The sequence below is a fragment of the Eulemur rufifrons genome, chromosome 8 (assembly GCF_041146395.1).
Source record: "Eulemur rufifrons isolate Redbay chromosome 8, OSU_ERuf_1, whole genome shotgun sequence".
NCBI lineage: Eukaryota > Metazoa > Chordata > Mammalia > Primates > Lemuridae > Eulemur > Eulemur rufifrons.
In genome coordinates, this window is record NC_090990.1 from 97,601,978 (window position 1) to 97,674,066 (window position 72,089).

At 37.2% G+C, this 72,089-nt stretch overlaps 3 protein-coding genes and 1 pseudogene across 3 annotated transcripts; 2 read left to right on the forward strand and 2 right to left on the reverse strand.

Moving 5' to 3' along the window:
* Positions 1–7,918: 7,918 nt before the first annotated feature.
* LOC138389880 (olfactory receptor 10R2-like) lies at positions 7,919–15,851 on the reverse strand. The gene is made up of 2 exons (XM_069478536.1): positions 15,717–15,851; positions 7,919–8,914 (listed from the first exon to the last, which is right to left on the reverse strand). Exons 1-2 carry the CDS (start codon positions 15,741–15,743, stop codon positions 7,970–7,972), a joined length of 972 nt encoding a protein of 323 aa, XP_069334637.1. The 5' UTR covers positions 15,744–15,851; the 3' UTR covers positions 7,919–7,969.
* A 3,911-nt stretch (positions 15,852–19,762) lies between these two features.
* On the forward strand, positions 19,763–21,785 carry LOC138390340 (ATP-dependent RNA helicase DDX18 pseudogene; annotated as a pseudogene).
* A 2,706-nt stretch (positions 21,786–24,491) lies between these two features.
* LOC138389881 (olfactory receptor 10K1) lies at positions 24,492–25,433 on the reverse strand. Its single transcript, XM_069478537.1, has one exon. The coding sequence runs from the start codon at positions 25,431–25,433 to the stop codon at positions 24,492–24,494; it is 942 nt and encodes a 313-aa protein (XP_069334638.1).
* A 44,243-nt stretch (positions 25,434–69,676) lies between these two features.
* Positions 69,677–70,621, forward strand: LOC138390921 (olfactory receptor 10T2-like). Its single transcript, XM_069480914.1, has one exon. The coding sequence runs from the start codon at positions 69,677–69,679 to the stop codon at positions 70,619–70,621; it is 945 nt and encodes a 314-aa protein (XP_069337015.1).
* Positions 70,622–72,089: the final 1,468 nt, after the last annotated feature.

The window sequence follows — 72,089 nt, forward strand, 5'->3', positions numbered from 1 at the left end:
TATGATTTTAAGTGGGCATGCTTTTGTCCTGATTGCTGGTTAATATATCAAAGCAATAGCACCAATGTCTGAAGATTTACCAGACATACACACCTGCTTTGAATATGCTCCCCATCTAGGGAAGCATCTATTCATCTTTCAGTTGCATGCTCTTAAAGAACATAGGTCCCTTTCACAACTAATTATATACCCATTTTCATGCAGTCATTCATTAAGACTAACTTGGTTTTCAGCTACTGCTACTGCCTTAGAACTAGCTTTATGATTTCTCTACAAACTCTTAAAGGATGCTAGAACTGATTCTCCTTACAGAAAACACATGGTTAGAATAACTTAGTTTTGCTTCAGCATTTACTGGTTACCCATTTTGTTATATGTCTTACTCTTGATATACATGACTTGGAGGCCAGCAGACTTGTTTTTGGGACATGTCTCTGAATTTCTGAATAAGAAGGCTCAGACATTTTCCCTAAGGCATCTGACACAGTTATCATTGTTGGTAATAAATTATATATATCTTAATGAAAACATTCTTAGCCTCTCCTACCTCTGGCCCAGATATGTTCCTTTATCTAGCCATACCTCAATAAATAGTTTCAAAAATACTCTTAGTCATTCAAGCTGCAAATTTCTAAGACATGCTTAACCCCCGAATTTTTATAATCCTCTACATTCAATCTATTTTTGTTCTGAAATACTTCTAGGATCCATTCCTTTTTTTCTGCAAGAAATTTCTTGGATTCTGTCTTCCCACTCTGAGCCATCCTCCACAAAAGCAGCAGTGTTGTTTCTCTATAGGAAAAATCCTATCATATTATGAAGCCAGCTGATCTTCAATTATCTATGAAATATTCTAGGTCTTTCATACTTTTCCCAAATCTACCTTTTCACTCATAGTTGCCATTATATATTCCTTCACATGCACTTTAGCACTGAGAAATTTTGAAAAACACTGTCATTTTTCATACCACCTCTTAAATCTGGAAATAGTTCATGGTTTATGTTTGTTGTTGTTTTTCTTCTTTTAAATTTTCAGTTAGCATAACTATACTCATGGAATCCTTCCTTCAGCTTACTAATTGTGCTATACCACTTTCTCTAGGTTTTCTCAGTAGTCACTAAAATCATATTCACTTTGGCACTAGAATTTTAAGTTTCTCTTTGACTCTATAAATTATAACTTGCCAGATACCAGAAACTGCATCTCCAACTCATACAATAGTGCCCAATATATACCAAGTTTTTGAAAACTTGAAAAAATCAATGAGCAATGATCTCAGTTTATCCTCTAAATCATTTCAAAACTACCAGGTACATAGCATTTGATTCCAGGGATTTCCCAAACTTGTTACATTAATATTAATCTAGCATGTAATATTCGCATTCTGCTTCAACATTTTGGGATAAATTATCTCTCTGACATCATTCTCTGAAAGCAGACCAAAAGATCCATTAAAAATCTCTACTTTCTTGTTTTTATTTTGGATTATCAAATGATCTCCTCCATCATCTCACTAGCTAAACTTTTTAATTTTAAGTTTAAAAACACTTTTTGAGGGGTTTGCAATTTTTCAAGTAGCTAAATTGCTGTCATTATTTGCTCTTTTGCTTAAATAGAGATTTAATAAAATTTTGGGATGGGACTAGGACCTAGAGCATAACTTCTATGTCTATGTATCTTTGAATTGCCTTATATCTAAATTTTATAAGGAGCACACACCACGAATTTGACCAAAACAAAGTCCCCCCTAGCATTTTTCCTGAGACATAATCTATAGTCTTCCATTTTCCTGGTATCCTTTATTTGAGTATTTTCTCTTTTATAGAATAATCCCCAGTATTAGCAATGATTATGTAAGTAAGCAAAGAGAGTTCAAGATCCCAAAATAAAAGACAGGCCACATTACTCAATAGCTACTTCATAACCTCCAACTTTATCAGCCATCGGTTCTTTCAAACTCATCCTTGGAACCTGTGTGGAAACTAAAATTTGAAAATAAAATTCACTATGGAAGCTTTTTGCTTTATTTAACCCAGTCTGGGATGGAGCATAAAATCCTTGGAAAGGAAGGTATTACAGTTTGAGAGAAAAGATTTGGAAAATGAGAAAGAGGGAAAAAAGCAAAGGAGAAAAAATAGGATAACTAAACTACCTTCTTAACAAGTAGAAACAGTGAATTGACTTTTCACATTATCCTGCTCAATAACTCTTTGTCACCTGTAGGGCAAAGCCGGGTTTCCTTAAGCTGGATGATAAGACAGCTGATTCTCTGTCTCCACCTACATTTACAGCCTCATCCTCTAAAGCTTCATCACACAGGAATTACAATGAAATACTTAGTTTCCTATATATGCTTTTGTGTTTCAGGACTTCACTACAAAATGGAGCTGAGAGAGAGAAAGAAAGAGAGAGAGAAAGCAAGCTCTCAGCCTCTAATATCCTTTCTCCTTCACCTGTAGACTATTCATTCTTCAAATTTTTAAAGTGACCAATTATTGAACTTTCTTTAATATATTTAGGGAAAGTTTACTGTTCCTGTCTTAGTGTATCAGTGCCCTTTCTGTCACAATTCTGATCACAATTCCTATTTTCCTTTACTAACAACTAGGGTAAACAGATCACTAGCTCATGGGAAAACTCAACAATTTTTAAATTTGACATACAAACAAATGACTCAACTGTCACTGTTATTCTCAATAAGGAAATCAAAGTATCTAAATTAGAATTAAAATTTTACATTTCTTCAGATCAGAGTTCTGGTGCCCTGTAGCATGCAGTTTATTCCTTCTCGGAGACTTCCTGGATATGTCTGTGAACGTTTTTAGGGGAATTTACCAACATTGCCCTCCCTGTCATTATGTCCCAGGGTTCCTCTTCATCTTCCAGGAACTCCTTAGACCTAAATAAGAAAACTACATTATTCGTCAGAGAAAATATCACCTGTTCTTTTCTCCGTGAGTAGTTTAGGTACGGCTTCAATGAGTATCAGCAATGATTGTTCCTTTTTACATTAATCACAAACTCAGTCGCTTGGTTAACTGAAACTGAGATCCTCACCTCCATAGGGACCTAATTACCACGTTGTGCCCAATACTTGTCCATAATTTCTGTAATTAGCAAGCAGAACCATAGTGATGCACTATAAGAACTCATTGGCCAAAGAAAAGGCCCCTTTCAACACATCATGACGATTAGTTGACTTCCCCTTAGAAATTCTCTGGGGACTCATTAGAGATATGGACCTTTCCTGAGCACCATTTGTTAGAACAGATATCAATGAAACCATCTCCTTTGAATTTCCCTACCTAATGCCTCTAGATTTTCATTCTCAAGTTGGAGAAAAAATATTCTTTTTTAAACATTACACATTCCTACTTCTGAAAGCTAGGATAGAAGAAGAAAGATATGTAAAACAGAGAACAGACTATTAGAATGGCAGAGGCAGCCTAAGTCTTTCAGACACATGGGAAACGGGTTTGTTCTGAAATATAATGTGAGTTGGGCAAATATTTGTTCAATAAATAAAGAAAGTTTGAGTTATGGGTGAAAATGTGACAGTGCCTTCGTATGGGTTTTAGTGGAGCCCATCGGCTTTCTCCCCATTTCAGGTTGTATATTGATTCTTTCTGACAATGAGTTCAGACACTTGGGCCACAAATGGCAAATGCTGGACACTCATGGATGCCTCCCTCTCTCAGGGGCTCATGTGAGCTGCTCTTGTCAGAGATGCTTCAGGGATGGGAAAAACCCAAGTTATTAACTAAGGAACTTTGGGTGGCTTCTTCATCCTTCAATTATATCAAAAATTGGGACAATGGCTAGAACTTCAGGAAATACTTTGCTGAGGATATTTGTCCACAGATTCTTCCTTCTGTATGTACAAATTAAAGATAGCCACACATATTTTTGTACTTCTCACCTAGAGAGATAGTATATATGCCCTTTCCCCTTGAATCTAGTTAGGCCAGATGACTACTGCTTTGACCAATAGATTATATTAAAAGTGATGCTGTATTCGTTTATAAACCCTGGTCTCTAAAGTCTAGCAGCTGCTGCTTTCTGTCCCTTAGAATATCTACATTTGCACCATATCTTGAGGAATCCCAAGCAACCTTTGAAGAAGCCACGTGGTAAGAAACCAAAGCTACTGGCCAATGGCCCCAACTGAGCAAACTGTGAATAGCTAACATCAACAAACCTGGAACATAAATGAGCAATCTTGAAAGTGAATTTTTCAGCTCCAGTTGAACCATCCAAGCTGATCCCAAATAAAGCAGATACAAGCTGTCCCCACTGAGCCCTGCCAAAATTGCAGGTTCATGTGCAAAATAACTAATTATTGTTAATTTAAGCAACTAAAGTTCTGGGTAGTTTCTTATGCAGCAATAAATAAGGAGACTAGAATTTGGTGTCCAAAAGCAAGGTGCTATTATAATCAAAATGTAAAACACTTGGCATTTATTTTGGAATTGGTGGTATGAAGAATCTGAAAGACTCCTTAAAGAGTCTATTGCTGAAAGGTAGAAGGACCACGAGGCCACTGCTGGTACAGGTTTGAAGGACAGAGAGGAAAATGTTATTTGAGTTAGGTAAAACGGAGATACTTATTATCCCTTGTTGGGAAGTTGGTAGCATGGTCACATGCCATAGCCTGAAATACAGAAAAAGTATTTAGTAAATTCACAGGTCTTCCACCAATGACAAAATATGAGAAGAGAGAGACAAATGAAAGAAGATACTTACATTTTTTTAGAAGAATTTAGAGAAAACATAAAAAATCCAGAACTTGACAAGTTTGGAAATAAAATTATTTCTTATCCACAATCTCTCCCAACAAAGATTTTCAAGGTAAGAAATAGCTTCAGGGAAAAAATTGAATTCAAGTTGCTATCAAGAAACTATTGCCTCAGAATAAACATCTTAAACATGTAGCTGTGAGAACGTTTGTTAGAACTCAGAAATATTTAAGGCTATGCCTACTAACGGTTCTAAGTATTCTAAGGGCATAAATCCTCTAAAGTAAACAACAGGTCTTTATAAGGGAGTTGTTATACAGTAGCTTCATAAGTGACACATAATAAAGAAAGAAATATGAGTGTGACTTTTGTCCAATGGAATTAATTTATAAATTGAAACATAAGAAACTCACAATGTTTTTAAAGGTATCCTATCAAGTTGTGGGTACAGAGACAACAGAAATGAAGAGACATTTGGACCTTCAACTTTCTCACATGGAGATATCAGACTTAGAAAATGACTTATCAGCAAACAGTGGTTATGTCTTACGGATAGGGAAAGATGATCAGAAGTTGAGGAAAAGACCTCACAGTTTAGAGCCAAGAGCCATGGAGAATTATTTCTTGGAAATAGAATTGGGCCCTTATCAAGTTACTGACATGTGCCGAGCTGAATTTCAGAATTGCTGTGGACTGCTATGTGCCTCATACCCTCCTTTTTCAAACAGAATTTTCTATTGTAGTTTTCCTATACCTATCTCACCATTGTATTTTGGGTGTCAGGAGCTGACAACCTACTGGTCCTATGCCTTAAAAGACTAGCAGATTACACTTTCTGTATATTGGAACATTGACTTTTGAACCATGCTGTGAGAAAGTCCACGGAACTCCATGAAAAGGGCCCCATGGAGAGAAATTGACACTCACAAGCTAGTCTTAGCCCAGCTGCTGGCCATAAACCAGCACCATCTCATCAACCACATGAGCGAGCCATCTTGGAAGTGAGTCCTTCAAGCCTAGTGAAGCAATACAGCTGACATTGTGAGGAGCAGGGATAAGCCATTCTTATAAGCCCTCCCTAATTTGGAGATTTATGAGCAAAATAAATGTTGTTATTTTAAATTTTTAAGGTTTGGGGGATATAAATATTGCTATACTTTCATATATGCTACTTAGCTGGGTACAGCAGTCATTTATTCAAATAGGTTATGAGGCATTTGTTAGTCATCTACTGAATGTTGCCTACTGTGTCTTGGGTACAGATGACATTGGGAGGATTCAATATATGGGTATGATGAAGTGCTGCCTTTCCTACTGCTGATTGTTTGGTAGAGAAAATAAGATATGGACATAATCACCTCAATAAGTCAGAGTTCAGTAAGAAGCATAAGGGAGGCTTAAATTTCCATGGTGCTTTGAAGAATGGAAATCAGGAAATATTTCATAAAACAGGTGCAAATGAAAGATGACTTTGATGGTGGACAGGATTCCACATTGGACAAAAGATTATGGTCCTTTAAAATGAGAAATGCTTTGGTTCCTAGGCCAGCATAAAACCATTCTCCATGAGTATACCACACTACAAGCCATAACTGGAGAGATGTCATGTCTACTATGGAAAATTCATGTTTATCTTCCACTATCCTTTTATTTAATGATATCTACAGTGTGAAAATAGCCAAGGTGACCATTCTTCTATCACTGCAAATTATTTTTTCTGTAGAAATATTATGCTATTAATTATTTATTAGAATCTTTTTTAAAATGCAATTTCAACTTTTCCATGTTTCTACTAATAAAAAAAGAAACTCAGGATATCTATATACCAACATAATAATGGTAAATTAGATCTATAAAGTAAGATAGAAAATAATGTTAAATTATATTAATGTCTGCATGCTGTAGAAAATGTTCTATATATAGTGTTGAACACAAAACTCAGCCACTTTTTATTAAAGTTTACCCAAGAGCTTAATTACCATTGCTTTCCACAGTATAGAATTTGTTTTTTCTGAAGTCTATAGACTTATAGATACTCTGTAAATTCCTTAAATTGTAAGCAAGTATTTTCCCTATATAGGAATGAGGACAATTTCATGTATTGGATACATGGCTGTCAACAGATTCTCAAAGAAGTGTATGTTTCAATATGTGACCAAAGTGATTATCCATGGCTATTCCTCTGGTTGGACCAACTATTTGACTCTTTATGTAGATAGAAACTTTCTGAATACAATATTTATCAATAAACCCCATCATAACACTTTATTCTATAGAAAAACAGGCAATAGTGTCACATGATATTAAAAAAAAGAGAGTTTTTCTGTCTTAGTTTTTATTGGATCACAAGACCTGAGGGGAGAAAATGTGCCAACTACTCTCAAAAAATAAAAATGTTGAGGAAAACAGTTGGGAATATAGTCTTTGAAGGAAACTATTGGATTTCTTGATGTTTTATCTCCCCCAAGAATATGGAACTACTTCAAGACTTTGATATATATGTTCTGGAGATAAAGGTAAGGAGTAGATTGGTATCTGAGATCACTTGAGAAATCTAGATGTAGGAATCTCTAGTTATTGGCCTGAAATAACAGAGCATGGAGAGAAGACTTTTGACACAGAAAAGTGTTGAACTCTCAGAATTAAGAGGCAAGTGCACAAGCTGTCAGCCAGAGGCAGCTTCAACCACATCGCAAGAAATGTAGTAGCTCCCTGTAAAGAATTACTCTAGCAATCAGGAAAGCTCCTCACATGAGAAAGACTCAGTATGCCACATCTGCAAAGCCTGAGAGCACCACTGCTAGAGCATGACAGTAGCAGTCAAGTAAGAAGTTTCCTCCACCTGTGCCTCCCGTCCCTCCTCAATGTAATTCTTGAAGGTTTCAGTCACTGAAATAAGTAGAGAGAGAAGTAGTTGCTTACAGAACTAATATATAAGTCAACCTCCATTGGCCCCAATGTAGGCTTCCTGATTCAAAGATCAACACCCAGGACAGGGAGCTTTAAATGAAATTTAAACTATTAATTATTATGTTCAGTAGGCTGGACATTTAAATTTGAGGAGCTTCCTGAGTTTCTGAGAAGCTGAAAAACTTTAGCCTCCAGATTGTATTTAAAGAGATTATGAGAAGAAAAGCATATTTTATGGCATGCATCCTAAAGAGTCTTATTATATCATGCATGTGATAAAGGAGGGCAATATTTATTATGGAATTTAAAATATAATAATATTTCAATCATACAGTAAAGATCCTTTCTTGCCCAACACTCTTCTGATAGCAAGTTGGACATCTTTGTTTCTGAGGCTGTATACCATGGGATTTAGTAATGGAGTGACAATGGTGTACGTCACCGTTACCAGTCTGTCCTTGTTGGATACATAGTTTGCCGTAGGCCTCAGGTAAATGAAGGAAGCACAGCCGTAGTGAACAATAACAACAGTGAGGTGAGAGGCACAGGTGGAAAAGGCTTTCCTTCTGCCCTCTGCTGAGGGGATTTTCAGGATAGTCCTCAGGATGCAGAGATAAGAAACACAGATAAAGAAAAAGGGAACCACAAGTACAAGAACCCCACAGATAAATATGACAAATTCATTAACATCTGTATTGGTACAAGCCAGACGTATGACTGGTGAGATGTCACAGAAGTAATGGTTGACCTTGTTGGGACTACAGAAAGGGAGGCTGAAAACTAAATTTACTACTGTAAGGGAGGCCAAGAAGCCTCCAATCCCACAAGCAGCTGCCAGTTTTCCACACACCTGCCAATTCATAAGAATGGGGTAATGCAGGGGACAACAAATGGCAGCGTAGCGATCATAACTCATCACATCCAAGAGCAGGCAGTTGGTAATAGCAAAACCAAGGAAGAAGAACATTTGAATGGCACAACAGACAAAGGAGATAGTCCTGGCCACAGAAAGTAGATTGATGAGCATCTTGGGTAGGATGACAAAGGTGTAGAAGGTCTCAGATGTTGAAAGAATACCAAGGAAGAAGTACATGGGTGTGTGGAGGCTTTGATCCAGGAGGATGACACTAATAATAGTGACATTGCCACTAAGAATGACTAGGTACAGAAAGAGAAAAACCACAAAGAGGGTAAGCTGAATTTCACCAAGGCTTGAAAAACCCAGCAACAGGAACTCAGTGACGGTGGTAAAATTTTCTGCCAAGACCTGTAGAGAAGAGAGAAAGAAGTAAAACATATTTAGGTACGTGAACATAAGAATCTGGGATAGTCTCTGGAGGCACCAGGGAAGAGTCTTGCCTTTTATTTTGCTTTTCCAGTTTCTAGTGACTTCTCACATTAATTGATTCATGGTCCCCTTCCTCCATCTTCAAAGTCAACATAGTTTCATCTCTTTCTTTGACTTTCTGATTCTCTCTTCCACTTTTAAGAATGCTCACAATTACATTGGGCTAACCAGAATAATACAGGATAATCTCTCTATTTTAAGATTGGCTAAATTCCTTCTGCAACTTCAATTCCCCTTTTCCACATAATCTAACATAGTTTCACCTTCCAGGGATTAAAACAGGGACGTCTTTGGGGGTTCATTATTTTGCCTACTTCAACTAGCAACAAACAATCTGAAAATATTAAGAAAATTTCATTTTCAATAGCATAAAGACTATTTAGTATCAAATTTAACAAAAGAAATACAAGACATATACACAGAAAACTACCAAACATTGTTGAGAGAAATTATAGAAGATTTGAGTAAATGAAGAACATCCATGTTTATGAGTCAAAAGACTTAATAAAATCAAGAGGCAATTCTGCAAATTGATCTATATAGTCAATGTAATTCCTATGAAAACTTACCAGGCTTTTCTTACAATGATTGTTAAGATGATCATAAGGTTATACAAAAAGAAATCAGAATGGCTAAAATAATTGTTTTTTTTTTTAAAGAACAAAGGGGGAGGATTTATACTTGCTGATTTAAAAACTTACTCTAAAAATGTAGTAATCAAGACAGTATGGTAATGGAATATAGTTACACAAATAGGTCAATGGATAGAATGGGAGCCCAGAAATTAAACACTTAAAAAAGGTACCATTGTGAAAATAAAGAGGCACACCACAGATTAAAAAAAAAAAAGAAAACATATTTTCAAAACATATATCTAGTAAGAGATTTGTATCCAAAATATATAAATAACTCTTACAATTAAGTAAGTAAATAAGTGTAATACTCTAGCTGAAAAAATGGGCAAACAACTCAAATGAACATTTCACCAAAGTATATAAATGGATAATAGTCATATGAAAAGATGCTTAACAACATTAGTCATTAGTGAAATATAAATTAAAACTACAAGGAAATGACTGCAGACACAAGAATGATTATAACTTAAAAGTTTGACACTAAAAGCTGCTGGTGAGAACGTGAAGAAACTGAAATCCTCACACATTGCTGACAGAAATGCAAAATTATATAGTCACTTTGGAAAACAGTTTGGTACTTTCTAAAATGACAAACATAGACTTATGAGATGACTCAGCAATTTCATTCCTAAGATTCTACTAAAGGAAAATGAAGACTATCCACACAAAGACTTTTCTTGTGAATATTCGTAGTACAGTAGCATTACTTATAATAGGCAAAAGGAAACTATGCAAATGTGTGTCAATTTATAAATGGATAAATGAAATTTGCTGGAGTCACAAAATTAAATACCATTCAAAAATAAAAAGAAATAAACTACTGGTACAAACCACAACATAAATTATTGTCAAAAATATTATGCTAAGTGAAAGTGACCAAGTGCAAAAGACTACACACTACAAATTCTATTTCTATAAAAGGTCCAGAAAAGGAAAACCTATATAGGCAGAAACAGATTAATTCTAACACTGGACTGGGGGCATACAGGGTTTGACCACATACAGGCAAAAGGTGTCTTTTTGGAATGATTAAACGTTCTAAAACAGAACTGCAGTGATGGCTACACAACTCCATCAATTTGTAAATCAAAATGGATGAATTTTGTGTCATATTAAGCTATTTTTTAAAGGTTTTGTGGGAAAAATTATATATATATCATTTTTATTATTTAATATTTTGTATAGGTGTCTATTTTAGGCATTAAATAGAGGCCTTAATAGCATTGTGATCCATTTTACAGTCACCATTTTAGTCCTTCTTTAGGATCTTTAAGTGTTTCTGGAACATATCATAAATCTTCAAAAATTCTTGCTAAAAATAAATGTAAGTTATTAATTATTTGCATTCTCAGTCTTATAACTTAAAGTTTACCATGCCAGTAATGCTCCATTATATTTCCCCCAATTTAAATAGTCATAAATACATACAAAAAAGAAGAGAAGATCATATACCTGAACAGAGGGTGGGAGATAGGTTTTACTGAATTTAATACAAATGGATTGAGTTAGATTGTGAATCATGACTATTCATTTCATTCCTTCCCCCCTTTGAGAAATAACGATATAGACATTCAAGAAAAATAAGCAAACTAGTTTTGACTAATTATCTGTATTTACATGCAGGATAACTATTTTCTGAAGTGACCAGAATTATTCTTATCACCTTTCTTCTTCACTTCCCTTACCCATCATCACCTCTATAAATAGACACATGTGGAGTCCACCATACCTAGAACAAATCATGGTCTGTTTGTAGAGCCACTGAATTCTGATACATAAACTACCTTTAGGAAAAACACTGTTAATGGATTATGGGGGCATGAAAAGCAATGAAAATTGGGATTTGGGACTGGCAATAGTCTTTTCTTTAGTAAAAAGGCAAATAAACATAGGCTACCTTTGATTTTCTAGGAAAAGTAAATTAAAACGTAATAATTAGAGAAGACGAGAGCCTTTTTAGCCATGTAATATTCCATTAAGTAAAATTAGCTTATATCAAACTTTTTCTAATTACTGCATATAAACCTCCCCTCAAGTACTGACAAGCAGAAATAAAGAATCTCTTATATTTTTTATGCAATGTGTTAACAAATATTGGTCTGAGAGGAATATATCTTTGATCAAGAATTAGGAAAGAAAAAGAGATCAATCTCCTACAAAACATTCTGGAACATAACAAAAAAGGAAAATAAACCTAAAGACTTGAAAAGAATCAAATCATGCAAATATTTAATAAAATTCAAACAAATGACAACTCTACAACTAGTATAACAAAAGAAATTAATAAAAACAAAAGTAGCCACAAACCGAAGAAAGCTCTAGCAAAACTAACCAACATTAACTAAATGTAATTAAACTAAATATAGAAATAATTTAAAGAGATTAGAAAAAAGTAATAGACATAGAAGAAAGACAAAGCAGATCCATCATGCAAATTATTGGGGTTCCTATAAAACAAACAATCCTTAATACTATTAGAAAGAAAAGCTTCCCTGAAATAAAGGAAGACCTACATCTATATATTGAAATGGCCTATCATCTTTTCATCTTATTCATATTCATGACTATCCAAATATTCATGAACATTGATCAAAAATAGGCAAGTCAAAAACATATCCTATTGCATTCTTCTACATGTACAGTACCTACTACTCAGTCATAAAAAAAAAAAAAGTGATGAACTAATACCTTTTGTAACAATCTGGATGGAACTGGAGATCATTCTTCCAAGTATTGAGGAATGGAAAAACAAATACCACATATACTCACTATTAAATTGGAACTAATCAATCAACACTCATGTGCACATATGGTATTAAAACTCAACATAAATCAAGCAGGTGGGAGAGCAAGACGGGGATGGGTAAATTCACACCTAACAGGTTCAATGTACACTATCTGGGTGATAAGCACACTTACGACTTGACTCAAACTGTACAAAAGCAGTTCATGTAACCAAAATGTTTTCAGTCCCCTAATATTCTGAAAAAAAAAAAAACCCTAGTTAAACTATTATATTTAAATGTAAGAAAAATTATCTGTCACTTTGAGCAAAAATCCTGATCACTAACAATAAAAAGAAAATCATGTGGAAATCATATTTTTGGAAGTTCTTTCAACTAATAATTTTAAAATATTATTAAACAATTATTAGGTCAAAGGGAAAATGCAGCATAAAATGAAATAATTTCTAGAAAGTAATGACAATTGTATTCTACATATTAGAATATATGAGCTAAGTTTAAAGCAGTGACCAGAAGAAAGTTTATGCCTTAATTATTTATATAAACAAAAATTAATAAACTTTTTAAAAATTTAAAATAATCTTAATGCCATCTAAACTGTTTCTGACATACAACAGTAACTCAATAAATATATCTTTAATAGCTTTTAAATGTTAGTTTAAATTTTTACCTCCTGTGTTCAAAATTTCTGGTATATATTAATAAAATACAAAAAAAAAAAAAAAAAAAAAAAAAGATTAAAAAACGTATCACCGGATAGAAAATTTGAAAAGCTATGCTTAAAGGCAATTAAATATCAAAGAGTGGTAAATAAGCAGCCATTTCACTATATAAAATAAAATATTTATTTCCAACAAAAGCACAATCAGAAATATTAAAAAGCAAATAACAAATGGAAAAGTACCAAAAATATTATTACAGTGTTAATGTTAATAAAGAACTTATTATGAACTGTTGGTGAAAATAACCAACTCTAAAGAAGAAAATGGATACAACCATACAGTTTATCAAATAGAAATAAAATGCATCAAACATGTAAAAATTTATTTTACTTCATTTAAAGTATACTGCAAATTATCCCATCTCTTGGATTATAGAAATCAACTTCATGATCAACACTAGCAGCTTTAAAATTCAAATAGAGTAGGTTAGACAAGCAGAGGAGATAAGATCAGGGTAAAGTACACACAGTCTGAATAGCCCTTACTTAAAATGAATCTTTTATTTCAATTTGTGTACAGCATATACACAGGAATGCTAAGTGGCAATTAAAATTGATTTATTGATTTGTCTCCCAGATAGAGCTATGAATGTAGAATACACAACAGACTGGCCAACTGATTTACAACGTCTTCATTGGAGGATAAAGTTTCTTTACCTCTTCAGGCCCCCTGATTCCCATATCTGGTGTTTTTGACATGCCTGATTCTTCTCTAGAGGCAGAACTATGGATTCTGGAGAGAATCAGTGTTTCTGAAAAGAAAAATAAACATACCATGACATTCTTTATTTTTAATACTGTTGGCCTTTTCTTCTCTCATACTCTGTCCTGAAGGGAGAAATTATACAAATTCATTCAAGACAGGAAACTCTAATTTTCTTTTTTGCCTCCACTCCTATAGACCTGGATGGGCAATTGGAGAGATTATTTTGCAGAGTTATTAGGGCAGCAGAGATATAGAGATCTGAGAATCAAAATCATGGTGTTGTGGACATAGAGAACAACTTGGAGAAGAGGGGAGAAGACGGGAGAATAAATATCAAAGTGGGTGTTGAAAGAGTTTAACTGAGAATAAGTGGTGATCTCAGGAACATTAAAATTTACATTTAACCAGGTACTTTCTTATTCAAAACCCTCTAATGATTCCTGCAAACTTTATAAAATTCCAAATTCTTTAGTGAAAGAAAGAAAGAGAGAGAGATGGGGAAGAAAGGGGGTAGGGAAGGGAGCTGATAATTTGGTTTCTTATGACACTACAAACTCATCTCTTTTAGCTCCCAAATTTTATCCCAATTTGTAATCATATGGAACTTCATGTAGTTCATTGAACATGCAGTGAGCCATGTCATATAACAACAATGCCCTTGCCTGCGTTTAGGCAGAGCCTCTGATCTTTCAAATCATTTCCTGCTAAGTCAGGTTCCCAAGTACTCTTTCAATTTAACAATATTTATTGGATATATATTAAGTCCTAGCCACTCCATTAGGTGTTTGGGATACATCAGTGAACCAAACAAAGATCCCTGCCCTTGTGAAACATTCATTCTAGAACTTCTCACATTTAGAGCTTAATACTTACAGATAATAATCTTTCTTGACTAGTACAATTTGAGCCCTCAGAAGGCAAAGACCACGTTGTTGTTCATTTGACAAAAGTTTATGTACCAGAAACCATGTATTTTCTATACATCTCTCTAACCCTATCAGCATCAGAGTTTCTAGCAATAGCAAATGTTCAAAAGTCTATGTAACAAAGTCAGTAATTAAACAAATCAATACATGAATAAATCATTGCAACTGATTTGTAGGTATTTCTCATGTAGCTGATGAAGGCACTTCCAACGAAAAAGGAAGCTAAAGATTTATGTTGTGAAGAAATCATTGGAGATGGAGTAAAGAGGTATGAATTCACATGCTTATTGCAGGATTTTCTTTGAGCAAATAATCCTCCTGAATCTTAGTTTTTTCTTCTGAAATTTGGGATATTATAAGGATTAATGGATAGTATAAGTAAAAAAAAATAAAAATAAAGGAGCCTAGAATTACACATAAGAAACCCTAATTATTTCCTTTGTTCCTTCCTTCCTTCCTTCCAGACTGATGCTAGGAATAGCTCCTGTGACCACTCTGCAATATCTCTAATGTTCTTCTTTTTTCTTATCCTTAAGACCTCAACCTTGGGCATAATCTCCTCATATAGCTACTTGTCATCCTTGTCTCCCCATACAGCTACTTGTCTTAGTGCCACCCACCAACACTTTACTGTCATGTATTTGTAGACCCCAGTTCTAAGAAGATCTCAACAATTTCTGAATTGAACATAAGATAAAGATATAACTAGCTGTCATCTTTGAGATGGCATAAATATATCCTGAGATTTTAGATAATTTAATTTCTTAAGTCATCTATAAAATAAAGACCAAATCCCCACTATGAAAAAGTTTCACATTCCCCAAAATATGAATCCTGGGGTATGGAGGAATGTAGTTGTCTTATTTCCTATTCCTGACCCAAGCCCTTTAAGGAAATGCCTAAGTAATTTGCCACAACTAGGGCATTTCCAGTATATCACACATCTTCCATTCTCTTAAAGTTTTTCAAGCCAGCAACAAAAGACTTACTACTTTGCTCCCCAGAACAGTGGCCATTGTACCTTTCTGTATTGCTTGGCCCAGCCACGACCCTAATGAGTGCAATTAATGAGGCTTTCTTTCTGGTTATCAGCATCAGAGTCAATGCCTTGCTTGGTAATTTTATGATCCAGCACCCTAGGGAGCCATGACTACATTGCTTCTCATGCATTCTGCTCAATTAGTAGCTATGATCCAAGGGGAAAAAGCCCCTCAAAGCTCTTTGCCAAATAGATAAACCATGCAATAGGCTCATGGAATTAGTTGGTTTCCTATTTTAGATTCTCTAGTGAGATGATTCATTAGAAATCTGGAGACTTCAGGACGCTAGCAACAGAAAAGCCCTGGTAACCTCCTCCCATGGGCTTCCTTCTGTAGTTCCTGATTTTTACCCTTTTATTGGTGACAAGAATGTCCTGCACTCTTTCACTCATGAACTCTAGCCTCTATTTCAAGGGGAGAGATGGATTTTGAAAAATGGCATATCAATGGACTGACAGGTTCCTGAAAATCCAGCAATGATAGCCACAAGGAGCAAATCTGGGAGAATGCAACAGTGTGGGAGTACTCAGTTGCAGAGCCCAGAGAAATCATTGATGTATTTATTTATTCCAAAGCGTATACTTAGTTCCTAGTTTCTTTCATGACCTGTGTTATAGTCAGGAGATTCGAACTCAAATAAATGATAGTTCCTACCTTAAGAAATTAACCCCCAACAGAGGAGACAGGGAAAGCACTGACTGCAGTATGCCATGATGGGGGATTATGAGAGAGATATGCATATGTCACTATGAAAGCACATGGAAAATAAATATGAATTAGATTATAGAGGTCAATAACTTCCTAGAGAAGGTTATGCTTCAGTGAAGTTTTGAAATCTGAGTAGAGGGTAGACAAGTAATGAAAAAGAACAAATATCAGAAAAATACATGTAAAAGTAAGGAGGCATGAAAAATATGTCATCATTTGGAACAGGCAAGTACTTTGGTAGGAATTTTAACTTAAAGAATTAAAATTTACCTTCAAATCTGTTAGTAGGTATTGAAAGATTTATAATCTGGGACATTATCTGCTGATATTTTTATTTAGAAAGATAATGATGATGACGATAATCAACATTTAAATATTGCTCAGCATATGCAAGACACTGCTCTAAGTTTTTAGCTTATATCATCTAATTATCTTTACAAAGTCATCCAAAAGATCACCAGGATAGCTAAATAGTAGAAAGGAGAGCTTTATTGGTGATATCGGTTACAAATCCGGAAGGGACAGTTTCTAGCTTGGACCAAAGGTGCTCTGTCTTTGAAGAAGGAAAGGGCAGGTTGGCTTTTATGCCTCACAGGTCCTGTGTCATATAATAGAGTCATACATATTCAGCAGGTTTGGTGGGAAAGCTATGCATAAGAGAAGAGTTGAGCGCATGTACAGTGGGTAAACATATATAATATACATATTTTCATTTTGGGGTGGAGTTTTAGCATTAAAATGAGGTAGAATCTGGCTATTTTTTAAAAAACGTAGACTATAAAAACCAAAGAAAGTTTGTGTGGCAATCTCTATAAACTGCCTGAATCTGGCTTCAGGTCTGCAGTTGCTTATGAGGAAAGAATATTTGTAAGGCCTGTCCTCTGTCTAATCAGAGTTGTAGTGGTCTGAGTTGTAGATCAGAGTTAACAAGAGTCTGACAATTTGTCTGATTGCTCCTATTGTTAGGGAGATTAGCAAGTGTGTGTTTTCTCTTGTAGCTCCAGGAATTTAGGGAGTTGCCATGCCAGCGGAGCCCTGAACCCCAGCCAGTAGGTAACTTTTGTTTCCTTAACCTAAGGATCTGTAGTAGTTGATAAAGGAGCATCTATTTTGGTCTCTAAGGTCACAACAAGAAACCTAAGACTTTCCCAGTAGCACTGTGAAAAATTGTACTAGAAATTTTCACAGTAATCCAAAGGAAACAAAATGGAACTGTGGAAATGCAGAAGAAATGTGATTGAGGAAATTTTAGCCAGTAGAATCTACAGGACTTAGTAGCTGATTTAATGTGTGGTGTGAGAATTAAAAAAAAAAAAAAAAAGTGGTGAAGATGAGTTCCACGTACTTGGCTTAGCTGCCTGCATGGCTGGAGTTAACATTCAGCAAGACAGGGCATGATGGTGGCAGCTTGGGGACAGAAAACGGCAGAACAGGCATGGCCATTCATAAGACAAACATCTCTGTCATGGCAGACACTATATGAGAAACTGGGTCAACAGGGTTGTGTCTAACATATAAATCCATGCTGTGAGGAAATTCAAATTCATTGCAGAGAGAGATAAGGTAAAGCAGTTATACCCCAAAAGCACAGGCAACAAAAGCAAAAATAGACAAATGGGATCATACCAAGCTAAAAAGCTTCTTCACAGCAAAGGCAACAATCAAAAAAATAAAGAGACAACCTATGGAATGGGAAAAAATATTTGCAAACCATATATCTGATAAGGGGTTAATATCAAAATATATAAGAAACTCAAAGAACTCAATAGTAAAATAAAAATTCAATTAAAAATGGGCAAAAGGTATGAATAGACCTTTCTCAAAAGAAGACATACAGGGAGAGAGAAGATGGCGGAGTGGAGGTAACCCCCTGGATTCATGCTCCCAGAGAGGAAGGTATGGATCTCGGTCTGCCACAATGCTGGAGGATTGCTCCCCCACAAGAACAACTCCCTGAAAGAATCCCCTTTAACTGGTGACTCTTACTTACCCTACAGATTACAGGTTAAATGTCAATTCCTCTGGGAGACTAATCCCACACCATTCCACCTAAATTAGGTTTTGTTTAATATGCTCTCCTCTGACCCTTGCATGTATTTTTCCTTCAGGGAATAGACTTAAACTGGTGGTAAGGTGTTTTCCCTCAGTATATCTGTTTACTGGGACTGTCTAGAAACAAGCCATAAGGTTTAGGAGGACAAAGAGCACATACATTTTATTCGCCATTAATTTCCAGTAGCTAAAATAGCATCTAGTAAATATTAGGCAATGAATAAGTATTTGTTGAAATTTTAAGATATAATAAAAATAGGACCCGGGTGTTATGAGAACACAGAGAAGCCAGAGCCTAAACCCATTGGCAGGGTGCAGCAGGCAGACACAGGAGGGCCAAGAAGGAAAGCGATAACTGAGAATGTCCTGAAACATATAAACTAAATAAAGGAGAGGACCTATTCCAAAGAGAGAAACGGCTCGTGAGAATACAGAATCATGTCACTTTGAAGCTTCAGAGTACATAACTAGGCACATAGTGAAATTAATAATAACATTAGAAATAATAATACTGTAGAGGTAGGCAGAAACTAGATGATAAATCCATGCTAATGAAGGAATCTTGGCTTCATCTTGTATGGCAAGGAGAGTCACCAGAGGATTTTCCATGGGTTTTCTGGCCATTCTGGAACTCTAGCCCTCTGTTAATATTAACTCAATCTCTTTGCTCATAATTACTTGAGATATTTCAGCAATGATGCAATGCTTTAGGTTTCCTGAAGAGAGTAAATTAGTATGATGTTCAGGGAATAAATGTGGGGTCTAAGACAAGACAGTATGCCAAGAACTCACATACACATGGGGAGGAGACTCCACAAAGAGGTTCTACTCTCAAACACAGGAAAGACAAACAGTATCAAGTAAAGGCAAAGACATTTCCATATGTAGGTTGAGGGGCTAGATAAGGGGCCAAAAAGGGCCACTAAGGTTTGTTGCAGATTGTTTGGGACCAAGATTGCCTTTCATCTTCAGGAAAGAGAGGGTGGGGATAGATACATTTTCTGCTTCTCTTCCTTGAAGCTAGACAGCTCGGATACATCTTTGCTCTCCTCAGTTGCTTCCATCAGCTTGGATGCATCTTTGCTCTCATATTAATTCTTTTTTCATTCAGAATCAGTATTTATTTGAAGTTAAAAACTAATTTATGTGCACGTGTGGCAGCAAAGGAAGTAACATCAACCCTGAGAGAGGAGAATCCGTGCGGTGGCGCCGAGGTCTAGGGGTGCTTTTACAACATGTCTCACCTGCCTATGAAACTCCTGTGCAAGAAGGTCGAGAAGCAGAACCTCAAATTGTGGCAGCGAAACCTAAAGCTGCAGGGGGCCTTGAATGTGAGCCTGTCAGAAACTCAAAATGGAGATGTGTCAAGAAACAACGGGAGGTGGAAAAGTTAAAAAATCCCTAAAACAGTCTATGAAGGTGGGCTTGTCAAAAGCTCAAAATGGAGACTTGTCTGAAGAAACAGTGGAAAATGTAAAAGTAAAAAAATCCCTCCAGAAATCTACCATATTAACCAATGGACAAGCAGCAGTGCAGTCTCCCAATTCAGAATCAAAAAAGAAAAAGAAGAAGAAGAGAATAATGGTAAATGATTCTGGGCCTGATGCAAAAAAAGCAAAAACTGAAAACAAAGGGCAGTCTGAAGAAGCAAGTGCAGAGGCACAAGAAGAAACAGAAAACAAGATGGAGAAGCCAGATAATGAGGAGGATGACAGTAAAGTGCTCAGCCTGCCCCTGGGACTGACAGGAGCTTTTGAGGATACTTCATTCACTTCTCTAAGTCAATCTTGTTAATGAAAACACACTGAAGGCAATAAAACAAATGGACTTCACAAACATGACTGAAATTCAACATAAAAGTATTAGGCCACTTCAGGAAGGCAAGGATCTTCTAGCAGCTGCAAAAACAGGCAGTGGCAAGACCCTGGCTTTTCTCATTCCTGCCGTTGAACTCATTGTTAAGTTAAAGTTCATGCCCAGGAATGGAACAGGAGTCCTTATTCTCTCACCAACGAGAAAGCTGGCCATGCAGACTTTTGGTGTTCTTAAGGAGCTGATGACTCACCATGTGCATTTGTACGGGTTAGTAATGGGTGGCAGTAACAGATCTGCTGAAGCACAGAAACTTGCCAATGGGATCAACATCATTGTGGCCACACCAAGTCATCTCCTGGACCACATGCAGAATACCCCAGGGTTTATGTATAAAAATCTGCAGTGTCTGGTTATTGATGAGGCTGATCAGATCTTGGATGTTGGATTTGAAGAGGAATTAAAGCAAATTATTAAACTTCTGCCAACACGCAGACAAACTATGTTCTTTTCTGCCACACAAACACGAAAAGTTGAAGACCTGGCAAGGATTTCTCTGAAAAAGGAGCCATTGTATGTTGGTGTTGATGATGATAAAACTAACGCAACAGTAGATGGTCTTGAGCAGGGATATGTTGTTTGTCCCTCCGAAAAGAGATTCCTGCTACTCTTTACATTCCTTAAGAAGAACCGAAAGAAGAAACTGATGGTCTTCTTTTCATCATGTATGTCTGTGAAATACCACTACGAGTTGCTGAACTACATCGATTTGCCTGTCTTGGCCATTCATGGAAGGCAGAAGCAAAATAAGTGTACAGCCACATTCTTCCAGTTCTGCAACGCAGATTCAGGGATATTGTTATGTACAGACGTGGCAGCAAGAGGCTGGAGATTCCTGAAGTCGACTGGATTGTTCAGTATGACCCTAAGGAGTATATTCATTGAGTGGGCAGAACAGCCAGAGCCCTAAATGGAAGAGGACATGCCTTGCTCATTTTGCACCCAGAAGAATTGGGTTTCCTTCATTATTTGAAGCAATCCAAGGTTCCATTAAGTGAATTTGACTTTTCCTGGTCTAAAATTTCTAACATCCAATCTCAGCTTGAACAATTGATTGAAAAGAACTACTTTTTTCATAAATCAGCCCAGGAAGCATTTAAGTCATACATCTGAGCCTATGATTCCCATTCTCTGAAACAGATCTTTAATGTTAATAACTTAAATTTGCCTCAAGTTGCTCTGTCATTTGCTTTCAAGGCGCCTCCTTTTGTTGATCTGAATGTGAACAGCAAAGAAGGCAAGCACAAAAAGAGAGGAGGTGGTGGTGGATTTGGCTAACAGAAAACCAAGAAAGTTGAGAAGTCCAGAATCTTTAAAAACATTAGCAAGAAATCATCCGACTGCAGGCAGTTCTCTCACTGCAGACACAACTTCCTTTCCTCTTGAACAGCTTTGCCCTGAAATGGATTTTTTCCCCTTGCTCTAACAAAGGAATTTTTGTAGCCTTTAGAATTTGGACTAATCTAACAAGAGTATGAATTGACCTGGGTTGTAAGCACTGAGCACTGTTATTTTCAGCAAGTATCTGTTTTATTTTTGGGATATAAAATCAAACTAATTTTCTTGGTTGCCCAAGGGCAAAGCAAGGAATCTGGACTTTTTTATGATGGTACAATATTTTAATTTTAAATACATACACACAAATTTATGTCATTGTTTTAACATAATTTTTATACCTTTCCTTCCTGGTGTGTGAAGATTTCTGTGACATGGATTGCTGTACTAACTCATTGCGGGCCCTAGTGTACTGGACAGGTGGTAATGCACAAATAAGTCTCAGTTTGTTTTTTGCTTTTAATTGTTTCTTGGACCTTAATGGTATCTGTTGATCCCTCCTGAAAATGCTGCAGTGTATAAGGGTGGAGAGCTCTGGGAAATACCTAAGAAGCACCTTAGGATGAAGATTGCATCACATTTTATATATTCTTGATTGTAAAACAATGAGCCTTTCTCGCTTTTTTTTTTTTTTTAAGAGCAAGAAATATGGGTTATTTGTCTTTGTTATTGGAATAGTGTCCCTAACAGTCATGACATGGGGGAGAGGGGTGAGATTTATGAGCTTCATTTACACCGATATTGGTATAATACACTGCTGCCCTTCATTTGGTAACTTAGCAAAGACCTGAAAAAAAAAAAAAAAAAGAATAGCAATACTCCAGATTTGTTTATTTCAAGGTGTTTTGGGTTTTGGGAAGCCCTTCCAACCCGGCAGAGAACTTAGAAGCCAAGGCCAACTATCAGTATACTTAAAGCCAAGCCATCACAGTGCTCAGCATACATTAATGTGAGTTTCCTTGTGAGAAAAAGTTACCTCTTCCAAACCATGAAACAAAAAATAGATCTACAGTGGAAATTGAAAACGAACAGAGGTCAGAAAAAACCAGCTAAATCAGTGATTTAGTCAGAGCATTTTTTTTGTTGTAGGAGCACGTCCTTTCTCATGTTTTTGGTGTAGTGTATCCGCAGTCCCCAGGCTGTGGACCAGTACCGGTCTGTGGCCTGTTAGGAACCGTGGGCGCAGCAGGAGGTGAGCGTCCAGCAAGGGAGCAAAACTTCATCTGTGTTGACAACCACTTCCCATCACTTGCATCGCCGCATAAGCTCTGCCTCCTGTCATTAGATTTTGGTACTGCACACCCTACTGTAAACTGCGCATACGAGGGATCTAGCTTGCGTGCTCCTTATGAGAATCTAATGCCTGATGATCTGAGGTGGAGCTAAGACGGTGATGCTAGTGCTAGGGAGCAGCTATAAATACAGATCATCATTAGCAGAGGGGTTTGACTGCACAATAAATGTAATGTGCTTGAATCATCCTGAAACCATCCCCCCATCCCCAGTCTGTGGAAAAAATTGTCTTCCATGACATTGGTCCCTGATGCCAAAAAGGTTGGGGACTGCTGTTATATAACTACAAAATAATTCACATTTCAGAATTTAAAACAAAAGTTGCTAGCATTTTGCTTTTGTGCCAGTTATTATTCATAGGGTCCCATTAAATGTAAGTATACTGAGAACATCAAATATAGAGGAAACAGTCTGATAATTAACATTCCAGTAGGAAAATGACCAATGCTCCCCCTCCGGGCTTGACTGCTGTCACCTTGGCTGGCCTGCGTTTCAAGCCTTGGCTGCTGGGCTCGTGGCTTCTTGGATTCCTAACTTGTAACTCTCTCCAGTATCTGGTTTTTGTTTTTTGTTTCAGAAATAATCATGTGTTTAAAAATATACAAATGGAAGAATATTTAATCACTGAACCAAAGTAAAATACTGTTGATATTTTGGTATATAACCTTCCCATTTTTTCTGTGAATGTTCATATGGATTTTTATTTTTTTATCAAAAGTGAAATCCTCTGCCTAGTACTTGTAACCAGCTTGTTTCATAACATGTTATTTTCCTGTGTTGTTAAATAATTACATCAATCTTGTATTTCAAAAAAAAACTAATTTACAAAAGAATACATTTTTGAAAGCAAATTTAGTTTTTTCATTTAGATCTGGTTACACCTGTGCAGCACAAACTTTCCAAAGTCACCTTAAAGCCTTTTTGAAACAAGGTAGGAAAGAAACAAACAAGCAATTACTAATAATTAATTAATAAACTCATCATAAAAGACTGAAATTGACTATGCTATTTAATTTTAAGAGCTTTTATTTCCTTTAGTTTTAATGTTTCTCTTTCATTAGCAACTAACATTCAGTCAAATAACAACCACATGGAATAATTGTTCACTGTCATAAAACCAAATTAAATATTTACCAAGACTACCTTAAAAATAGGTCTGCAAAACAATAATCTGGAGAAGATTCTTAAACTATAGATATCATATTAATTTTTGAATAGGCAAAATTTAGAGCAGTAAAATATAATTAAATTCATTCTGATGTTGAGTAATCCCTTTCCATATCTGCTTAGCCTTGATAAAGTATCACTGACAGTTGAGAACCAGAACATCTTAACTTCCTTGAGCCTCATTCTCATCATATGTAAAATGTCCTTATAGACAGTTGGACAATTAAACAAGAAAATATGTGAAAACACACATTTTTCCTGGCATGTACTGGGCATACATAGTTAAAAATTGGCTCTTCAATTAACAGGATATAAAGTCTGGCTCATTATTCTTCGAAAAGCTGATTTAAATTCCTTATTTCGCAAACTGTAAATCATTGGATTGAACAATGGGGTAAGGATGGTATAAGACACAGATATTAGGGTGTCTTGGCTTGAAGAGTAATTGGACTTGGCCCTTAAGTAGATGAAAGAGGCACAACCATAGTGAACAGTTACAACAATGAGATGGGAGGCACAGGTGGAGAAGGTCTTGTATCTTCCAACAGACGAAGGGATTTTTAGAATGGCAGAGATGATGCGTATGTAGGAGACTAGGATAAGTAACAGTGGAATAACCAAAACAAAGACACCAAGCATGAATATGACCAATTGACTGATGTGAGAGTGATGAGATGCCAGTTTGAGGACAGGGGATATGTCACAGAAAAAGTGATGGAGCTGGTTGGAGGAGTGGAAGGGAAAGTGAAATATCAGGGAGGTAATGACCAGGGAGACAGTGAAGCCACCAGCACAGGCAGCGGCCACTAGTCCTATACAAATCCTATGTCCCATGAGCACCATGTAGTGCAGTGGGTTACAGATGGCCACATAGCGATCATAACCCATGGCCGCCAGCAAGAGGGAGTGAGAGCAGCCAAAGAAGAGGAAGGAAAACATCTGGATGGCACAGCCCAGGAAGGAAATGGTTTTCTTCTGGGCCAGCAAGTTGACCAGCATCTTGGGTACAATGACAAAAGTGTAGCAAGTTTCAGAGCAGGAGAGGACAGCAAGGAAGAAGTACATGGGGGTATGAAGGGCTCTGTCCAGCACAATGGTGGAAATGATGATGGCATTGGTGCCCAGAGTGAACAGGTAGAGGAGCAGGAAGACAACAAAGAGCAGCTGCTGCAGCCTGGCCAGGGAAGAGAAGCCAATGAAGACAAACTCTCTCACCACAGTCTCATTGACCTGCTCCATAGAGGACACTTCTACAGAGGAGAATCAGGGACAGAGGTAGAGGCCAGGATCTGGGAAGCAGAGTAGAAAAGCAGGAGACACTCAGCACAAAGTTTTCAGGTGGCAGACATTTCCAGATATTTGGTGGAATTACTTCATTCCTTCTTTAAAATATCTGCTAAAAGAAGAATTAATGTCAAATATGCAACAGAATAACTGACAGTTTGGAGGCTTTCTCTAATGTGAAGAACATGTTATCCCTCTATTTTAGGATTAGGAAATTGTCTAATAGTTTTCCCTTTTATGTAATTTATGGATTATTGTTTTTCTTACTCAATATAAACCCCCAAAAACTGGCCCTCCAAAAGTGAAAAATGTTGTTATTTTTGGCTATCTGAACCTGATCAGAATGTAGAATGAAAGAATCAATACTGTTCAGTCATAAACGTGAACTTCAGTTTATCCAACCGTGAAATGAGAAGGGAAAGAACAAGATGATCTCAGCGTATAAGCTTGAGAGCACTTGATATTGATGACTTACATTCTGAGATATGTGGTAAGGATATCATGTTAATTATTCATGACAGCAATCTTAGGTCAGTACTCAAAATGATAAGAAAAACAAACAAACAAACAAAAACCTTTAGCTTTACTTCTGACGGACTAACAAGAGACCAGTAAGAACTACTACTGAAGGTTCCATAAGCTAGAGCATGAATCAAGAGTGGAAGAAAACATAACACTAGTGTGAAACAAAAGTTCTCTTTTTTCAGGAAGATAGTCACTAGTGTGATAAAGAGAGGCTATTAACTTTGTGGCATTTTGCAAAACACTTTTCCATTCTAAGATAGCTCAGAGAATCTCATAGAAATGGAGTTTTGCAGAAATGACTTAGAGCTTGCCACAAAGAGTGATAGAGAATGTATAATTGGGAAGTTTGCCAGGCTCCACTTTCCTGCTATAAACCATAGTCTTTGTATCTTTTACATATTGTTGTGTCACTAAGATTCTTTTTGAACATTCTGCTACCAAAAACAGTTTGCAAATTGCTAGAAATAATTATTTCTAAAGTCATTTTAGGTTTAATTTTTCAATGGGTACATTTACCAGTGGCCCAATCTAATAAAGAAAGTGCTGTCTGGATGCAAAATCATCCAGCATATATTGGCTGTACCCAGTCTTTATTTATATACTTCTGAGGATTTTACATCATTTTTCCTTGAGGAATTATTGGCATCTACCACCAGATTTTTTTTGTTGATTTTGCATTTTTCTAGTCAATAGCAGCCCTCTGTTTCCTGGACCATAAGTTAATACTAAATCACAGGACATTTTTAAAACTCACTGCATGTATCCCTAGAATTTGGAAATGATATTTTTCTTTATTTCTTACTATAAACTTGTCCTAAACTTAGTAGTAACTATTTACTGAAATTAGTGTAACTATAAAGTGACCATTATTACATGTAAATATATAGACAGATATACCACTTATATCTTTATTATATGTGTGTGTGTGTTTGTGTGTGTGTACTAGTTATATGTTTCTATATCAAGGTAAAAGTTTCCCTACATAATAACTCCTCCTGGACTAATGGATTTCTGTATATTCAAATAATTAGGAAATCTACATTTATAATCATTGCTTAGCCTTGTGTCATCACTTTCCTAAAAGACTGTCACCTGGATCTTATTTCAACTAATTCACCTCTAACCACCACTAGGCCCTCGCTCCACTGACTGTGATATGTAAAGTAGACTATGGAAACTGGAATTCTCTGATTCTGATACAACACCTGTAACTACCCAATACTAAAGAAAATTGTTGGGATTATTTGTCACTTAGGCCCATGAGATCAGCTAATTCCAGTCAAGTGGATTTTTACATAATATTAATATAATCGCATAACCTAAATGAATTGCGTGATTGCTATAATTGCCTTTTTCATAATCTGTGGATCCAGATCCACAGGTCATCTGAGAAGGCATCCCCCGTCTACTCAGGATGGCATCAGGGATCACCACACTGCACTGTCATTGGTACTATGATAGAAAGACAAAAGAGCAGAAAAGAAAAAATTCTCACTCTGCCAAATACCAGCAAGCTATAAAATAAACATGAAAGATCTCTCAATTTGGAATGAGAAGATCTAGGTTTTAGGTCTAGTTTTGTGCAACTTTGGATGAGGTATTCAACTTGGATAGTCTCCTTATTTTAAAATTAAAGAGACAGGGTAAGAAATACCTGAAATATACTGTTGGGATGAATGGAGGGTATCAAAGCAAAGGATCCCTGAGCAGTGGTTTATGGGGGAGTTCTGACTGAGGGTAGCACCTGAGCACTATGAGCCCCAGGAGCCTTTCTAACTCAGAGAGTCAAAGATTCTCTAGTTAGATGCTCTCAAAATTCCCCTTATTTGTGATATTCTAGAACCTATGGATGGAATTTAGGTCATGACACTTGAAGGTGATAGATCTGTATCCTATTTTTCTAACTCCTCAGATGCTTCACTGGGATTTTGTGTAATCTGGATTTAAATAGAAACTCAATACTTGAGGGTACTGGGTTCCTCAAAGAAGGGACAATCTACAGAGTTTTCACATGCAGAACTTTTGAAAATTCAAATATTTACCTTAGGGAAAATATTAATTGGTTAACTGAGAGAAATTATGTATACAGCCTCAGGTAGTAAAGAAGCGACATTTTTATCTTCTTAGGTACACGTGAAAATCTTCAATTTCTTCAAATTGCCTTATTGAAATGGAGTTGAAGTGGCAGATTTCAGTTATACCTAAAAACATTCATCCATGAGTACAAAAGCAGAGGGATAAATGGGAAAGTAAGAGAAGAGACAGAGGTGGAGTATCTGTTTCATTTAATCCATGAGTCCACCGATCTTTAAAAAAAGAATAGAAGAGAAAGAAAGAAAGAAAAAAAGTCTAGCTAGGAGCAAGCATGACTCAGTGTGATCATCGAGAAAAATTCAAAGAACTATATGGACCATTTCCAATCATTTGTAGTACCTGGGGTGAAAAGCAATCCCTCATTCTCCTTTTTAACCCTGCCACTTACCAGAAATGCCATCTGATCTCCAATCAGGACAAGGGAGAGGGTTTCTGAAGCACCACTCATTACTCAGGTCCAGGCCCCACACCCAGACTAGGTCAGTGTTTTCACTGCCCAGTATGTACCTACATTGGTCTCCTCCTTCCAATTTAGAGAGAACCAGCTATTTGGTATTGGCGTCCCCTGACAAATAGAATCTAAGCCACAGACCAGAGTCTAAGGAAATAATAGCAAAAGAGAGGGAATCTTCCTTGAGGTAGAAGCTCTCTTCTGCATCAATAGTGCTAGCCGCCTCTATCCGTCAGGACTCTCAGCTTCTTCAGATAAGTCACTATCTTCAGAAGTTCCAGTGACCAACATGGGATGCGGTTATTAGAAACATGTACTGTGATCACTGGACTCCTGAGGCTAGATCTACTGCCCTGGAGACATTGTCTTGGGATTAATTAGAAGTCAAATTTATTTTGGAAAAATAATGTCATCAGTTTCTCAAAGATGACTTCAGTTAAAGAGCCTGGGGAGATAGAGCCATGAGCATAATTAGCCTAGGAAGGCATTGAAAGTTGAGTCCATCTGTGATGGATTCTGAAGGAGAACCCACCACAATTAAGACTGTAATGCAGCAGACCAAGTGGAAAATTTTTACCGAATTTTAACCCGGGAGACTGATGTATTTGTCCAGTGACTCTCAACTTCAGTGTTTAAAGACTCAAGAGAGTTCTTAATTACAAATTTATCTTCCAGCCCCCTGACTTCAGAAATTCAAATTAAGAACATTGGGATGTTCTGCAGAAATCTAAATTGTTAACAAGTACCTAAAGTCTAGTTGAAATCTATTTTCAAATTGCTTGTTATCTTATGAATTATTTTACCAGAATGACAAAATATTATGTAGCTGTGAATTTTACCCAAGCTAATCTATAAAGTCAATATAATTCCAACCCAAATCCCTGCATGAATTTTGAAGTCAGCCTGACAATCAGATTTCTAAAATTTATATGAAATTATAAGACAATTTTGAGAAAGAGCAAGTAATATACGGGCTCACTATTCCCAATAGTAAGATGCCTTAGTAATAAAAAGACCATGATATTGGTGCAGGAAGAGATAAATAGCATAGAGACAGAAGGAGAGCTCAGAAATTGATGTGTGTATATTTGGGGACTTAGTCTTTGGCAGAAGTCACCTCTCAAGTCAGTGAGAAAATTATGATTATTTAGTAAACACTACCAGGAAATCTCTGTGTACTCCACCACTCAGGAGATGACTGAGTAGAAAGACAGAATAATTTACGTAAGGCTCAGGTATAACATTGGCTCTGTAATAACACCTGATGGAACCTCACATGTCTACCCAAAGCAGTACATACTCTGAGCCCTCCACCAGTGCATTGTGTCCATTCTCTAACAACAAGAAACAATGTGAAGGGAGATGAAAATTGTTCCTTCTCTTGTTTCTCCTAAGGACTTAACACACATAAGTTTTAGCTTTGTGGCTTAAAGCTGTCTCTTCCAAAATGAATGTTGTTTCCACCAGGAAACACAAAAATGGAGATTGAAATTGCCTCGTGGCCACTTCAGTCTACTTTGTCCTACTGCTCCAGTAATCTACAGGCAGAAATGGGTTGATTACACTAGCTAGAGTGATTGATTCTATTTTTTAAGGAAATATAGGGTGTTGCTGATAAACTGCCAGGGCAGAAAAGAAGAATGTCTACAATCTAGGAGATATTCTAGGGCATTTTTATTACTTCATATAAAAGATAAAATTTAATAAAAAGACTAAAACAACCTAATTTAGGTAAAGTCACTAATGGTTCAAGCCTTTCAGAAATATTGAGTTTTTAGTTGAGTTCAAAGGAATATAAATAGGTAGAAGAAAAAATCATAAATGTCATGACAGTCTTGTGTTTACTTACAGAAATGAGGATTGCAATAAATGTGTTTTATTTTCTCACATCCTTTATTTTGTATATTTTGTTATATGTTAGCCATTTCTCCACCTTCTTTTACCTTGCTATTATATATAAGATGTGTCATTGGTGCAAAACCTTATAATCCCATCTTTAAAGAAAAGACTATCAAAGAATAATTAATTAGTCCCCCATGGAACTCTGTTTCTCCCTTTTTGTGGATATGAATGTGGACACCGATTTGTGTGAGGCATATTTGCCTCATATTCATTACTACTCTTTGGAAATTTAAACATGAACAGAAGGATGTGCGTGGATACGGAATATCCAAAAAGGAAAACAGGGCTGGCTATGTTTTGCTGATACTTAGTATCATACTTATACTTCAGTGTTCTTCCCTGTACTGCACTGTAAGGATAAAAATTCTGTAAATCCTGAAATCTGTTTTCCATATCCCCTTGCCAGAAGGGTTTCACAAATCAGGGGCATCCATGAAATATTTGGATGATAGGAGAAAAGGGCAGCCATTGTTTTTCTGGCAGCATGATATGCCAGCACTTGTCAGATGATGGATGTGGGGTTTTGCTTGTGGTGTTCAGATTTCCTGAGTATCACCCATCAGTGCAGCAACAGCTAAGGCCATCTGTGGGGGTTTCCTGTGATCCTTGCAATTCTAAAAATCAACAACAGCCTTCCTGACATTCATTCTCTTAGGCCTCCAACACATATATAAGCCTCTAATTCTTCTAGCAAACCTCCTATTACTTTAAATATCTAGAGCAGCTCCTGACTTACTCTCAGAAAGCAACATTATGTAAACCTATCTCAATCTTTGCAATATAGATGCAGAAGCTTTATTTTTTTCTTATCTGTATGTGCAGTAACTTTATATGCTATTTTATTAATTTATATAAATTTCCTAGAGTTTTAATATTATAAATAACAAAATGAAATTGCTCTGTGAGCAATTTTTGCATTACCCACAAAATGAGTCAAAATCTATTCACATTACAAATTTTTTTTAATTTTTTTATTTCAGCATATTACGGGGTACAAATGTTTGGGTTACATATATTGCCTTTGCCCCACCCAAGTCAGAGCTTCAAGCTTGTCCATTCCCCTGATGGTGTACACCGTGCTCATTAGGAGGTGTGTATATACCCATCCTCTCCTCATCCCTCTCATCTGCCAGACACCTGATGAATGTTATTGCTATATGGGCACTTAAGTGTTGATCAGTTCATACCAATTTGATGATGAATACATGTGGTGCTTGTTTTTCCAGTCTTGTGATACTTCACTTAGTAGAATGGGCTCTATTCAGGATAATACAAGAGGTGCTAGATTATCATTGTTTTTTGTGGCTGAGTAGAACTCCCAATATACATATATCCCATTTTATTAATCCACTCATGTATTGATGGGCACTTGGGCTGTTTCCACATCTTTGCAATTGAGAATTGTGCTGCTATAAACATTCAAGTACAGATGTCTTTTTAATATAATGTCTCTTGGTCCTTTGGGTAAATGCCCAGTAATGGGATTGCTGGATCAAATGGTAGTTCTACTTGTAGCTCTTTGAGGTATCTCCATATCACTTTCCACAGAGGCTGTACTAGTTTGCAGTCCCACCAGCAGTGTATGAGTGTTCCTATCTGTCTGCATCCACACTAACATTTATTGTTTTGGCCAGTCTCACTGGAGATAAGTGATATTTCATTGTAGTTTTGATTTGCATTTCCCTGATGATAGAGATGTTGAGCATTTTTTCATATGTTTATTGGCCGTTAGTCTATCTTCTTTTGAAAAGTTTGTGTTCACCTTTGCCCACTTTTTGATAGGGTTATTTTTTCTTGCTGATTTTCCTGAGTTCTATACAGATTCTAGTTATCAGCCCTTTATCATATGTGTAACATGCAGATATTTTCTCCCATTCTGTAGGGTGTCTGTTTACTCTCGTGATAAAATCACATTACAAATTTTAATATGCATTGTTTTGTCACACCACCTTCCTAAAGCCTATCGAAATTTATACTTTCACTAATAATATGTAAATATGCCAATTTCTCCATGACATATATAAACTATTTTTAATCTTTTAAATTCTAGCCAAGATGAAAGATAAAAATGATATTTTGTCTCCTTTTATATTTCTTTATTATTAGGAGTAAAATATTTCACATAAATTTATCAAACATTCTTATCCATCTTTTGGAAATTTCCTATTTATATCATTTTCCTATTATATTTTTTGTTCATAGAGTTGAAAGACTACTTGTTTCAATATTGTATTTAAGCTTTGAATTAAAAAGCATTCCAACTTGTCTTTTTTTTTTTTTCAGAGAACTTTTAACTATAAAAAATGATCTTATAGAGGTTTAACTTACATAGCATAAAGTGTTTCCAACTAAAATTTAGTTTGGTGAATTTGACAAATGCACACATCTAATCAAGTTACAGAACATTTCTACAACCCCAGAAAATTTCCCTGCCTCCCTTTGTGGTTAATCCAACCCAGCCTCTGCCCCAGAAAAAAACACTAATCTGTTTTCTGTCAATATGGTTTGGCTTCTTCCAGAGGTTCACACAAATGGAATTATACAGTATGTTCACTTCTGTGCCTTATTTCTTTGACTTAGCATAATATTTTTGAGATTTACCCATGTTGTGGCAGTTATCAGCTCATTCTTTTTATTGTTTAATAGTATTCCATTTCATGAATGCACCACACTTTATTCATGTTTAATTGTTTCTGTATTTTTGTTTTATTTCAAAAACTTTAGGGGGTACCAGTGTTTTTTGTCATGTGGATAAATTGTATCATGCTAAAGTCAGGGCTTTCAGTGTACCCATCACCAGAATAGTGTACATTGTACTTGATGGATAGATTTTCATCCTTCCTGCCCTTCCACCCCCCCTTCATAGTTTCCAATGTCCAATATGACTCTTTATCACCATATATACCCTTTGTTTAGCTCTCACTTAAAAGTGAGAACACGTGGCATCTGTTTTTTCCATTCCTGAGATACTTCACTTAGGATAGTGATCTCCAGTTCCATCCAAGCTGCTGCAAAAGACATTATTTCATTCTTTTTTATGGCTGAGTAGTACTCCATGATATATATGTGTCACATTTTTTTTATCCACTCATCATTTCCATGGATCAACTTAGGTTGATTCTGTATCTTTGCTATTGCAAATTGTGCTGCAATAAACCTTCGGGTATAAGTGTATGTATAAATATACATATATATATATATGGTTTTTTGTGTGTGTGCGTGTATACATATATGTGTGTATGTTTATATATATAGGCTTCTTTTCCATTGGGCAGATACCCAGTAGTGGTATTGCTGGATAGAATGGTGAGTCTACTTTTATTTCTTTGAGGAAGCTTCATATGGTTTTCCATAGTGGTTGTACAAGTTTACATTCCCACCAACAGTGTATAAGCATTTCCTTTTCACTGCAACTGTGCCTACATCTGTTGTTTTTTGATTTTTTAATAATGGTGATTCTGACAGGGATAAGGTGGTATCTCATTGTTTTTAATTTGGTTTTAATTTGCATTTCCCTGATAATTAGTGATGTTGAGCATTTTTTCATGTTTGTTGGCAATTTGTCTATCTTCTTTTGAAAAGAGTCAGTTCCTGTCTTTTGCCCACTTTTTGATGGGGTTATTAGTTTTTTACTTGTGGATTTGTTTGAGTTCTTTGTAAATTCTAGATATTAGCCCATTATCAGATGTATGATTTGTGAATATTTTCTTCCCTTTTGTATATTGTCTATTTCCTCTGTTGGTTATTTCCATTGCTGTGCAGAAAATTTTTAGTTTAAGTCTCATTTATGTATTTTTGTTGCTGTATTTGCTCTGGGCGTCTTGCTCATAAATTCTTTGCCTAGACCAATGTCTAAGAGTTTTTCCTGTGTTTACTTCTAGAATTTTTATGGTTTCAGATCTTACATTGAAGTCTTTAATCCATCTTAAGTTAATTTTTATATATAGTGAGAGATAGGAAGCCAGTTTCATTCTTCTGCATATGGCTATCTAGTTTTCCCAGAACTGTTTATTGAATAAGGCATCCTTTCCTCAGTGTATGCTTTTGTCTACTTTGTCAAAAATCAATTGTTCCTAGTTATATGGTTTTATTTCTGAGTTCTACATTCTGTTCCATTGGTCTAGTTGTCTCTTTTTATCCAAGTACCCTGCTGTTTTGTTTAATATAGACTTTTAGTAAAATTTGAAGTCAGTTAATGTGATGGCACCAGATTTGTTCTTTTGCTTAGTATTGCTTAGGCTATTCAGGGTGTTTTCTGGTTCCATATGAAATTTAGGATTATTTTTTTCTACATCCGAGAGAAATAACATTGGAATTTTAATAGGGATTACATTGAATCTCTAAATTCTTTGGGCAGAACGGACACTTCAATGGTGTTAATTCTTCCAATCCCTGAGTATAGAATGTTTTTCCATGTGTTTGTGTCATCTATGATTTCTTTCATCAATATTTTGTATTATAGTTCTGTAGGTGACAAAGCAAATCACACAGAAGGAGGATGACAGTGATGAGAAAGTAGCCCCCGAGAACTTTTTTTCCCTCCCTGAAAAGGCTGAGCCACCTGGAGTTGAGCTATACCCTTACCCCATCCCCACTGCCCCCGAAGAGCTGGCTCCAGGCACGGAACCAGAGCTGGCTTTCCAGGACAATACAGCCAATGCTCCCCTTGAGTTCAAGACGGCAGCAGGCTCAAGTGGGGCCCCTTACTATACATTTGTTTTTCGTACTTTGGTTTTTGAGGGACAGTTTTATTGAATTTCAAATTTTACATTTTTTATTTTTAGTTTAAGGATGTCTTTCCCTTTTCTTCTGAAAATTCAGTGGTATTTGTTAACTGTTTTCCTTTGTCTATAAGTTATATTTTATTCTCTGACTGCTTTCTAAATTTTCTCTTTATCATTTATTTCAGCAATGAGATCATGATATTCCTAGCTGTTGCTTTTCTTGTGTATATCCTGCTTCAATTCATTTAAATTATTTGACTTATGAGTTTATGTTTGTATCAAATTTGAAAAATTTTCACCAATTATGTCTCCCAATAATTTTTTTGCCTCCTCTCCTGACACTCCACATGCATGTTTTTAATCCCTTTCTATTGCTCCACCAGTTACTAGGACCATCTTTATTTTTTGACACTCTTTTTTCCTCTTGGAGCTTCCTTTTGGATGTTTTCTATGTCTGTTTCTCCAAATTCATTGATCATTTTTCTTCAGTGTCTAATCTATATTTAATTATATCCAGCAAATTTTTAATTTTTTTATTATAAATTTTATTTCCAAAAGTTTCATTTGGTTCTCCTTTATATGTTCTTTGAGAATACTTGTTACATTTACAATTTTATTTTGGCAGGCAGTTATTTTACTGTGTAGGTAAATTTGTTCCTTAAAAAAAAAATTAATATGATGTGTATTTTATCTATAGTAAACTGCATGTATTTAAAATGTAAAATTCAGTGAACTTTTATACATGTGGTACGTGTGAAACTGCTGCCACAGTAAAAACAGTAAACATTTATTTGTATCCCATTAACTTTTGCCATCTATCTTTTCTCTATCCTGGTTTACAGTCAATCACTGATCTTTCTGTCACTATAGTTTAGTTTAAAATCATCATGGATTATATATAAATGTAATAATATAGTGTCTATTCATTTTTGTGTAACTTCTTTCACTCAGCATAATGATTTTGAATTTTATCCACTTTTTGTGTACCAGTAATTGTTCCTTTTTATTGCTCAATGCATTCCTCTGTATGAATATATTGGATTTTGCTTTTCTTTCCTTTCAATGATTGAGATATTTAAGCTGCAACATGTAAAACTGCTATAAAAATCTGTACATAAGTATTTGTGTGGATATGTGTTCTAATCTACATTTAATTATATCCAGTAAATTTTTATAATTTTAAACATGTGCTGTTTACTGTGGGTAAAATACACCATATTAAAGTAGTTAAAAGAATAAAAAGCCTTTAAAGGAACAGATTTAGCTATAAAGGGCAAATTTCCCTATTAGGACATGTATTTTTGTCTTAAATAAATAAATTGTTGTAGAAAGTCCAGGTCACTTGGTGGTTGAGTATTTAACTTTTTAAGAAACTACCAAAATGTTCTCCAAAGTAGTTGTGATTTTATGCTCCCAACAGTAGTGTAAGAAAATCCCATTTGCTCCACATTCTTGCTTGACACACGCCATTATTAATATTTCAAATTATAGAAATTTTAAAATGAGTATAGTGGTATCCCATTATGGTTTTTATTATGACATGTCCGAAATTGAATCACAAGTGTAGGCTATAATATCTCAAACAAGAAGCAGTACAATTAATCAAAGTATGTGCCTAAACTATTGACCCAGTTTTGCCACCTTAAACGTTCGCTTGTTTATGCCAACAGCAAAGAAGCCTGGAGAGCGAGTGGTGATAAAATTGCGATGGTGGTATCATTCATTGAAAAGACTTTTCTCGTTAAATTGCTTGGCTCCTTTGTTGAAAATCAACAGATCAGTATTTATAGGTTGAGACTTGCATTTAAGTTTTGTTAAGGCAATTCAAATATGGCCTCTGCTGGAAACTAGTTTATCCTTATTACTAAGGTGTGACTTTTTGAGATCCATATTGATTGTCCCAGTTGTTCTATGGTGTTTTTCCATCCCTGATAGTTGAAACTCATACATCTCCCAACGCTGTGTGAGTTCTAAGAATTGTGTAGCTGAGATCCTCCTGGGAGTCTTTCGTCCAGTCTTAAGAGAGTTTCACCTTATGCTGAAACATCTTAGCATTCAGCTCACTGTGTAAAAGTATCCATATGGATGTTTCTGGGACTTTTTCTATAAATTTACCCTCTTCTCCGGTATTTCGCTCCACAAATTATAGTTGCTTCAGCCTTGTCAAACTCCAATTTCACTCTCCTCAGTTCAACAGGCCTACTGTGCTCTACTTGACTTCTGAAAAATGGGAATAATACTGTATCACTTGATGAGCTTATCAGAGATACTATGTGAGCTAATGAATGGATAATAATGGCATCGGAGTAAGTGTTCAGAAAGCTGCTATTAATATTAGAGACAATAGAAAAAATGATTGGAAATGAAGGCTTGTTGCTGCAGTCTTTCAGCCCTTTGAGCTCTGAAATGACCCAACAATTTAAATAATTCTTACTTCTAAATATCTCAGAAATTAGATTAACACTGAAATAATGAGATTCTAGTATGCCATGAAAAATTATTTGTATTAGTCCATATCAAACATATACACATATATCAGTTAAGACTATTATATTCCTCAGAATAAAAAATTAAAACCGGGAGAATCAAAGATGGCGGAGTGGTGGTGACGGCCTGAATCTGCGCTCCCGGGAAGGAAGGCATGGATCCGGACCTGCCACAACGCTAGAGGACCGCTCCCACACAGGAACAGCGGTGTGAATCCACGGAGAATCAGCGTGGGACAGACAGAGCGAGTGAGGTCTGAGGTGAACTAAAATTAGGAACGTGGGACAGACACTAGCCAGCGGAGCGTGGGTCGGATACACCCGCCCCCAGCCGGGGTAGGTGCAGCCTCTCAGGAAAGCGGCTTGCCCTCCGCTCCCAATTGAATAGAGCCCTGACCCAGGCCAGCGCAGAATCACTGAGGGATACGTGGTGCATTGCAGACAGGAGGCTTTTTTGCGAAATTACCTTAGAACCTGGGGGATCTCAGTTGAGACAGCGCTTGGCGAGGAGGGACGGATCTGCACCAGGGCAGAAAAACACAAAAGATTCCCGGACAGCAAATAGCGTTGTACCCCGTGCTGCCTTTTTTGGCAGTTTTCCAGCCGGTCACCCCCGGTGCGTGTCCTTGTTGGCCAGCCCCTGGGCAGTGGCGGTCTCTGCCTGCTGGGGAGCCGGTCCCCTCCAGCCCCGGAGCTCGGCAGGCGCCATCTTGAAAGCGAGGGCGAAACGGCTCGGGAGCCAAAAAGTGCCCAGCGGCTCTTTCTGCCCGTGCTGCCTTTTTCGGCGGTTCTCCAGCTGGTGACCCCCAGTGCGCGTCCTTGCTCGCCAGCCCCCGGGCAGTGGCGGTCTCTGCCTGCCGGGGAGCCGGTCTCCTCCAGCCCCGGAGCTCTGCAGGCGCCATCTTGAAAGCGAGGGCGAAACGGCTCGGGAGCCATAAAGTGCTGAGCGGCTCTCTCTGCCCGGCGCCCTCCGCTGGTCTCTGAACCAACGGCAGGAGTGCGAGATATGCCGGGGCCGTGCTCCGGGTGAAGGGGCAGAGCTGCGCTAAGGCAAAAAAAAAAAAAAAAAAAAAAAACACGAACAAGAAGAATAGGCTCGCCGAACTGTATATTATTCTTGGTAAATTTCTTCTGGGTTTTGTTTGTTTGTGTTTGTGTTTGTGTTTGTTTTTGTTTTTTTTTTGGTTTTTTTTATTTTTTTCCTTTTCTTTTCTTTTTCTTTTTTTTTCCTGCGGCTCACGAGCCGGACGGCCTCGACGGGCACCTTTGCCCTCTGGGCCTCTGGCTGCCGCGCCTTTTTGAGTGGGGAGGTTGGATCCCCACCACCCTCGGAGTTGTGCGGGCGCGCAGACGCCATCTTGAAATCCACTGCGAAACCGCCCGGGACCCAGCCGGGCGGGCGTGAAGGGGCAGAGCTGTGCTAAGGCATAAAAACAAAAACATCTAATGGCCGCTCCGGACCCAGCCGAGCGGAAGTGAAGGGGCGGAGCTGTGCTAAGGCGTAAAACAAACAAACAAACAAAAAAACATTGAGTCGCTGAATTATATACTTCAGATTTGTGTATCTTTCTGCCTTGCGGTGTGGTGAGGTGCTATGTAGTTTGTTTTTGTTCATTTTTGTTGGCGTTTTTGGTGTTTTTTGGTTTGGCTTTTTGCGTTTCTTTTCTTTTTTTTTTTTTTTTCTTTTTCTTTCTTTCTTTTTCTTCTTTTTTTTCTTTTCTCTTTCGTTTTCTCCTCTTTCTTTTCTTTCTTTCCTTTTCTTTTCTCTTTTCTTTTTTTTTTTTTCTTCTCTTTCTCCTCTCTTTTCGCCTTCTAACTGGGGACCCATGGTGAGCTTCAGAATGGGCCAGGTCCCTGGCTCTGGTTCATACCGGATCCTGAGCAGTCACCCCCAGGGCCGGAGATCTGCGGGCATGCAATCGCCATTCTAGGGACCACAGCCAAGTCACTGCGGAGCAATAGAGTACCAAGAGGCTCCCTGGACGGCCCTCTCCTCTGGTCCACGGACCTTATATAGGATCCCCGCCCAAGTGTAAACACTGAATACTTCTCCAGAAGTGAGAGTGTGGAACCTGATCCCTGGGGACATTGGGCCAAGATAGACTTTTGCCCGTGGGAGCTACAGCAACTGGGGCGCTGAGCAAGCGAGGTCACCGTCCTCTCCCCATAGCTAGTATCTTGCCTGCAGATAGAGTCAGAAACCTCCCCTATAGAGGAAGAACCAAAGGGAAACAAACAAACAAAGAGAATTTCGGTCTACTATTAGTGTGGACCCTGCCTGCCTTCTGAAAGACCACAACACAGTGTTCTAACTCACCAAAGCGGTCTTGGATCACTCCAATCCTCCAGGATTGGACCCATCGGAAGCAGTCCCCCAACGGAAACAGAAAAATCTCTAAACAATACACAACAGTCTCCCCCTCTTGCCAAAAGAAGCAACATACCTAGACTGTTTCACAGCCTAAGAATAGAGCACAAAGAGTCCTGTTAACCAGACTAAATCTATAAGTAAAGATCCAACGATAAATCTAGATGGGAAGGGCTCAGCGAAAAAACACGGAGAGCACAAAGAATCAAATGGAAATCTCATCCCCAAAGAGAAATACCAGCTCCCAACCATTTGACACAAACCAGACTCAAAACACCAACATGTCACAGGAAGAATTCCAATTATGGATTATAAACAAGCTGAATAATATACAAGAATCAATGGATAAACAACACAAGGAAAACACAAAAAAAATACAGGATTTGGAGGAAAAATTCACTAAAGAAATTGAAATATTGAAGAAAAACCAAACTGAACTCCTAGAAATGAAGAATTCACTCAGAGAGCTACAAAACACTGTGGAAAGTCTCAAGAGCAGGGTAGATCAAACAGAGGAAAGAATCTCAGAAATTGAAGATAACTTCTTCCAACTAAATAAGTCAGTCACAGAGATAGATCGAAAAAGTAAGAGAAATGATCTGAGTCTTCAAGAAATGTGGGATTATGTGAAGAAACCTAACTTGAGAGTTATTGGCATTCCTGAGGGTGAAGAAGATAATAAGCAAGGGTTGGACAAGCTATTTGAAGACATAATGGAGGAAAATTTTCCAGGCCTTGCCAATACTCTAGACATACAGATTCAAGAAGCTCAAAGGACCCCTGGGAAATTCATAGCAAATAGGAAAACACCACGCCACGTAGTCATCAGGCTGACCAAAATATCCACCAAAGAGTCACTTCTTCGAGCTGTAAGGAGAAAGAAACAAGTAACTTACAAAGGAAAACCCATCAGAATTACGCCAGATTTCTCAGCTGAAACCTTACAAGCAAGAAGAGGTTGGGGCCCCATTTTCACGCTTCTGAAACAGAATAATGCCCAGCCTAGAATCTTCTACCCAGCTAAGCTAAGTTTTCTATACGAAGGAGAAATCAAGACATTCTCAGATAAACAAAGGTTGAGGGAATTCACCAAGACAAGACCAGCCCTCCAAGAAGTACTCAAAAGAGAATTACACACGGATCAGCACAAGAAAAATCCACGAATGTAAAACTATTCAAGAGCTAAAGATCAAATTCCAGATACCACAATGGCCCAGGAGCGAAAACATCACAATGAAGTTCTACCCAACAAGCTGAACAAAAAACTGTCTCACTTATCAGTTTTCTCAATAAATGTGAATGGCTTGAACTCCCCACTTAAGAGACATAGACTGGCCCAATGGATAAAAAAATACAATCCAAGTATCTGCTGTCTTCAAGAAACTCACCTAACCTGCAAAGATGCATTTAGACTGAAAATAAAAGGATGGAAATCGATATTTCAAGCAAATGGTAACCAAAAGAAAGCTGGTGTGGCAATCTTAATTTCCAATAACTTAGCTTTCAAACCAACAAAAATAATAAAAGACAAAGATGGCTACTACATACTGATTAAAGGCACAATTCATCAAGAAGCCATGACTATACTCAATATATATGCACCCAACCTAGGTGCACCCAGATTCGTAAATCAAACCCTAATAGATCTCAACCAAATGATAGATAACAATACTCTAATAGCTGGAGACTTTAACATCCCACTGACAGTACAGGACAGATCCTCTAAACAGAAAATAAACAAAGACATAATGGACCTAAATAGAATGCTAGAACAAATGGGCATGGCTGACATCTATAGGACATTCTACCAAAGTGCACAGAATATACATTCTTCTCATCAGCTCACGGGACAGTCTCTAAGATTGACGATATCCTAGGACATAAATCATGTCTTAAAAAATTCAAAAAAATAGAAATTATACCATGCATCTTCTCAGATCACAGCGGAATAAAAGTAACAATTATCACATACAGAAACCCTCACTCTTACTCAAAGTCATGGAAGCTAAATAACCTTCTCCTGAATAATTATTCTATAAAAGAAGAAATCAAGATGGAAATCAAAAATTTCTTTGAATTAAATGACAATGGAGATACAACTTATCAAAATCTATGGGATGCAGCTAAAGCAGTCCTGAGAGGAAAATTCATATCCATAAATGCCTATATCAAAAAGACAGAAAACATGCAAATAGACAACCTAACGAATAGACTCAAAGAGCTGGAGAAAGAAGAACAGAACGATCCCAAACCCAGCAGAAGGCGAGAAATTACTAAGATCAAATCAGAATTAAATGAAAAGGACAACAAAGAAACTATAAGGGAAATTAATAAAACAAAAGGTTGGTTCTTTGAAAAGATAAACAAAATAGACACACCCCTGGCTAGACTAACCAAGAGCACAAAACTAAATTCTCTAATAACCTCCATTAGGAACATGAAAGGAGAAATCACAACCGATGCTACAGAGATACAAGATATCATCTATGAATTCTACAAAAATCTTTATGCACACAAACTGGAGAACGTGGAGGAAATGGACAAATTTTTAGAAACACATAGTCTTCCCAGGCTCAACCAGGAAGAAATAGAGTACCTGAACAGACCAATATCAAGAACTGAAATCGAAACAGCAATAAAAAACCTTCCCAAAAAGAAAAGCCCTGGTCCAGATGGGTTCACACCTGAATTTTACCATACATACAAAGAAGAACTGGTGCCCATCCTACATAAACTATTCTCCAATATTGAGAAGGATGGAATTCTCCCCAACACGTTCTACCAAGCCAATATAACATTGATACCAAAACCTGGAAAGGACACAACAAAAATAGAGAACTACAGACCAATTTCCCTCATGAATATAGATGCAAAAATTTTCAATAAAATACTAGCAAATCGAATCCAAGTACTTATCAAAAAAGTAATCCACCACGACCAAGTGGGCTTCATCCCCGAGATGCAGGGGTGGTTCAACATACGTAAATCTATAAATGTAATTCACCACATAAATAGAAGCAAAAACAAAAACCATATGATACTCTCATTAGATGCAGAAAAAGCATTTGACAAAATTCAACACCCTTTTATGATAAAAACACTTAACAAAATAGGCATTGATGGAACCTACCTAAAAATGATACGAGCCATATATGACAAACCCACAGCCAACATCATACTGAATGGGGAAAAACTGAAAGCACTCCCACTTAGAACTGGAACCAGACAGGGCTGCCCATTGTCTCCATTACTTTTCAACATAGTATTGGAAGTCCTTGCGAGAGCTATCAGGCAAGAGAGCAGAATCAAGGGAGTCCAAATAGGGAAGGAAGAGATCAAACTCTCACTTTTTGCTGATGATATGATGTTATATCTGGAAAACCCCCAGGATTCAACCAAGAGACTCCTGGAATTGATTAACGAATACAGCAAAGTCTCAGGCTACAAAATTAATATACACAAATCAGAGGCATTTATATATGCCAATAACAGTCAATCGGAAAACCAAATTAAAGACTCAATACCCTTCAAAATAGCAACAAAGAAAATAAAATATCTAGGTATATATCTAACTAAAGAGGTAAAGGACCTCTATAAGGAAAACTATGAAACACTGAGAAAAGAAATAGCAGAACTTGCAAATAGATGGAAAAATATACCATGCTCGTGGATCGGAAGAATCAACATTGTTAAAATGCCTATACTACCCAAAGTGATCTACAGATTCAATGTAATCCCTATTAAATTACCAACATCATTCTTTACAGACATAGAGAAAATAATTATACACTTTGTATGGAATCAAAGAAGACCCCGTATAGCAAAAGCAATTTTAAGCAACAAAAACAAAATGGGAGGTATTAATTTGCCAGACCTCAAACAATACTACAAGGCCGTGGTTCTTAAAACAGCCTGGTATTGGCACAAGTGCAGGGACACAGACCAGTGGAACACAACAGAAAATCCAAATATAGAACCATCCTCATATAGTCACCTAATTTTCGACAAAGCGGGAAAGAATATACTCTGGGGACAAGAATCCCTATTCAACAAATGGTGCTGGGAGAATTGGTTAGCCACTTGTAGAAGACTGAAACAGGACCCACAGCTTTCACCTCTCACAAAAATCAAATCACGGTGGATAACAGACTTAAACCTTAGGCGTGATACAATCAGAATTCTAGAAGAAAATGTAGGAAAGACTCTTACAGACATTGGCCTAGGCAAAGAATTTATGAAGAAGACCCCCAAGGCAATCACAGCAGCAACAAAAATAAATGAATGGGACATGATTAAATTAAAAAGCTTCTGCACAGCCAAAGAAACAGTCCAGAGAATAAACAGACCACCTACAGAATGGGAAAAAATTTTTGCATACTACACATCAGATAAAGGACTGATAACAAGAATCTATTTAGAACTCAGGAAAATCAGCAAGAAAAAATCAAGCAACCCTATCAAAAAGTGGTCAAAGGACATGAATAGAAATTTTTCGAAAGAAGATATAAAAATGGCTAACAAACATATGAAAAAGTGTTCAACATCTCTAATCATCAGGGAAATGCAAATCAAAACCACAATGAGATATCACTTAACCCCAGTGAGAATGGCCTTTATCAAAAAAACCCAAAACAACACATGTTGGCGTGGGTGTGGAGAGACAGGAACACTAATACACTGCTGGTGGGACTGCAAACTAGTGCAGCCCCTGTGGAAAGCATTATGGAGGTATCTTAAACAGATTCAAGTAGACCTGCCATTTGACCCAGCAATCCCATTACTGGGCATATAACCAAAGGAAAAAAGGTCATTCTGTAACAAAGGCACATGTACCCAAATGTTTATAGCAGCACAATTCACAATAGCAAAGATGTGGAAACAACCCAAATGCCCATCAATACATGATTGGATTAGTAAACTGTGGTATATGTATACCATGGAATATTACTCAGCTATAAGGAATGATGAAGATACGACATCTCTATGGTTCTCCTGGAGAGAGTTGGAACCCATTATATTAAGTGAAGTATCCCAAGAATGGAAAAACATGCATCACATGTACTCACCAGAAAATTGGTTTCCCTGATCATCTCCTAAATACAAATCTGGGAACGACACCAATTGGACATCAGACTGAGGTGGGGGGGTGGGGGAGTGGATGGGGGTATGCCTACACAATGAGTGCATTGTGCACTGTTTGGGGAGTGGTAACACTTGAAGGTGCTGACTCGGGAAAGGGGGGGTGGGGAAAAAATATGAAACTATTGTTTTTAACTTGCACTGTTCACTTAATAATTTATCATGAAAAAAAAAAAATAGAAATTATACCATGCATCTTCTCAGATCACAGCGGAATAAAAGTAACAATTATCACAAACAGAAACCCTCACTCTTACTCAAAGTCAAGGAAGCTAAATAACCTTCTCCTGAATAATTATTCTATAAAAGAAGAAATCAAGATGGAAATCAAAAATTTCTTTGAATTAAATGACAATGGAGATACAACTTATCAAAATCTATGGGATGCAGCTAAAGCAGTCCTGAGAGGAAAATTCATATCCATAAATGCCTATATCAAAAAGACAGAAAACATGCAAATAGACAACCTAACGAATAGACTCAAAGAGCTGGAGAAAGAAGAACAGAACGATCCCAAACCCAGCAGAAGGCGAGAAATTACTAAGATCAAATCAGAATTAAATGAAAAGGACAACAAAGAAACTATAAGGGAAATTAATAAAACAAAAGGTTGGTTCTTTGAAAAGATAAACAAAATAGACACACCCCTGGCTAGACTAACCAAGAGCACAAAACTAAATTCTCTAATAACCTCCATTAGGAACATGAAAGGAGAAATCACAACCGATGCTACAGAGATACAAGATATCATCTATGAATTCTACAAAAATCTTTATGCACACAAACTGGAGAACGTGGAGGAAATGGACAAATTTTTAGAAACACATAGTCTTCCCAGGCTCAACCAGGAAGAAATAGAGTACCTGAACAGACCAATATCAAGAACTGAAATCGAAACAGCAATAAAAAACCTTCCCAAAAAGAAAAGCCCTGGTCCAGATGGGTTCACACCTGAATTTTACCATACATACAAAGAAGAACTGGTGCCCATCCTACATAAACTATTCTCCAATATTGAGAAGGATGGAATTCTCCCCAACACGTTCTACCAAGCCAATATAACATTGATACCAAAACCTGGAAAGGACACAACAAAAATAGAGAACTACAGACCAATTTCCCTCATGAATATAGATGCAAAAATTTTCAATAAAATACTAGCAAATCGAATCCAAGTACTTATCAAAAAAGTAATCCACCACGACCAAGTGGGCTTCATCCCCGAGATGCAGGGGTGGTTCAACATACGTAAATCTATAAATGTAATTCACCACATAAATAGAAGCAAAAACAAAAACCATATGATACTCTCATTAGATGCAGAAAAAGCATTTGACAAAATTCAACACCCTTTTATGATAAAAACACTTAACAAAATAGGCATTGATGGAACCTACCTAAAAATGATACGAGCCATATATGACAAACCCACAGCCAACATCATACTGAATGGGGAAAAACTGAAAGCACTCCCACTTAGAACTGGAACCAGACAGGGCTGCCCATTGTCTCCATTACTTTTCAACATAGTATTGGAAGTCCTTGCGAGAGCTATCAGGCAAGAGAGCAGAATCAAGGGAGTCCAAATAGGGAAGGAAGAGATCAAACTCTCACTTTTTGCTGATGATATGATGTTATATCTGGAAAACCCCCAGGATTCAACCAAGAGACTCCTGGAATTGATTAACGAATACAGCAAAGTCTCAGGCTACAAAATTAATATACACAAATCAGAGGCATTTATATATGCCAATAACAGTCAATCGGAAAACCAAATTAAAGACTCAATACCCTTCAAAATAGCAACAAAGAAAATAAAATATCTAGGTATATATCTAACTAAAGAGGTAAAGGACCTCTATAAGGAAAACTATGAAACACTGAGAAAAGAAATAGCAGAACTTGCAAATAGATGGAAAAATATACCATGCTCGTGGATCGGAAGAATCAACATTGTTAAAATGCCTATACTACCCAAAGTGATCTACAGATTCAATGTAATCCCTATTAAATTACCAACATCATTCTTTACAGACATAGAGAAAATAATTATACACTTTGTATGGAATCAAAGAAGACCCCGTATAGCAAAAGCAATTTTAAGCAACAAAAACAAAATGGGAGGTATTAATTTGCCAGACCTCAAACAATACTACAAGGCCGTGGTTCTTAAAACAGCCTGGTATTGGCACAAGTGCAGGGACACAGACCAGTGGAACACAACAGAAAATCCAAATATAGAACCATCCTCATATAGTCACCTAATTTTCGACAAAGCGGGAAAGAATATACTCTGGGGACAAGAATCCCTATTCAACAAATGGTGCTGGGAGAATTGGTTAGCCACTTGTAGAAGACTGAAACAGGACCCACAGCTTTCACCTCTCACAAAAATCAAATCACGGTGGATAACAGACTTAAACCTTAGGCGTGATACAATCAGAATTCTAGAAGAAAATGTAGGAAAGACTCTTACAGACATTGGCCTAGGCAAAGAATTTATGAAGAAGACCCCCAAGGCAATCACAGCAGCAACAAAAATAAATGAATGGGACATGATTAAATTAAAAAGCTTCTGCACAGCCAAAGAAACAGTCCAGAGAATAAACAGACCACCTACAGAATGGGAAAAAATTTTTGCATACTACACATCAGATAAAGGACTGATAACAAGAATCTATTTAGAACTCAGGAAAATCAGCAAGAAAAAATCAAGCAACCCTATCAAAAAGTGGTCAAAGGACATGAATAGAAATTTTTCGAAAGAAGATATAAAAATGGCTAACAAACATATGAAAAAGTGTTCAACATCTCTAATCATCAGGGAAATGCAAATCAAAACCACAATGAGATATCACTTAACCCCAGTGAGAATGGCCTTTATCAAAAAAACCCAAAACAACACATGTTGGCGTGGGTGTGGAGAGACAGGAACACTAATACACTGCTGGTGGGACTGCAAACTAGTGCAGCCCCTGTGGAAAGCATTATGGAGGTATCTTAAACAGATTCAAGTAGACCTGCCATTTGACCCAGCAATCCCATTACTGGGCATATAACCAAAGGAAAAAAGGTCATTCTGTAACAAAGGCACATGTACCCAAATGTTTATAGCAGCACAATTCACAATAGCAAAGATGTGGAAACAACCCAAATGCCCATCAATACATGATTGGATTAGTAAACTGTGGTATATGTGTACCATGGAATATTACTCAGCTATAAGGAATGATGAAGATACGACATCTCTATGGTTCTCCTGGAGAGAGTTGGAACCCATTATATTAAGTGAAGTATCCCAAGAATGGAAAAACATGCATCACATGTACTCACCAGAAAATTGGTTTCCCTGATCATCTCCTAAATACAAATCTGGGAACGACACCAATTGGACATCAGACTGAGGTGGGGGGGTGGGGGAGTGGATGGGGGTATGCCTACACAATGAGTGCATTGTGCACTGTTTGGGGAGTGGTAACACTTGAAGGTGCTGACTCGGGAAAGGGGGGGTGGGGAAAAAATATGAAACTATTGTTTTTAACTTGCACTGTTCACTTAATAATTTATCATGAAAAAAAAAAAATAGAAATTATACCATGCATCTTCTCAGATCACAGCGGAATAAAAGTAACAATTATCACAAACAGAAACCCTCACTCTTACTCAAAGTCAAGGAAGCTAAATAACCTTCTCCTGAATAATTATTCTATAAAAGAAGAAATCAAGATGGAAATCAAAAATTTCTTTGAATTAAATGACAATGGAGATACAACTTATCAAAATCTATGGGATGCAGCTAAAGCAGTCCTGAGAGGAAAATTCATATCCATAAATGCCTATATCAAAAAGACAGAAAACATGCAAATAGACAACCTAACGAATAGACTCAAAGAGCTGGAGAAAGAAGAACAGAACGATCCCAAACCCAGCAGAAGGCGAGAAATTACTAAGATCAAATCAGAATTAAATGAAAAGGACAACAAAGAAACTATAAGGGAAATTAATAAAACAAAAGGTTGGTTCTTTGAAAAGATAAACAAAATAGACACACCCCTGGCTAGACTAACCAAGAGCACAAAACTAAATTCTCTAATAACCTCCATTAGGAACATGAAAGGAGAAATCACAACCGATGCTACAGAGATACAAGATATCATCTATGAATTCTACAAAAATCTTTATGCACACAAACTGGAGAACGTGGAGGAAATGGACAAATTTTTAGAAACACATAGTCTTCCCAGGCTCAACCAGGAAGAAATAGAGTACCTGAACAGACCAATATCAAGAACTGAAATCGAAACAGCAATAAAAAACCTTCCCAAAAAGAAAAGCCCTGGTCCAGATGGGTTCACACCTGAATTTTACCATACATACAAAGAAGAACTGGTGCCCATCCTACATAAACTATTCTCCAATATTGAGAAGGATGGAATTCTCCCCAACACGTTCTACCAAGCCAATATAACATTGATACCAAAACCTGGAAAGGACACAACAAAAATAGAGAACTACAGACCAATTTCCCTCATGAATATAGATGCAAAAATTTTCAATAAAATACTAGCAAATCGAATCCAAGTACTTATCAAAAAAGTAATCCACCACGACCAAGTGGGCTTCATCCCCGAGATGCAGGGGTGGTTCAACATACGTAAATCTATAAATGTAATTCACCACATAAATAGAAGCAAAAACAAAAACCATATGATACTCTCATTAGATGCAGAAAAAGCATTTGACAAAATTCAACACCCTTTTATGATAAAAACACTTAACAAAATAGGCATTGATGGAACCTACCTAAAAATGATACGAGCCATATATGACAAACCCACAGCCAACATCATACTGAATGGGGAAAAACTGAAAGCACTCCCACTTAGAACTGGAACCAGACAGGGCTGCCCATTGTCTCCATTACTTTTCAACATAGTATTGGAAGTCCTTGCGAGAGCTATCAGGCAAGAGAGCAGAATCAAGGGAGTCCAAATAGGGAAGGAAGAGATCAAACTCTCACTTTTTGCTGATGATATGATGTTATATCTGGAAAACCCCCAGGATTCAACCAAGAGACTCCTGGAATTGATTAACGAATACAGCAAAGTCTCAGGCTACAAAATTAATATACACAAATCAGAGGCATTTATATATGCCAATAACAGTCAATCGGAAAACCAAATTAAAGACTCAATACCCTTCAAAATAGCAACAAAGAAAATAAAATATCTAGGTATATATCTAACTAAAGAGGTAAAGGACCTCTATAAGGAAAACTATGAAACACTGAGAAAAGAAATAGCAGAACTTGCAAATAGATGGAAAAATATACCATGCTCGTGGATCGGAAGAATCAACATTGTTAAAATGCCTATACTACCCAAAGTGATCTACAGATTCAATGTAATCCCTATTAAATTACCAACATCATTCTTTACAGACATAGAGAAAATAATTATACACTTTGTATGGAATCAAAGAAGACCCCGTATAGCAAAAGCAATTTTAAGCAACAAAAACAAAATGGGAGGTATTAATTTGCCAGACCTCAAACAATACTACAAGGCCGTGGTTCTTAAAACAGCCTGGTATTGGCACAAGTGCAGGGACACAGACCAGTGGAACACAACAGAAAATCCAAATATAGAACCATCCTCATATAGTCACCTAATTTTCGACAAAGCGGGAAAGAATATACTCTGGGGACAAGAATCCCTATTCAACAAATGGTGCTGGGAGAATTGGTTAGCCACTTGTAGAAGACTGAAACAGGACCCACAGCTTTCACCTCTCACAAAAATCAAATCACGGTGGATAACAGACTTAAACCTTAGGCGTGATACAATCAGAATTCTAGAAGAAAATGTAGGAAAGACTCTTACAGACATTGGCCTAGGCAAAGAATTTATGAAGAAGACCCCCAAGGCAATCACAGCAGCAACAAAAATAAATGAATGGGACATGATTAAATTAAAAAGCTTCTGCACAGCCAAAGAAACAGTCCAGAGAATAAACAGACCACCTACAGAATGGGAAAAAATTTTTGCATACTACACATCAGATAAAGGACTGATAACAAGAATCTATTTAGAACTCAGGAAAATCAGCAAGAAAAAATCAAGCAACCCTATCAAAAAGTGGTCAAAGGACATGAATAGAAATTTTTCGAAAGAAGATATAAAAATGGCTAACAAACATATGAAAAAGTGTTCAACATCTCTAATCATCAGGGAAATGCAAATCAAAACCACAATGAGATATCACTTAACCCCAGTGAGAATGGCCTTTATCAAAAAAACCCAAAACAACACATGTTGGCGTGGGTGTGGAGAGACAGGAACACTAATACACTGCTGGTGGGACTGCAAACTAGTGCAGCCCCTGTGGAAAGCATTATGGAGGTATCTTAAACAGATTCAAGTAGACCTGCCATTTGACCCAGCAATCCCATTACTGGGCATATAACCAAAGGAAAAAAGGTCATTCTGTAACAAAGGCACATGTACCCAAATGTTTATAGCAGCACAATTCACAATAGCAAAGATGTGGAAACAACCCAAATGCCCATCAATACATGATTGGATTAGTAAACTGTGGTATATGTATACCATGGAATATTACTCAGCTATAAGGAATGATGAAGATACGACATCTCTATGGTTCTCCTGGAGAGAGTTGGAACCCATTATATTAAGTGAAGTATCCCAAGAATGGAAAAACATGCATCACATGTACTCACCAGAAAATTGGTTTCCCTGATCATCTCCTAAATACAAATCTGGGAACGACACCAATTGGACATCAGACTGAGGTGGGGGGGTGGGGGAGTGGATGGGGGTATGCCTACACAATGAGTGCATTGTGCACTGTTTGGGGAGTGGTAACACTTGAAGGTGCTGACTCGGGAAAGGGGGGGTGGGGAAAAAATATGAAACTATTGTTTTTAACTTGCACTGTTCACTTAATAATTTATCATGAAAAAAAAAAATAGAAATTATACCATGCATCTTCTCAGATCACAGCGGAATAAAAGTAACAATTATCACAAACAGAAACCCTCACTCTTACTCAAAGTCAAGGAAGCTAAATAACCTTCTCCTGAATAATTATTCTATAAAAGAAGAAATCAAGATGGAAATCAAAAATTTCTTTGAATTAAATGACAATGGAGATACAACTTATCAAAATCTATGGGATGCAGCTAAAGCAGTCCTGAGAGGAAAATTCATATCCATAAATGCCTATATCAAAAAGACAGAAAACATGCAAATAGACAACCTAACGAATAGACTCAAAGAGCTGGAGAAAGAAGAACAGAACGATCCCAAACCCAGCAGAAGGCGAGAAATTACTAAGATCAAATCAGAATTAAATGAAAAGGACAACAAAGAAACTATAAGGGAAATTAATAAAACAAAAGGTTGGTTCTTTGAAAAGATAAACAAAATAGACACACCCCTGGCTAGACTAACCAAGAGCACAAAACTAAATTCTCTAATAACCTCCATTAGGAACATGAAAGGAGAAATCACAACCGATGCTACAGAGATACAAGATATCATCTATGAATTCTACAAAAATCTTTATGCACACAAACTGGAGAACGTGGAGGAAATGGACAAATTTTTAGAAACACATAGTCTTCCCAGGCTCAACCAGGAAGAAATAGAGTACCTGAACAGACCAATATCAAGAACTGAAATCGAAACAGCAATAAAAAACCTTCCCAAAAAGAAAAGCCCTGGTCCAGATGGGTTCACACCTGAATTTTACCATACATACAAAGAAGAACTGGTGCCCATCCTACATAAACTATTCTCCAATATTGAGAAGGATGGAATTCTCCCCAACACGTTCTACCAAGCCAATATAACATTGATACCAAAACCTGGAAAGGACACAACAAAAATAGAGAACTACAGACCAATTTCCCTCATGAATATAGATGCAAAAATTTTCAATAAAATACTAGCAAATCGAATCCAAGTACTTATCAAAAAAGTAATCCACCACGACCAAGTGGGCTTCATCCCCGAGATGCAGGGGTGGTTCAACATACGTAAATCTATAAATGTAATTCACCACATAAATAGAAGCAAAAACAAAAACCATATGATACTCTCATTAGATGCAGAAAAAGCATTTGACAAAATTCAACACCCTTTTATGATAAAAACACTTAACAAAATAGGCATTGATGGAACCTACCTAAAAATGATACGAGCCATATATGACAAACCCACAGCCAACATCATACTGAATGGGGAAAAACTGAAAGCACTCCCACTTAGAACTGGAACCAGACAGGGCTGCCCATTGTCTCCATTACTTTTCAACATAGTATTGGAAGTCCTTGCGAGAGCTATCAGGCAAGAGAGCAGAATCAAGGGAGTCCAAATAGGGAAGGAAGAGATCAAACTCTCACTTTTTGCTGATGATATGATGTTATATCTGGAAAACCCCCAGGATTCAACCAAGAGACTCCTGGAATTGATTAACGAATACAGCAAAGTCTCAGGCTACAAAATTAATATACACAAATCAGAGGCATTTATATATGCCAATAACAGTCAATCGGAAAACCAAATTAAAGACTCAATACCCTTCAAAATAGCAACAAAGAAAATAAAATATCTAGGTATATATCTAACTAAAGAGGTAAAGGACCTCTATAAGGAAAACTATGAAACACTGAGAAAAGAAATAGCAGAACTTGCAAATAGATGGAAAAATATACCATGCTCGTGGATCGGAAGAATCAACATTGTTAAAATGCCTATACTACCCAAAGTGATCTACAGATTCAATGTAATCCCTATTAAATTACCAACATCATTCTTTACAGACATAGAGAAAATAATTATACACTTTGTATGGAATCAAAGAAGACCCCGTATAGCAAAAGCAATTTTAAGCAACAAAAACAAAATGGGAGGTATTAATTTGCCAGACCTCAAACAATACTACAAGGCCGTGGTTCTTAAAACAGCCTGGTATTGGCACAAGTGCAGGGACACAGACCAGTGGAACACAACAGAAAATCCAAATATAGAACCATCCTCATATAGTCACCTAATTTTCGACAAAGCGGGAAAGAATATACTCTGGGGACAAGAATCCCTATTCAACAAATGGTGCTGGGAGAATTGGTTAGCCACTTGTAGAAGACTGAAACAGGACCCACAGCTTTCACCTCTCACAAAAATCAAATCACGGTGGATAACAGACTTAAACCTTAGGCGTGATACAATCAGAATTCTAGAAGAAAATGTAGGAAAGACTCTTACAGACATTGGCCTAGGCAAAGAATTTATGAAGAAGACCCCCAAGGCAATCACAGCAGCAACAAAAATAAATGAATGGGACATGATTAAATTAAAAAGCTTCTGCACAGCCAAAGAAACAGTCCAGAGAATAAACAGACCACCTACAGAATGGGAAAAAATTTTTGCATACTACACATCAGATAAAGGACTGATAACAAGAATCTATTTAGAACTCAGGAAAATCAGCAAGAAAAAATCAAGCAACCCTATCAAAAAGTGGTCAAAGGACATGAATAGAAATTTTTCGAAAGAAGATATAAAAATGGCTAACAAACATATGAAAAAGTGTTCAACATCTCTAATCATCAGGGAAATGCAAATCAAAACCACAATGAGATATCACTTAACCCCAGTGAGAATGGCCTTTATCAAAAAAACCCAAAACAACACATGTTGGCGTGGGTGTGGAGAGACAGGAACACTAATACACTGCTGGTGGGACTGCAAACTAGTGCAGCCCCTGTGGAAAGCATTATGGAGGTATCTTAAACAGATTCAAGTAGACCTGCCATTTGACCCAGCAATCCCATTACTGGGCATATAACCAAAGGAAAAAAGGTCATTCTGTAACAAAGGCACATGTACCCAAATGTTTATAGCAGCACAATTCACAATAGCAAAGATGTGGAAACAACCCAAATGCCCATCAATACATGATTGGATTAGTAAACTGTGGTATATGTATACCATGGAATATTACTCAGCTATAAGGAATGATGAAGATACGACATCTCTATGGTTCTCCTGGAGAGAGTTGGAACCCATTATATTAAGTGAAGTATCCCAAGAATGGAAAAACATGCATCACATGTACTCACCAGAAAATTGGTTTCCCTGATCATCTCCTAAATACAAATCTGGGAACGACACCAATTGGACATCAGACTGAGGTGGGGGGGTGGGGGAGTGGATGGGGGTATGCCTACACAATGAGTGCATTGTGCACTGTTTGGGGAGTGGTAACACTTGAAGGTGCTGACTCGGGAAAGGGGGGGTGGGGAAAAAATATGAAACTATTGTTTTTAACTTGCACTGTTCACTTAATAATTTATCATGAAAAAAAAAAATAGAAATTATACCATGCATCTTCTCAGATCACAGCGGAATAAAAGTAACAATTATCACAAACAGAAACCCTCACTCTTACTCAAAGTCAGGGAAGCTAAATAACCTTCTCCTGAATAATTATTCTATAAAAGAAGAAATCAAGATGGAAATCAAAAATTTCTTTGAATTAAATGACAATGGAGATACAACTTATCAAAATCTATGGGATGCAGCTAAAGCAGTCCTGAGAGGAAAATTCATATCCATAAATGCCTATATCAAAAAGACAGAAAACATGCAAATAGACAACCTAACGAATAGACTCAAAGAGCTGGAGAAAGAAGAACAGAACGATCCCAAACCCAGCAGAAGGCGAGAAATTACTAAGATCAAATCAGAATTAAATGAAAAGGACAACAAAGAAACTATAAGGGAAATTAATAAAACAAAAGGTTGGTTCTTTGAAAAGATAAACAAAATAGACACACCCCTGGCTAGACTAACCAAGAGCACAAAACTAAATTCTCTAATAACCTCCATTAGGAACATGAAAGGAGAAATCACAACCGATGCTACAGAGATACAAGATATCATCTATGAATTCTACAAAAATCTTTATGCACACAAACTGGAGAACGTGGAGGAAATGGACAAATTTTTAGAAACACATAGTCTTCCCAGGCTCAACCAGGAAGAAATAGAGTACCTGAACAGACCAATATCAAGAACTGAAATCGAAACAGCAATAAAAAACCTTCCCAAAAAGAAAAGCCCTGGTCCAGATGGGTTCACACCTGAATTTTACCATACATACAAAGAAGAACTGGTGCCCATCCTACATAAACTATTCTCCAATATTGAGAAGGATGGAATTCTCCCCAACACGTTCTACCAAGCCAATATAACATTGATACCAAAACCTGGAAAGGACACAACAAAAATAGAGAACTACAGACCAATTTCCCTCATGAATATAGATGCAAAAATTTTCAATAAAATACTAGCAAATCGAATCCAAGTACTTATCAAAAAAGTAATCCACCACGACCAAGTGGGCTTCATCCCCGAGATGCAGGGGTGGTTCAACATACGTAAATCTATAAATGTAATTCACCACATAAATAGAAGCAAAAACAAAAACCATATGATACTCTCATTAGATGCAGAAAAAGCATTTGACAAAATTCAACACCCTTTTATGATAAAAACACTTAACAAAATAGGCATTGATGGAACCTACCTAAAAATGATACGAGCCATATATGACAAACCCACAGCCAACATCATACTGAATGGGGAAAAACTGAAAGCACTCCCACTTAGAACTGGAACCAGACAGGGCTGCCCATTGTCTCCATTACTTTTCAACATAGTATTGGAAGTCCTTGCGAGAGCTATCAGGCAAGAGAGCAGAATCAAGGGAGTCCAAATAGGGAAGGAAGAGATCAAACTCTCACTTTTTGCTGATGATATGATGTTATATCTGGAAAACCCCCAGGATTCAACCAAGAGACTCCTGGAATTGATTAACGAATACAGCAAAGTCTCAGGCTACAAAATTAATATACACAAATCAGAGGCATTTATATATGCCAATAACAGTCAATCGGAAAACCAAATTAAAGACTCAATACCCTTCAAAATAGCAACAAAGAAAATAAAATATCTAGGTATATATCTAACTAAAGAGGTAAAGGACCTCTATAAGGAAAACTATGAAACACTGAGAAAAGAAATAGCAGAACTTGCAAATAGATGGAAAAATATACCATGCTCGTGGATCGGAAGAATCAACATTGTTAAAATGCCTATACTACCCAAAGTGATCTACAGATTCAATGTAATCCCTATTAAATTACCAACATCATTCTTTACAGACATAGAGAAAATAATTATACACTTTGTATGGAATCAAAGAAGACCCCGTATAGCAAAAGCAATTTTAAGCAACAAAAACAAAATGGGAGGTATTAATTTGCCAGACCTCAAACAATACTACAAGGCCGTGGTTCTTAAAACAGCCTGGTATTGGCACAAGTGCAGGGACACAGACCAGTGGAACACAACAGAAAATCCAAATATAGAACCATCCTCATATAGTCACCTAATTTTCGACAAAGCGGGAAAGAATATACTCTGGGGACAAGAATCCCTATTCAACAAATGGTGCTGGGAGAATTGGTTAGCCACTTGTAGAAGACTGAAACAGGACCCACAGCTTTCACCTCTCACAAAAATCAAATCACGGTGGATAACAGACTTAAACCTTAGGCGTGATACAATCAGAATTCTAGAAGAAAATGTAGGAAAGACTCTTACAGACATTGGCCTAGGCAAAGAATTTATGAAGAAGACCCCCAAGGCAATCACAGCAGCAACAAAAATAAATGAATGGGACATGATTAAATTAAAAAGCTTCTGCACAGCCAAAGAAACAGTCCAGAGAATAAACAGACCACCTACAGAATGGGAAAAAATTTTTGCATACTACACATCAGATAAAGGACTGATAACAAGAATCTATTTAGAACTCAGGAAAATCAGCAAGAAAAAATCAAGCAACCCTATCAAAAAGTGGTCAAAGGACATGAATAGAAATTTTTCGAAAGAAGATATAAAAATGGCTAACAAACATATGAAAAAGTGTTCAACATCTCTAATCATCAGGGAAATGCAAATCAAAACCACAATGAGATATCACTTAACCCCAGTGAGAATGGCCTTTATCAAAAAAACCCAAAACAACACATGTTGGCGTGGGTGTGGAGAGACAGGAACACTAATACACTGCTGGTGGGACTGCAAACTAGTGCAGCCCCTGTGGAAAGCATTATGGAGGTATCTTAAACAGATTCAAGTAGACCTGCCATTTGACCCAGCAATCCCATTACTGGGCATATAACCAAAGGAAAAAAGGTCATTCTGTAACAAAGGCACATGTACCCAAATGTTTATAGCAGCACAATTCACAATAGCAAAGATGTGGAAACAACCCAAATGCCCATCAATACATGATTGGATTAGTAAACTGTGGTATATGTGTACCATGGAATATTACTCAGCTATAAGGAATGATGAAGATACGACATCTCTATGGTTCTCCTGGAGAGAGTTGGAACCCATTATATTAAGTGAAGTATCCCAAGAATGGAAAAACATGCATCACATGTACTCACCAGAAAATTGGTTTCCCTGATCATCTCCTAAATACAAATCTGGGAACGACACCAATTGGACATCAGACTGAGGTGGGGGGGTGGGGGAGTGGATGGGGGTATGCCTACACAATGAGTGCATTGTGCACTGTTTGGGGAGTGGTAACACTTGAAGGTGCTGACTCGGGAAAGGGGGGGTGGGGAAAAAATATGAAACTATTGTTTTTAACTTGCACTGTTCACTTAATAATTTATCATGAAAAAAAAAAAATAGAAATTATACCATGCATCTTCTCAGATCACAGCGGAATAAAAGTAACAATTATCACAAACAGAAACCCTCACTCTTACTCAAAGTCAAGGAAGCTAAATAACCTTCTCCTGAATAATTATTCTATAAAAGAAGAAATCAAGATGGAAATCAAAAATTTCTTTGAATTAAATGACAATGGAGATACAACTTATCAAAATCTATGGGATGCAGCTAAAGCAGTCCTGAGAGGAAAATTCATATCCATAAATGCCTATATCAAAAAGACAGAAAACATGCAAATAGACAACCTAACGAATAGACTCAAAGAGCTGGAGAAAGAAGAACAGAACGATCCCAAACCCAGCAGAAGGCGAGAAATTACTAAGATCAAATCAGAATTAAATGAAAAGGACAACAAAGAAACTATAAGGGAAATTAATAAAACAAAAGGTTGGTTCTTTGAAAAGATAAACAAAATAGACACACCCCTGGCTAGACTAACCAAGAGCACAAAACTAAATTCTCTAATAACCTCCATTAGGAACATGAAAGGAGAAATCACAACCGATGCTACAGAGATACAAGATATCATCTATGAATTCTACAAAAATCTTTATGCACACAAACTGGAGAACGTGGAGGAAATGGACAAATTTTTAGAAACACATAGTCTTCCCAGGCTCAACCAGGAAGAAATAGAGTACCTGAACAGACCAATATCAAGAACTGAAATCGAAACAGCAATAAAAAACCTTCCCAAAAAGAAAAGCCCTGGTCCAGATGGGTTCACACCTGAATTTTACCATACATACAAAGAAGAACTGGTGCCCATCCTACATAAACTATTCTCCAATATTGAGAAGGATGGAATTCTCCCCAACACGTTCTACCAAGCCAATATAACATTGATACCAAAACCTGGAAAGGACACAACAAAAATAGAGAACTACAGACCAATTTCCCTCATGAATATAGATGCAAAAATTTTCAATAAAATACTAGCAAATCGAATCCAAGTACTTATCAAAAAAGTAATCCACCACGACCAAGTGGGCTTCATCCCCGAGATGCAGGGGTGGTTCAACATACGTAAATCTATAAATGTAATTCACCACATAAATAGAAGCAAAAACAAAAACCATATGATACTCTCATTAGATGCAGAAAAAGCATTTGACAAAATTCAACACCCTTTTATGATAAAAACACTTAACAAAATAGGCATTGATGGAACCTACCTAAAAATGATACGAGCCATATATGACAAACCCACAGCCAACATCATACTGAATGGGGAAAAACTGAAAGCACTCCCACTTAGAACTGGAACCAGACAGGGCTGCCCATTGTCTCCATTACTTTTCAACATAGTATTGGAAGTCCTTGCGAGAGCTATCAGGCAAGAGAGCAGAATCAAGGGAGTCCAAATAGGGAAGGAAGAGATCAAACTCTCACTTTTTGCTGATGATATGATGTTATATCTGGAAAACCCCCAGGATTCAACCAAGAGACTCCTGGAATTGATTAACGAATACAGCAAAGTCTCAGGCTACAAAATTAATATACACAAATCAGAGGCATTTATATATGCCAATAACAGTCAATCGGAAAACCAAATTAAAGACTCAATACCCTTCAAAATAGCAACAAAGAAAATAAAATATCTAGGTATATATCTAACTAAAGAGGTAAAGGACCTCTATAAGGAAAACTATGAAACACTGAGAAAAGAAATAGCAGAACTTGCAAATAGATGGAAAAATATACCATGCTCGTGGATCGGAAGAATCAACATTGTTAAAATGCCTATACTACCCAAAGTGATCTACAGATTCAATGTAATCCCTATTAAATTACCAACATCATTCTTTACAGACATAGAGAAAATAATTATACACTTTGTATGGAATCAAAGAAGACCCCGTATAGCAAAAGCAATTTTAAGCAACAAAAACAAAATGGGAGGTATTAATTTGCCAGACCTCAAACAATACTACAAGGCCGTGGTTCTTAAAACAGCCTGGTATTGGCACAAGTGCAGGGACACAGACCAGTGGAACACAACAGAAAATCCAAATATAGAACCATCCTCATATAGTCACCTAATTTTCGACAAAGCGGGAAAGAATATACTCTGGGGACAAGAATCCCTATTCAACAAATGGTGCTGGGAGAATTGGTTAGCCACTTGTAGAAGACTGAAACAGGACCCACAGCTTTCACCTCTCACAAAAATCAAATCACGGTGGATAACAGACTTAAACCTTAGGCGTGATACAATCAGAATTCTAGAAGAAAATGTAGGAAAGACTCTTACAGACATTGGCCTAGGCAAAGAATTTATGAAGAAGACCCCCAAGGCAATCACAGCAGCAACAAAAATAAATGAATGGGACATGATTAAATTAAAAAGCTTCTGCACAGCCAAAGAAACAGTCCAGAGAATAAACAGACCACCTACAGAATGGGAAAAAATTTTTGCATACTACACATCAGATAAAGGACTGATAACAAGAATCTATTTAGAACTCAGGAAAATCAGCAAGAAAAAATCAAGCAACCCTATCAAAAAGTGGTCAAAGGACATGAATAGAAATTTTTCGAAAGAAGATATAAAAATGGCTAACAAACATATGAAAAAGTGTTCAACATCTCTAATCATCAGGGAAATGCAAATCAAAACCACAATGAGATATCACTTAACCCCAGTGAGAATGGCCTTTATCAAAAAAACCCAAAACAACACATGTTGGCGTGGGTGTGGAGAGACAGGAACACTAATACACTGCTGGTGGGACTGCAAACTAGTGCAGCCCCTGTGGAAAGCATTATGGAGGTATCTTAAACAGATTCAAGTAGACCTGCCATTTGACCCAGCAATCCCATTACTGGGCATATAACCAAAGGAAAAAAGGTCATTCTGTAACAAAGGCACATGTACCCAAATGTTTATAGCAGCACAATTCACAATAGCAAAGATGTGGAAACAACCCAAATGCCCATCAATACATGATTGGATTAGTAAACTGTGGTATATGTGTACCATGGAATATTACTCAGCTATAAGGAATGATGAAGATACGACATCTCTATGGTTCTCCTGGAGAGAGTTGGAACCCATTATATTAAGTGAAGTATCCCAAGAATGGAAAAACATGCATCACATGTACTCACCAGAAAATTGGTTTCCCTGATCATCTCCTAAATACAAATCTGGGAACGACACCAATTGGACATCAGACTGAGGTGGGGGGGTGGGGGAGTGGATGGGGGTATGCCTACACAATGAGTGCATTGTGCACTGTTTGGGGAGTGGTAACACTTGAAGGTGCTGACTCGGGAAAGGGGGGGTGGGGAAAAAATATGAAACTATTGTTTTTAACTTGCACTGTTCACTTAATAATTTATCATGAAAAAAAAAAATAGAAATTATACCATGCATCTTCTCAGATCACAGCGGAATAAAAGTAACAATTATCACAAACAGAAACCCTCACTCTTACTCAAAGTCAGGGAAGCTAAATAACCTTCTCCTGAATAATTATTCTATAAAAGAAGAAATCAAGATGGAAATCAAAAATTTCTTTGAATTAAATGACAATGGAGATACAACTTATCAAAATCTATGGGATGCAGCTAAAGCAGTCCTGAGAGGAAAATTCATATCCATAAATGCCTATATCAAAAAGACAGAAAACATGCAAATAGACAACCTAACGAATAGACTCAAAGAGCTGGAGAAAGAAGAACAGAACGATCCCAAACCCAGCAGAAGGCGAGAAATTACTAAGATCAAATCAGAATTAAATGAAAAGGACAACAAAGAAACTATAAGGGAAATTAATAAAACAAAAGGTTGGTTCTTTGAAAAGATAAACAAAATAGACACACCCCTGGCTAGACTAACCAAGAGCACAAAACTAAATTCTCTAATAACCTCCATTAGGAACATGAAAGGAGAAATCACAACCGATGCTACAGAGATACAAGATATCATCTATGAATTCTACAAAAATCTTTATGCACACAAACTGGAGAACGTGGAGGAAATGGACAAATTTTTAGAAACACATAGTCTTCCCAGGCTCAACCAGGAAGAAATAGAGTACCTGAACAGACCAATATCAAGAACTGAAATCGAAACAGCAATAAAAAACCTTCCCAAAAAGAAAAGCCCTGGTCCAGATGGGTTCACACCTGAATTTTACCATACATACAAAGAAGAACTGGTGCCCATCCTACATAAACTATTCTCCAATATTGAGAAGGATGGAATTCTCCCCAACACGTTCTACCAAGCCAATATAACATTGATACCAAAACCTGGAAAGGACACAACAAAAATAGAGAACTACAGACCAATTTCCCTCATGAATATAGATGCAAAAATTTTCAATAAAATACTAGCAAATCGAATCCAAGTACTTATCAAAAAAGTAATCCACCACGACCAAGTGGGCTTCATCCCCGAGATGCAGGGGTGGTTCAACATACGTAAATCTATAAATGTAATTCACCACATAAATAGAAGCAAAAACAAAAACCATATGATACTCTCATTAGATGCAGAAAAAGCATTTGACAAAATTCAACACCCTTTTATGATAATAACACTTAACAAAATAGGCATAGATGGAACCTACCTAAAAATGATACGAGCCATATATGACAAACCCACAGCCAACATCATACTGAATGGGGAAAAACTGAAAGCACTCCCACTTAGAACTGGAACCAGACAGGGCTGCCCATTGTCTCCATTACTTTTCAACATAGTATTGGAAGTCCTTGCGAGAGCTATCAGGCAAGAGAGCAAAATCAAGGGAGTCCAAATAGGGAAGGAAGAGATCAAACTCTCACTTTTTGCTGATGATATGATGTTATATCTGGAAAACCCCCAGGATTCAACCAAGAGACTCCTGGAATTGATTAACGAATATAGCAAAGTCTCAGGCTACAAAATTAATATACACAAATCAGAGGCATTTATATATGCCAATAACAGTCAATCGGAAAACCAAATTAAAGACTCAATACCCTTCAAAATAGCAACAAAGAAAATAAAATATCTAGGTATATATCTAACTAAAGAGGTAAAGGACCTCTATAAGGAAAACTATGAAACACTGAGAAAAGAAATAGCAGAACTTGCAAATAGATGGAAAAATATACCATGCTCATGGATCAGAAGAATCAACATTGTTAAAATGTCTATACTACCCAAAGTGATCTACAGATTCAATGCAATCCCTATTAAATTACCAACATCATTCTTTACAGACATAGAGAAAATAATTATACACTTTGTATGGAATCAAAGAAGACCCCGTATAGCAAAAGCAATTTTGAGCAACAAAAACAAAATGGGAGGTATTAATTTGCCAGACCTCAAACAATACTACAAGGCCGTGGTTCTTAAAACAGCCTGGTATTGGCACAAGTGCAGGGACACAGACCAGTGGAACACAACAGAAAATCCAAATATAGAACCATCCTCATATAGTCACCTAATTTTTGACAAAGCGGGAAAGAATATACTCTGGGGACAAGAATCCCTATTCAATAAATGGTGCTGGGAGAATTGGTTAGCCACTTGTAGAAGACTGAAACAGGACCCACAGCTTTCACCTCTCACAAAAATCAAATCACGGTGGATAACAGACTTAAACCTTAGGCGTGATACAATCAGAATTCTAGAAGAAAATGTAGGAAAGACTCTTACAGACATTGGCCTAGCAAAGAATTCATGAAGAAGACCCCTAAGGCAATCACAGCAGCAACAAAAATAAATGAATAGGACATGATTAAATTAAAAAGCTTCTGCACAGCCAAAGAAACAGTCCAGAGAATAAACAGACCACCTACAGAACGGGAAAAAATATTTGCATACTACACATCAGATAAAGGACTGATAACAAGAATCTATTTAGAACTCAGGAAAATCAGCAAGAAAAAATCAAGCAACCCTAACAAAAAGTGGGCAAAGGACATGAATAGAAATTTTTCAAAAGAAGATATAAAAATGGCTAACAAACATATGAAAAAGTGTTCAACATCTCTAATCATCAGGGAAATGCAAATCAAAACCACAATGAGGTATCACTTAACCCCAATGAGAATGGCCTTTATCAAAAAAACCCAAAACAACACATGTTGGCGTGGGTGTGGAGAGACAGGAACACTCATACAGTGCTGGTGAGACTGCAAACTAGTGCAACCCCTGTGGAAAGCATTATGGAGGTATCTTAAACAGATTCAAGTAGACCTGCCATTTGACCCAGCAATCCCATTACTGGGCATATACCCAAAGGAAAAAAGGTCATTCTGTAACAAAGACACATGTACCCGAATGTTTATAGCAGCACAATTCACAATAGCAAAGATGTGGAAACAACCCAAATGCCCATCAATACATGATTGGATTAGTAAACTGTGGTATGTGTATACCATGGAATATTACTCAGCTATAAGGAATGATGAAGATACGACACCTCTATGGTTCTCCTGGAGAGAGTTGGAACCCATTATATTAAGTGAAGTATCCCAAGAATGGAAAAACAAGCATCACATGTACTCACCAGAAAATTGGTTTCCCTGATCATCACCTAAATACAAATCTGGGAACGACACCAATTGGACATCAGACTGAGGTGGGGGGTGGGGGAGGGGATGGGGGTATACCTACACAATGAGTGCATTGCACACCATTTGGGGAGTGGTAACACTTGAAGGTGCTGACTCGGGAAAGGGGGGGTGGGGAAAAAAATATGAAACTGTTGTTTTTAACTTGCACTGTTCACTTAATAATTTATCATGAATATTTCCCATATTATTTCATATCATTGTACAAGAAATAATGTATACATTATGAGGACATACTGTATCTAACAAGAAAAAAAAATAATTTCTCATTTTTCTAAAAGAAAATTGACCGTTTAAAGAAAAAAAAAAAATTAAAACCAAGAAACCTATTATTTTTTCTTCTAATAGAACAAAAGTCCTGAACCTTACAGAAAAGGAAAGATTGTGAGATGGGAGAGGCATACGGGGACTTTGAGGAATCTGGGACCCACCAATCCTGATACTGAATGTGAGAACTGTGCTTTGTCTCAGTAATCCTATAGTGCCTGGTGCTTGTCCCCAGCTCAGACCCCTTTGCCTGTTGTAATTATCCATTTATTTCTCCACCTCCATCTCTAAACATCAAACTCTTTTCAGAAAGATGCCAGTAGTTTTAAACTTGCTGAGAGTAAAAGAAATCATGTGTGATTGTAAAATATTCCAGGCCCCACCTGACATATTTCTTATTTAGTAGATCCTGGAGTAAAACCCAATAATATATATCTGTGTATGCGCATCAAGAGGCCAGGTGTGTATGATCCATAAACCAGCATTGGCACAGACTATGACATTCTCATCTTTGTGCCACCTTCCCCACCAAAACATTCACCAGAGTGCCTGGAGCATTATAGGTACTCAACGCATATTGATTAAATTAATGAATTGATGGATGCACAGATGAAAGTCTACCTTGATGAATGTATTTGAAGAGCTAAATCAAGCAGGTAGAAGAACATAGAAAATGTTAGAGTTTGTTCCCCCTTAGAATGCAGGCATAACTTAAATGCATAAAGCCAGAGAGTTATAGAAAAAATTGTCTCACAATCAACTAGCAAACTGTAAGAAAAAAAATAGAAAACTATATAAAATTTTTCAAAGATGCCATTTACTTAACCCTCAAAACAGTCTATGTCTAGAATCTATAAAGGTAATGATTAAGGGAATAATAGTTCAATACTTCATTTGATAAATGTAACTTTGATCCAAAATGAATGACACATGCAAGAAAATCATAGCATTCAAAGCTATCCATCTTTTACACAGATCAAATAAACAAGATAATTTATCCGATTCATTTTTTTTCTTTCTTTAGGACTGAATATACATTTTTAATGTCTAGAATCCAAAGAAGAACCTCTCTCCAAAGCCTCAATCCCCTGGGGTGTCCCAGCAATATAAAACCCAGGTATTTCGCTGAGGCATATGCCATTAGGGGCACAGAGCTGCTAAGACTGGGGTTATCCAGTTACTTCCATCCCAATGACCAGGTAGAGCTATCTTTCGTCTTTAAAGTTTTATGGCCCCTGGACTTTCTCCAATAATATCTGGGAGAAAAATATTACCTTACATTTTTCAAAACTTTGCCTATTTCTCTTACCTCTTTAGATTTTTATGGGATACAGAAGAAAGGAACTGGGGATTGTGCTAAAGCTCTACCTGTGGATGTAAGTGTCTCCTTTGAACTACAGTTGTAGGATGACTCTTTCTTTTGAGTAATGTCATCTGTCCATTCTCTCTAAAAATACTTTGCATACCAAAGAAAGATACAGAGGCAGAAGAACTGGTGGAAACCATGCACATATGAAGTGTGTCACAGCACCAGGATCTAGAGTGAAAGACAGGACAGAAATCACACGGAGAGGGCAAAGATTCAGCTGAACAAAACCACCATGTGAATATGGGAGAAAGATTAAAGTTAGAGAAGCATTTAAAAAGTATAAAACAGCAAAATATACCTAAAGCCCACCTAAACAAGAAAATAGGAAAAAACTGCCTGCTGTGTACTGATGTGTATCTTAGCAGAAGGAAAAATGTATGATGGATTAAAGGTGGAAGAGTATGAGACAGGAGTAGGTGGCAGGGTGGAACAGAAAGCCAGTATGAGGATCGTACAGAGGAAAGAAGATGTTGACCTATCTCCCAAGTCATTGGTGTATAAGCACACAGTTGCAAAGCAAATATTAAAAATAGGACTCAGGAAATTCAGAAGACAAGGCTCTGGATAAGGAAGTTTATTACATTTGGGATACAGTCCCTAACTCATAGTTTATGCAACCTGGATGATTACATTTTGCTTCTCTTGGCCTCGGTTTCTTCATTTGTAACATGATGATGGTTGGCCCAGATACTAACAGTCTGCATTGATTGAACATGTACTATGAGTCAGGAACTTTATTGTGGGCATTTGGTACTCACAAAAAAATTTTGGTTTATACTATTATTATTATTGCCATTTCAGAGATGAAAACATGAGACACAAAGTGATTTCCCCAAGAACATGAAGTGGCAGAGCTGTGGGCCCAACCTAGGCCATCTGACCCCAGAGCCTGCATCCTGCCCAACCTCTCTATGCTGCCGTTCTAACAAATAATTCCAGAACAAACTGACAGAGAAGTAAATTCGAACAGTATTCAAAGCCATTTAGAGCTACTCAGGGAAGTCTCTCAGGAGGTACATAATAAGCAGAGATAAATATTAATTGAGAGGGATAAAGAGTGGTAGGAAAGGAAGTGTAATATTATGGATAGAAGCAGAGACAGAAGCTAGATATGTGCAGTGGCTGAAGCCAGCCAGCTCATCTACAGCTGAGAGGCAGATGTGTGACCCAAGGATCAGAACTAAAACACCTAAGATGGTGATTAGGACAGGAAGAATTCCAGAAACAATTCCATGATAAATACTGAAAGATTTAAAAATGTTAGTCAGGATGAAAATAGGACCCATAAAGGGATATGAACATCCTATTCCAATAATGAAAGGGCTATAATTTATAGAAAGAATTGAAACTTCTTTTGAGAGTCTGCAGAGGACAAACCAAGAGCAATGGGTACATATTTCAAGGAGGCACAGTTTATCTCATAAAAAGAAAGTTTTAGCCCAAGTAAGCTATCTAGCAAGAGAGCAGCCTGTTTGGGGAAACAACAAGCTCTTTATAACTTGGAAGTTGGACAATATTCCTAGATTGGTATAAAGACATTCACAGAATTCAGTGTAGGTTGAGTTAGAATATTTATGATCTTTTTTCCAAAGTAAAGGTAGTCTATTAAGTCTATTATGAAGCTTTATGCATTATGTGATCTCCAAATTAAACCACAAATCTCACAGATAGTGGTGAGAGTTGTTCTGAGAACATTACGGGACAAGGGAGATTGAGGCAGAGCTAGAGGGCAGAGGTCTCAGCCCAAGCCTCATAATGCTCTGAGGGTAATTTGAGCTTTAATTAGGTTCTTAATCCCAGATTCTCATGCACTCATAGCAGGGGAAACCCCAATATGTGAGCCATCCCAAAGGTTTCACAATTGAGCATGGGTAAGTAGAATCTGAATACTTTTAAATAAATAAAAATACTTTATTACATCTAAACAAGCAGTATATGAATCTCATGTGTGAGGGAGTGGATAGATCAATTTTTATTTGTGTGTTTGTTTTTTCTGAATAAGATTTTTATAAGATGGTATTGAATATAGATGGTTTCTAAGGACTTTCAGTCTTAGGTAGCTAAAGCAAATATTTTAATCTTTTTGAGCATCAATTTCTTCTTCAGTAAGTTGGCAGTATTAGATCAGCTAAGCTCTAAATTACTTTTTAATTTAATAGTATGAACATTCTATGCACATATGAATATGAAAAATAGAAACACCTTACAAAAATGGGGATAAATATCTTTGGATATCTTTGAATTGGGGCATTATTTGTGTCACTGCTCATGTCTCCTGATTTTTCCCCATCTCCAATCTGTGTGCTTAACTTGTTGGTTAGTCATTTTTTCAGACCAGTATTAATCAGCTTTGTACAGAAACCCAAATATGGTTTCTTTGGGATAATTTTACTTTTGTCAAATACTCTCCTCTCAATTTCAGGTTGTTTAAATCTGATTCCCACTAACCCATGAAGAGGCAGAACCAGAGCATGGTCACTGAGTTCATCCTTATAGGCTTCTCAAACCTGGGGGATCTGCAAATCCTGCTCTTCTGTATCTTCCTGCTAGTCTATTTGAGCACTCTGATGGCCAATGCCACCATCATGACTGTCATTCGCCTGGAAAAGGCTTTGCACACCCCTATGTACTTCTTCCTTTTTGTCCTTTCCTGGTCTGAAACCTGCTACACTTTGGTCATTGTACCCAAAATGCTAACCAACCTGCTGTCCACAGTTTCAACCATTTCTTTCTCTGGGTGTGCTGCCCAGCTCTATTTCTTTGTGGGCTTGGCTTGTACCAACTGTTTTCTCATTGCTGTGATGGGCTATGATCGCTATGTTGCCATCTGCAACCCTCTTAACTACACACTCATTGTCAGCCGAGCCACCTGTATCCAGTTGGTTCTAGCCTCCAGCTTCTGTGGTTTCCTGATCTCTGTGGTTGTCAACATCCTGGTGTTCAGCGTACCCTTCTGTGACTCCAATAGGATCAACCACTTTTTCTGTGACATTTCCCCTGTCATAAAACGGGGCTGTACAGACACCAACCTGAAGGAGATGGTCATCTTCTTTCTCAGTATTCTTGTATTGCTGGTTCCCTTTGTGTTGATCTTCATTTCCTATGTCTTCATCGTTTCCACCATCCTCAAAATCTCCTCAGTGGAGGGACAGCATAAAGCCTTTGCCACCTGTGCCTCCCACCTCACAGTGGTCATTGTCCACTATGGCTGTGCTTCCTTTATCTACCTAAGGCCAACATCCCTGTACTCCTCAGATAAGGACCGGCTTGTGGCGGTGACCTATACTGTCATCACCCCGCTACTCAACCCACTTGTCTACGCACTGAGAAATAAGGAAGTAAATATGGCTCTGAGAAAGGTTCTGAGTAGATACTCATTTCCCAAAACACTCTGAGTGAGCTGAATCAGCAGGAAATTATATTCACGAATGCGTCCTGGATAGCACTTCCATTCTACAAACATATTTGTCCTTTTTGTAGTACTCCTTGACAAAAAAAAAAAGAAAGAAAGAAAAAGAAAAAGAAAAGAAGAGAGAGAGAGAGAGAGAGAGAAAGAAAAGAAAAGAAATAAGGACTTTGGGTAACCCTGATACTTCTTTTTTTTTTAATTTCAGCATATTACAGGGGTACTGATATTTAGGTTATGTATATTGCCTTTGCCCCACCCAAGTCAGAGCTTCAAGGGTGTCCATCCCCCAGATGGTGCACACTGCACCCATTAAGTGTGAATATACCCATCCCCTCCTCCCCACTCCCACCTGCCCAACAGCCAGTGAATGTTACTACTGTATGTGCACATAAGTGTTGATCGTTGCCAATTTGATGTAAGTACATGTGGTGCTTGTTTTTCCATTCTTGTGATACTTCACTTAGTAGAATGCACTCCAGCTCTATTCAGGATAATACAAGAGGTGCTAGATCACCAATGTTTTTTGTGGCTGAGTAAAAAAAACCTTCATACTTTTTATTGGAAATTTCTGTTTCATGTTTAGCCTATATCCAGTGCAAAAGTTGTAGCAGTTGGTCTCCAAAAAGTCATGTGAAAATAGAAACTTTCAAGAATTCAAACCATGCTATTTTCATCTATTTTCATGCATTGCAAATGTTGGTTTTCTCAGATCAACACTATGACTGCTGTATTATCTTTTTGTCAATGTTCAGAGTGTTGGCCGGGCGCAGTGGCTCACGCCTGTAATCCTAGCACTCTGGGAGGCCAAGGTGGGCGGATCGTTTGAGCTCAGGAGTTCGAGACCAGCCTGAGCAAGAGCGAGACCCCATCTCTACTAAAAATAGAAAGAAATTATATGGACAGCTAAAAATATATATAGAAAAAAATTAGCCGGGCATGGTGGCACATGCCTGTAGTCCCAGCTACTCGGGAGGCTGAGACAGGAGGATCACTTGAGCTCAGGAGTTTGAGGTTGCTGTGAGCTAGGCTGATGCCACAGCACTCACTCTAGCCTGGGCAACAGAGTGAGACTCTGTCTCAAAAAAAAAAAAAATGTTCAGAGTGTTGATGCCCCTCCTACACTGAAGGAAACAGTGGAGAATTTAAGTCTCTGAATGCTTCTGTATATATTTTGAGGTTTAAAAAGAAATATTTGCAATAAATCATTTCTAAATAAAAAGAATATGAATTTACTTCTGGAAAAATGAGACAGAAGGATTAGAATTCTAAGAGGCTGATGATATAATAGAAAACATAGACTTGGAGTCACAGAGATCTGGGTTTGAATCTTTATTTGGATCATTTTCCAGCTAAGTGCCTTGGACCAGCTTTAACTTCTGTTACTGTCAGTTATTCCTTATATAACATAGGACCTTTAATACTTCCTCAGTGGGCCATTGTAAGAAATGAATAAA

Bases quoted from the DNA above. Each gene is read 5' to 3' on its own strand.
- LOC138389881 (XM_069478537.1), bottom strand. From the start codon at position 25,433: ATGGAGCAGGTCAATGAGACTGTGGTGAGAGAGTTTGTCTTCATTGGC.
- LOC138390921 (XM_069480914.1), top strand. From the start codon at position 69,677: ATGAAGAGGCAGAACCAGAGCATGGTCACTGAGTTCATCCTTATAGGC.
- LOC138389880 (XM_069478536.1), bottom strand. From the start codon at position 15,743: ATGGCCACTGTTCTGGGGAGCAAAGTA. The intron at 8,915-15,716 runs GTAAGTCTTTTG...TCTTCTCTACAG, and splicing joins CTGTTCTGGGGAGCAAAGTA to GTCTTGGCAGAAAATTTTAC.